The sequence below is a fragment of the Eleutherodactylus coqui genome, chromosome 3, assembly GCF_035609145.1.
Source record: "Eleutherodactylus coqui strain aEleCoq1 chromosome 3, aEleCoq1.hap1, whole genome shotgun sequence".
NCBI lineage: Eukaryota > Metazoa > Chordata > Amphibia > Anura > Eleutherodactylidae > Eleutherodactylus > Eleutherodactylus coqui.
The window spans coordinates 220,565,176-220,637,264 of record NC_089839.1 but is presented as its reverse complement, the minus strand read 5'-3'; the positions used below and the strand labels follow the sequence as shown (position 1 = coordinate 220,637,264).

The 72,089-nt window shown below is 46.6% G+C and overlaps 2 protein-coding genes and 1 pseudogene across 2 annotated transcripts; all 3 read left to right on the top strand.

The window, feature by feature from the left end:
* The first annotated feature begins 7,251 nt into the window (after window positions 1–7,251).
* LOC136620265 (olfactory receptor 5V1-like) lies at window positions 7,252–8,211 on the top strand. Its single transcript, XM_066594968.1, has one exon. The coding sequence runs from the start codon at window positions 7,252–7,254 to the stop codon at window positions 8,209–8,211; it is 960 nt and encodes a 319-aa protein (XP_066451065.1).
* A 34,681-nt stretch (window positions 8,212–42,892) lies between these two features.
* LOC136620264 (olfactory receptor 5V1-like) lies at window positions 42,893–51,880 on the top strand (annotated as a pseudogene).
* A 15,538-nt stretch (window positions 51,881–67,418) lies between these two features.
* LOC136620263 (olfactory receptor 5V1-like) lies at window positions 67,419–68,345 on the top strand. Its single transcript, XM_066594967.1, has one exon. The coding sequence runs from the start codon at window positions 67,419–67,421 to the stop codon at window positions 68,343–68,345; it is 927 nt and encodes a 308-aa protein (XP_066451064.1).
* The last annotated feature ends 3,744 nt before the right edge of the window (window positions 68,346–72,089 follow it).

Genomic DNA, 72,089 nt, shown 5'->3' with positions numbered 1-72,089 from the left:
CTAGCAGACCAACCTAGGTCAGCGGAGATGCAGCAGGCTGCCATGGCAACAGGAACGTGGCGCTGGGCAGCAGCTGCTACGTTCCTAGCACTCCTGCGGTCTATCGGAGGCACGCGGCCAGGAGTGGTGACCAGCGTCAGAGTCCCCCTGCGCCGCACACCCGCCACAGGAGCAATAGTGTCAGCAGTGCAGGCACGGCAACCCCGATAGCCGCCCATCCTGACAATGTGCCCCTGTAAAAACTGCTGCCTGTCAATCAATAAACAGATAACTTTTGATCACATCCCTAGCTGTGTGGTTTGACGTTAATCTCCCATGCTCGGCTTATACTCTAACTAAGAATTTGGACACCAAAAGCCTATCATATAGCAAATAGTTTTGTTTGCACTATGAATAGTATACAAACTGTGGCAAAAAACTTACATGTTAATTTTATTATTACAATACCTATTTTTTTTTAAGGTTGTTTTTTTTTGCTGCACTACTTTTAAAAAAATAAAAGAACTTTGAAAAACTATCTTCTCTGTGCCATAACTTTTTTATTTTTCTTATAATAAAAAAGACTTATTTTTACTTTTTTTTAGTCCTCGACTTGAATTTATGATTGTTTGATTGCCTATACCATATACTGTAATACTTCACTATTATAAATATATGTATGCTTGCATTGTATTAAGCCATACCACAGGCTGCCATAGCAAGCGGATGGCACCCCATGATCTCATCCAACTGGGGGCCATTCAGGACCCCAGTCGCTGACCAAAGGATTTAAATGCTGCTGCATCAATTAAGGGCCTTTCACACGAGATGGAACTATGCCGCAGAACACAGCCAAATCAACCGCGCAGAGTTCCACACAAAAATCCGCAGATCTGAGTGCGGATTTTAATGTGGAATTGCAAAAAGATTTTAAGCCATTTTCAATTCAACATCAAAATCCAAAGGCTATGCGTCACCCTCTTACATTCCACTCCACGCCGCCCCCTACCTCTTCCTCTTTTAGCCAGGCAGTCTCAGGCTAGGTCAAAAGTCACAAAACTACAGGGAATTTAAAACACGGTGGAACACAATGAGTGTGATATCTCTTCACCCACCTTAGGAGACCGGGTCCTGTTACCAATTACTGTTTATGAAGCTCAGTGTTCCATGGATCTCTAGCTCTGGGATTGCAGTGATTATTGCCACTGTGAACAATTAAGATGAGGTTGAAATGTACTTGGACAGTAGACCTCTGTGGGAAAGGTCCAGTTGCAGCTACTCCACCATGAGCCTCCTTTGCCACAGTTTCAGGTTGAGCCAGAGATGGGTGATGAAGTTGGGCAGAAACAAACTTCCTAACAGATGCTGCGGGTACAGCATCCTGGGCCCCACATTTTGGGCCTCATCATCCCAGTCAGTTCTAACTGGTGTGAGGTAAATTATATTTTGTATGATTTAGTTTTGGATTGCAGTCTAATTTCTGCTATATCTGCAAGCGGTACGTTCTGCAGACTAAATTCCTTATAGTTTCTACAAGGGCCTACCTAGATCAAAGGAAAGCCTGGCATCCACATCACCTGCCCAGCTCACAAAGGGTTTCTCAGCCTACCTGTTCTAGTTAACCGGTTCTACTTTTGGTTCTCATCACTGTGAGAAGCAACTGAGCCCACATACATCATCAAGTTTAACTAATTTTATTGTGGATTCTGCAGTACTTGGTTTCTCTCTGGGTGCTGGGGTGACACACTCAGTGGAGCTCAATTAATAGTCCCTACCTTGTTTACTGCTAGGCCTTAGGCTTGGTACACTCTATAGACTTGCACTATCCTAGGACTGGCTCACTCTCCCTCAGCCAGTGGGTAGGCTATGCCCTACAATTTGTACCACACCCTCGTTACCACCCATACTCCAAAGCAGATGTCAGCCTTGGCACAGCAGGAAGTAAAGCTGTTATTTCTCTATTGTGTGTTAGTGATGTTGCAACACCCCACAGGAACACTTGGCTAACGTGAAGAGTTGGCAGGGTTAAGTGTCGGCTTGTCACAGCTGCACTTACCAGGCTCTGGTCCCAGAGGGATGGCATGCAGCCTAGGATAGGGAATGCCAATAAACAGGTTGATGGTGGCAGTAATAGCTATCACTTGTGGCACCACCGTTCCCACACACTGGTATGCTATGCGGTGGAGGAAATAACACAGAGACTTCTGTATAGTACCTCGGGTTCCCAGGAACGGTTAGGGCCCGTTATAACTTTACTTAATGAATAAACTTTTACAAACAGGTATTCAAGGCAATGCAGGTACAATTCTCTTTAAGTGACAGCAGAGTAGAGCTCAGAGGTCAGAGAGGATACACAGGATGAAACCGGTCCTACAGTCCACATTATCTGTATGGCACCGCTCCTGGACTGGGAGCACTCCACAGGAGGAAGGGGGTAGGGGTCACTCCGCAGACTCTCTGGCAGACAATTATTTAAATGAAGGCTTAAACAATAAACACCCCTCATGGCAGGCACATGGATGTGGCTCAGTAGCCTACCTCTGTGCAGGGATCCTGACTCTGTATGGCCGCACAGGAAAAGCCTGTAGTGTGCATTAGTACTTGTACGGCGGGTTCTCTATACAGAATTATTGGGAATTGCTCTCTATCTCTAGGATCTTTGGACTCACTCCATTCAAACTCCAATCGCTACAGGATATCTCTCCTCTGCCTCAATCTTCACCTACATGGAAGCTGAAGGTGCTCCCATATGGCTCTGTGTTAGCACTCTCTCAGCAGACAAGATGGAAGACCTCTTCCCGCTCTTAAGCACTCACATTTATACCTTCTTACACACCACATGACATGACAAACTGATACATCTACATGCAGGCAGTGATTTTATTACTGTTAACCTCAGGCTTTGCACAGTGCATCCACATCGGACAGACATGTATGACATTTATGAAGGGGACCAGGATGGTGCTCTGGGCCACTACAGTTTATCCAGTCATAAAAACAAGCCATCTGTATGAGTCAACTCTAATCTGAGAGCTGGATATAGCTCTATTATACTATATATGTTTATATATATATATATATATATATATATGGGATTGTACAGTAGGTGACATACTGCACAGCTACTCTAAAATACACATTGGGATACTTGCTGCAGGTATGAAATGTACTGTAACAGGAATTTGCTAGCCTCGGACTTGACACTAAAATGTAGATTATTTGTATTCTTTTATTGTTTAATATTGTGGGGAGTGGCACAGAGTGTTAAGGCAGCAGCAAACGAATTCCTACGGTCTCCACATGGTTCCAGTGGCCTGTTCAAGTTTGACTCAGCCTTCCATCCTTCCGAGGTCAGTAGTGGTGGTGGAGTAATAAATAAATTATCTGAAAGCACTGCAGAATAAAGTCCCTTTAAGTTGGCACTATACAACTAAAAGATTATTATTATTACTGGATTAGTACACTCCATTAACCCCTTGAGTGGCGGGTTTCCTACCACCCTGTCGTGCCCACCAGGGCAGGTTTTTTAAAATGGTCTAATCATTGAATTTCAACTAATTTTGCAGTTGCGTCTCAAGAGCCATAACTTTTTCATTTTTCCATTGACATGGCCATATGAGGGCTTGTTTTTTGCGGGACAAGTTGTGATTTTTTAAACAGGGGGAGGAAAAAAAGAAATGGGGAAAAAAGAAAAAAAGGTGCCATGTCATTAAGGGGTTAAATAATGCATTAACTTACTTCTCTGGGTCATTACGATGCATGGATACCACATGTGTGATTGTATTTTAGATTTTTTTTACAAAGTAAATGGAGACAAGTGTTTTTATAATTTTTTTTATAATTTTTTAACTTTTTTTTTTTAATTTTTTTTTTTTTTTGTCCCTTTAGGCGACTTCCACAGGGACCCATCAGGACCCCTGATCACATTCCGGGGGTCCGATGGTGACAGCCCTTTACATGCTGCAGTGACAGCCCTTTACATGCTGCAGTCACATAGACTGCAGCATGTAAAGGGTTAACACAGCAGAGATCGGAGGTTTTCTCTGATCTCTGCTGTAAGAGCTAGTACCTAGCTGTCCTCTGACAGCTAACAACCAGCTCTCCCTGCCACAGAGACCATCGGCTTGCTTCTGACAAGCCGATGGTCTCTATGGCAACCTGTAAACAAAGCAGGAGATTGCCGACATATCGGCAATATCTTCTGCTGGTTTTTCAGAGCCCTTGCTTTGTTCTCTGTGGGTCTGTGCAGGCAGAGCACAATGTTACAGCTTGTGGCATTGTGCTCTGCAGCTCCCATAGTGATACATAGCCCGGAAATCTTCCGGGCTATGTTGCTATGAGCAGTGGAGCTCGTCCCGGAAATTTTCCGGGTGTGCCACTCAAGGGGTTAAAAGCAGTGTGGTTACTGCCTAAATGTATGTATATTTCTTTAAATGTTCCTTTGTTTGTCATTCACATTTGTCTTAGCAACCTAAACTGATACCCTACTGTTTGGTGACCCCAGTATTCTTACTGGTCTATCAATCCCCCCCCCCCCCACCACCACCACAGGTATTGGCAAGCTGGATAGTAAGATGTTAGTGGACCTGTGGTTGGTGATAAGCCCTCTGCACGGGTTGGCTTGGGCAAACCAGATAAAAGAGAGAGGGGAGTAGCAGTAAGGATAGCAAAGTTCAAAGACACAGCAAAGGAGTAGAGAGAGAGAAGAGAGGAGAAAGAAGAAGTAACATCAGGACAAATCCAGTGTGGTGGGAAGGAGAAAAGTGAGAGTACAGAAGTTGCATAATATTTGATAAGGAAAGAAGAAAAGATTCAGTATAATAAAGAAAGTTATAGAAAGAAGAACTTTATTAAGATGAGAAGGATATAGAATGAAGGATTGTATTAAGAGAAGAAAATTATAATGATTTTAGGTTATATACATAAAGAAGGTTAGAAATTAAATATTACAGAAAGAAGAATAGAGAAAGAGAAACAGATAAAGGAAAGAAAGGAATGGTCTAAAGTAACAGTAGCTAACTAAAAGAAAAGCTTTATGCTTAAAGAAATAGTAGACTAAGAGAGAGAGAGAGAGAAGCAGGAGGACAAAGCATAGTGAACAGAGAGGAGTCCCATCCTTTTTCACTGTTATAGAGCCCAAGGTATACAGATATGGTTTCTGCACTTAATACCTGCATATGTATGGATATGTATCTCATAAGGAAGGTTTACCTCAAGATGTAAAGTAATACTATGTCTATGAAGTATGGAAGAAATAAAGAAATAAACTGGTTTATGGTTTCATCGTTCATCTGACTCCGGGAATCCCTTCCTAGCAGCATTACATCTCCACTGACGTACCACGCTATACTCCAGGGAAAAGGACAAATTCCTTTTTTATTTTATTTTTCCCATTTCCCTTTTTTTTTTATTATTATTTTGTGTCAAAAGTTGCACTGCTTTAAGTGCTGAACCATGGTTAAAGAGTAGAGATGAGCGAGTATACTCGCTAAAGGCAATTGCTCGAGTGAGCATTGCCTTTAGCGAGTATCTTCCCCGCTCGATACTGCAGGTTCGGGTGCCGATGCGGGGGAGCGGTGAGTAGCTGCTGTCAGCAGGAGGGAGCGGGGGGGAGAGAAGGAGAGAGAGATCTCCCCTCCGTTCCGCCCCGCTCTCCCCCGCAGCTCCGTGCCCGCTGCCGGCACCCGAACCTGCAGTCTCGAGTGGGGGAGATACTCGCTAAAGGCAATGCTCGCAATTGCCTTTAGCGAGTATACTCGCTCATCAATATTAAAGAGGTTTTCTAAGTTTGCAACTGCTCATGATGTGGTCCTGGTCTATTTCTACACACCACCATCAGCTCATGGGTCAGAGCCCCTGCTTCCAGGATGTCTATGAATGCAATGCTGTGCACACCTACTTACTAATGGTAACTCCCCGAGTTGATGACTACTCTAACCTGATAGCTCCTGAGCCAGGCCTATCCTAGGACCTGTACAGTACCATTAGGTAAATGTGGGAAAGAGATGTGCTGACTACTGTTTTGCTCTCCTCTCATCTCTGTAGACTGTACATAATCTGAAGCAGCAAAGTGCAGAGACAAGAGAAGAGCACAGCTGTAGTATAAAATAAAGACCCGGTTGGGAGACAAAAGAACTAGCTAGCTCTTTTTTCTGCACTGTACCAAATGCTCAGGCTCACTAAAAAGAGACAGATTTCCAGAACTTTTACAACCTGAGTTTGGCTGCTAGAGGTATGTGGTTGTCATTGTATGGGAACGGAGGGGTCACTGTGGTAGGTCAGTGTTTATGGGGGAGGGCACTGTGGTATTAGAGCATGTTAACACAGTGAAATTTGGTGTAGAACTTAAAAATAAAGTAAAAAGAAGTCTGCGCCAAGGGTCTTGTGTTTAATGCAGCAACCATGTATAGGCTGCTATCCTGGCCTATAGATAATATCAGTGACTGAAAATCATAAAAGAGAACGGTGCGCAAAAAACCTCTATTGGTAAAACTGTGCACAACAGAACAAATGGAAGCTGTGTTGTTGAGTGCTAGTAATCACAAAGCATCCCAATTTTATGCGTTAAACAAAGCAATATATATATATAAATCAACAAGCGATGCAAGCACTGACCATGAATACAAAAAAGCATGTTAGTCAAAAGGGGGATGCACTCCAGAAAAGTCCTGTGCAGTGGTGTTGTCCCAATTTGCAACTACTGAAGAGAGGAGAAGTCTGGTTTATGAGGTGATCCTCACAATCTTCGTTGAGGGTGGTTATCTCTGCGTGCTGCGGGCAGAACAAAAAGAATGCATGCTGGCACTAACTCACAAAAGCACATGCCGCTCCGGCTGGAAGAGGCAGTGTGAGAGGAAACTGAGGGCTAAAGTGTGACATCACACCAGGCTACGGTAGCTACCGTTGCCCAAAAAGTTCCTGTGCATTACAAAGCCTGAAACTTGCTTCTTTATCAGGAAAGACACTGTATTGTGAATCTTCACTTGTTAAAATTAAAAGCCAACTCCTATACTATAAACAACCATGAAAATGAGTGTCCTGAGACCCTATTACGTTATTATGGACGTGCAGAGCTCTGGGGCTTCTGTGCCTTCGCCTATTGGGAGAACTGATAAGTTATAAAATGAAGGATGCTGCTATCTGTTAGTAACAGCAATTTTATATCCGAGCCAGGATATTCACCCATTGTGTTCATATTCCACCAAATCTTCCTGATGTTTCATTGTTGCCAGTTTTATTCATTTGAAAAACTTTGGGAAGAATCACACTGGAATGAGGAAGAACCAAACCACAATCACCAGTGTTCTTCTCATGAGTCTATCGTATGATCAAAAGATCATCTATGTACTCTTCACTGTCTTCCTCCTGATCTACCTGATGACCTTCTTGACCAACTCTCTCATCATTCTTCTAATTGTAACTTTTGCTCATCTTCATACACCCATGTACTTCTTTCTTGGAAACTTGGCATTCTTGGACATGTCCTATTCATCGGTCACTGCCCCAAAGTTGCTTTATAACCTCAGCACCCAGGACTGGTCCATCTCCCTCCCTGACTGCATAGCACAAATTTTCTTTGTCATCTATTTTGGGAGTTCTGAGGTTTTCTTGTTGTCCTCCATGTCTTATGACCGGTATGTAGCCATCTGCCGTCCTCTCCATTACAATCGGATCATGTCCTGGGGAACATGCACTCAAATGGTATCTTTGGTTTGGTCTTCTGCTTTTCTGGCCCCCATCATTTGTACCTTATGTTTAAGAAGGTTGACGTTCTGTGGTCCTAGCTTCATCTGTAATTTCTTTTGTGACCTGCCCCACTTGTACCAGATCTCTTGTACTGATACTTTCATTAATGTTCTAGTCTTAATAATTGTAGGGTGTGTTCTCGGCACTGTAGCTTTTGTTATCACGTTTTACCCGTATGTCAGAATTTTTAGAACAGTGTTCAAAATCCGCACCAGCGATGGAAAACGAAAAGCTTTTTCCACCTGTACATCTCATCTGACTGTGGTTTTCATATTTTATGCGTCAGTAATATTTATCTACTATGTTCCCAACACAAGTAATCTTCTTACATTGAACAAAGTGGTCACTGTGATCTATGCACTAATTACCCCCTTAATCAACCCCTTAATCTACAGCCTGAGGAGCAAAGACCTGAAGGCCGCACTGCAGAAGGCTTTACGTATACACGTGATGACACTAAACAGCAGTAGAAGGGGACAGACATGACTCCAGCTGAGTGTTAACGATGAAAAGCAGGAGGCCTAAAGGATCTTACAATGAATAGTCAGACGGTCGGCTTTGTTACTCATCTGTGGTTGCCCCTTTTCACAGGCTGTCATAAATACCATACTGACATGCATCTAGTACATATTGCAAAGTTGCCTTTTGGAAGTCTCACCTAATTGTTATACTGTACCAAGTTTATCTACTGTAATCTTCCAGAGAAGTGTTTATTGTCTGGATGGCGTAACATTTTTGAAGAGTCTGTAACATTTAAGCATAAAGTCTAGGTGGATTTTCCAGAAACTGGAAAGAACTTTCATGCTCAAATTAATTTACCCAGTATGGCCCATGAGCCCTGAGGAGAGGGTACCACCATATTGAGTTATGGTTCACTACTGTAGTGACCTGCAGATGGACCTTTAGGCCCAATAAAACTTCAAGCCACATGGTAGCGGGTCTCTTCCAGTAAAGGTATGTTCATTTACCTTAGCTACAGGACCCAGGTGCAACCTTTCTTAGGAGGGACTGCCGTGCGGTTGATATTTCCCACCTCTATTTTAAACTACTCTGCCCACAGTTTTTAGATTATTCTAGATTGCCTGAACATAATTTTCTAGTTGTCACAAATTGAAGAACATTGCCAATATTTCAGTGCGTTATCAATAGAGATGAGCGAACGTACTCGACCGAGCTTGATATTCGTGCGAATATTAGGGTGTTCGGGATGCTCGTTACTCGTAACGAGTACCATGCGGTGTTCTGGTTACTTTCAGTTTCCTCTCTGAGACGTTAGCGCGCTTTTCTGGCCAATTGAAAGACAGGGAAGGCATTACAACTTCCCCCTGTGACGTTCAAGCCCTATACCACCCCCCTGCTGTGAGTGGCTGGGGAGATCAGGTGTCACCCGAACATAAAAGTTGGCCCCTCCCGCGGCTCGGCTCAGATGCCGTGTGAGTTAGTGAGGGAAAGTGCTGGTCTATTGGAGTTGCTGTAGGGAGAGTGTTTGTAGTGAGTGTAGGCTTCAAGAACCCCAACGGTCCTTCTTAGGGCCACATCTACGCGTGTGCAGGCTGCTGTTAGCAGTGGAAATTTTTTTTTTTTCTTCTCAAAATCGGCAGTGCAGAGCATTGCACCCGGTATTAGGGACAGAAGTGGTGCTTAGGCAGGGAGAGTGTTAGGAGTGAGTGTAGCCTTCAAGAACCTCAACGGTCCTTTCTAGGGCCAAATTTAACCGTGTGCAGTACTGTGCTGGCTGTTGTTAGCAGTGTTGCTTTTTTTTTTTTTTTCAAAAAATCGTCTGTGCAGAGCATTGCACCCTTCATTGATACTACAGGGACAGAATTGTGTAGGCAGGGCCACAACACAGTTATTGTTCATTGAATATCCGCAGTGGGGCCCTCCCTTTGCAAATTTGCGAAAAAATTATATTTGGCCTGCCTGTGTCAGTCCTAATGTCTCCGTGTACGTGTGTGCTGCGTGGAGAATGTACAAAAATCAAACGCAACCAGCTACGGTTTACTGCAGGCTTGCGTCATTGTCTTTCCTGACTGGCAAATACCTGCTCTGCCAGAGTTAATAACTCTGCTACACTAAAGTTGTGTGACACTTTTTCAGGGCCACACCACAGTTATTAAACGTATTGTTCATTGAATATCCGCAGTGGGGCCCTCCCTTTGCAAATTTGCGAAAAAATTATATTTGGCCTGCCTGTGTCAGTCCTAAGGTCTCCGTGTACGTGTGTGCTGCGTGGAGAACGTACAAAAATCAAACGCAACCAGCTACGGTTTACTGCAGGCTTGCGCCATTGTCTTTCCTGACTGGCAAATACCTGCTCTGCCAGAGTTAATAACTCTGCTACACTAAAGTTGTGTGACACTTTTTCAGGGCCACACCACAGTTATTAAACGTATTGTTCATTGAATATCCGCAGTGGGGCCCTCCCTTTGCAAATTTGCAAAAAAATTATATTTGGCCTGCCTGTGTCAGTCCTAAGGTCTCCGTGTACGTGTGTGCTGCGTGGAGAACGTACAAAAATCAAACGCAACCAGCTACGGTTTACTGCAGGCTTGCGCCATTGTCTTTCCTGACTGGCAAATACCTGCTCTGCCAGAGTTAATAACTCTGCTGCACTAAAGTTGTGTGACACTTTTTCAGGGCCACACCACAGTTATTAAACGTATTGTTCATTGAATATCCGCGGTGGGGCCCTCCCTTTGCAAATTTGCGAAAAAATTATATTTGGCCTGCCTGTGTCAGTCCTAAGGTCTCCGTGTACGTGTGTGCTGCGTGGAGAACGTACAAAAATCAAACGCAACCAGCTACGGTTTACTGCAGGCTTGCGCCATTGTCTTTCCTGACTGGCAAATACCTGCTCTGCCAGAGTTAATAACTCTGCTACACTAAAGTTGTGTGACACTTTTTCAGGGCCACACCACAGTTATTAAACGTATTGTTCATTGAATATCCGCAGTGGGGCCCTCCCTTTGCAAATTTGCGAAAAAATTATATTTGGCCTGCAGGCTTGCGCCAATTTATTTCCTGCCTGGGAAATCAAATCACTGGTAATACAGCATGCTGAGGGGTAGGGGTAGGCCTAGAGGACGTGGACGCGGCCGAGGACGCGGAGGGCCAAGTGAGGGTGTGGGCACAGGCCGAGCTCCTGATCCAGGTGTGTCGCAGCCGACTGCTGCGCGATTAGGAGAGAGGCACGTTTCTGGCGTCCCCACATTCATCGCCCAATCAATGGGTCCACGCGGGAGACCTTTATTAGAAAATGAGCAGTGTGAGCAGGTCCTGTCCTGGATGGCAGAAAGTGCTTCGAGCAACCTAACGTCCAGCCACAGTTCTGCGCCGTCCACTGCTGCAAATCCGAATCCTCTGTCTGCTGCTCCTCCTTCCTCCCAGCCTCCTCACTCCACTACAATGACACATGCTCAGGAGCGGGAACACTCCCAGGAACTTTTCTCGGGCCCCTGCTCAGATTGGGCAGCAGTGGTTCCTCTACCACCAGAGGAGTTTATCGTCACTGATGCCCAACCATTGGAAAGTTCCCGGGGTCCGGGGGATGAGGCTGGGGACTTCCGGCAACTGTCTCAAGACCTTTCAGTGGGTGAGGAGGACGATGACGATGAGACACAGTTGTCTTGCAGTGAGGTAGTAGTAAGGGCAGTAAGTCCGAGGGAGCAGCGCACAGAGGATTCGGAGGAAGAGCAGCAGGACGATGAGGTGACTGACCCCACCTGGTGTGCAACGCCTACACAGGACAGGTCTTCAGAGGGGGAGGCACGGGCAGCAGCAGGGCAGGTTGCAAGAGGCAGTGCGGTGGCCTAGGGGTAGAGGCAGGGCCAGACCGAATAATCCACCAACTGTTTCCCAAAGCCCCTCTTGCGCCATGCCACCCTGTAGAGGCCGAGGTGCTCTAAGGTCTGGCAGTTTTTCACAGAGACGCCTGACGACCGACGAACAGTGGTGTGCAACCTTTGTCGCGCCAAGATCAGCCAGGGAGCTACACCAACAGCCTCACCACCACCAGCATGCGCAGACATATGATGGCCAAGCACCCCGCAAGGTGGGATGAAGGCCGTTCACCGCCTCCGGTTTGCACCGCTGCCTCTCCCCCTGTGCCCCAACCTGCCACTGAGATACAACCCCCCTCTCAGGACACAGGCACGACCGTCTCATGGCCTGCACCCACACCCTCACCTCCGCTATCCTCGGCCCAATCCAGCAATGTCTCGCACCGCACCGTCCAGCCGTCGCTAGCGCAAGTCTTTGAGCGGAAGCGCAAGTACGCCGCCACGCACCCGCACGCTCAATCGTTAACCGTCCACATAGCCAAATTTATCAGCCTTGAGATGCTGCCGTATAGGGTTGTGGAAACGGAGTCCTTCAAAGCTATGATGGCGGCGGCGGCCCCGCGCTACTCAGTTCCCAGTTGCCACTACTTTTCCCGATGTGCCGTCCCAGCCCTGCACGACCACGTCTCCCGCAACATTGTACGCGCCCTCACCAATGCGGTTAGTGGCAAGGTCCACTTAACTACGGACACGTGGACAAGCACAGGCGGGCAGGGCCACTACTTCTCCCTGACGGCACATTGGGTGAATTTAGTGGAGGCTGGGACAGAGTCAGAGCCTGGGACCGCTCACGTCCTACCCACCCCCAGAATTGCGGGCCCCAGCTCGGTGGTGGTATGTTCGGCGGTGTATGCTTCTTCCACTAAAGCACCCTCCTCCTCCTCAACCTCTGTCTCGCAATCTAGATGTGTCAGCAGCAGCAGGACGTCGCCACAGTCGGTGTCGCGCAGTGTGGCAGCACAGCGGTGGGCAAGCGTCAGCAGGCCGTGCTGAAACTACTCAGCTTAGGAGATAGGAGGCACACAGCCCACGAACTGCTGCAGGGTCTTACAGAGCAGACCGACCGTTGGCTTGCGCCGCTGAGCCTCCAACCGGGCATGGTCGTGTGTGACAACGGCCGTAACCTGGTGGCGGCTCTGCAGCTCGGCAGCCTCACGCACGTGCCATGCCTGGCCCACGTCTTTAATTTGGTGGTTCAGCGCTTTCTGAAAAGCTACCCACGCTTGTCAGACCTGCTCGTAAAGGTGCGCCGACTCTGCGCACATTTCCGCAAGTCCCACACGGACGCTGCCACCCTGCAACATCGCTTTAATCTGCCAGTGCACCGACTGCTGTGCGACGTGCCCACACGGTGGAACTCTACGCTCCACATGTTGGCTAGGCTCTATGAGCAGCGTAGAGCTATAGTGGAATACCAACTCCAACATGGGCAGCGCAGTGGGAGTCAGCCTCCTCAATTCTTTTCAGAAGAGTGGGCCTGGTTGGCAGACATCTGCCAGGTCCTTCGAAACTTTGAGCAGTCTACCCAGGTGGTGAGCGGCGATGCTGCAATCATTAGCGTCACCATTCCTCTGCTATGCATCTTGAGAACTTCCCTGCAAACCATAAAGGCAGCCGCTTTGCGCTCGGAAACCGAGCCGGGGGAAGGCAGTATGTCGCTGGATAGTCAGAGCACCCTCCTGTCTATATCTCAGCGCGTTCAGGAGGAGGAGGAGGAGCATGAGGAGGATGAGGAGGAGGGGGAAGAGACAGCTTGGCCCACTGCTGACCGTACCCATGCTGCTTGCCTGTCATCATTTCAGCGTGTATGGCCTGAGGAGGAGGAGGAGGAGGAGGAGGATCCTGAAAGTGATCTTCCTAGTGCGGACAGCCATGTGTTGCGTACAGGTACCCTGGCACACATGGCTGACTTCATGTTAGGATGCCTTTCTCGTGACCCTCGCATTCAACGCATTCTGGCCACTACGGATTACTGGGTGTACACACTGCTCGACCCACGCTATAAGGAGAACCTTCCCAGTCTCATTCCCGAAGAGGAAAGGGGTTCGAGAGTGTTGCTATACCACAGGACCCTGGCGGACAAGCTGATGGTAAAATTCCCATCCGACAGCGGTAGTGGCAGAAGGCGCAGTTCCGAGGGCCAGGTAGCAGGGGAGGTGCGTAGATCGAGCAGCATGTACAGCCCAGGCAGTGCAACAGTCTTTAAGGGCCTGGCCAGCTTTATGGCTCCCCAGCAAGACTGTGTCACCGCTCCCCAGTCAAGGCTGAGTCGGCGGGAGCACTGTAAAAGGATGGTGAGGGAGTACGTAACCGATCGCACGACCATCCTCGGTGACGCCTCTGCCCCCTACAATTACTGGGTGTCGAAGCTGGACACGTGGCCTGAACTAGCGCTGTATGCCCTGGAGGTGCTTGCTTGTCCTGCGGCTAGCGTCTTGTCGGAGAGGGTGTTTAGTGCGGCTGGGGGAATCATCACAGATAAGCGTACCCGCCTGTCAACCGACAGTGCCGACAGGCTAACACTCATCAAGATGAACAAAGCCTGGATTTCCCCAGACTTCTGTTCTCCACCAGCGGACAGCAGCGATACGTAAGCAATACGTAGGCTGCACCCGCGGATGGAAGCTACGTTCTCTCTCACCATCCAAAACGGGGACATTTCTGCTTCATCAATCTGTGTCTAATATTCCTCCTCCTCCTCCTGCTCCTCCTCCTGAAACCTCACGTAATCACGCTGAACGGGCAATTTTTCTTAGGGCCACAAGGCTCACTCATCTAATTTTTCTAAACAATTTTTATATGTTTCAATGCTCTTAAAAGCGTTGAAACTTTAACTTGAACCAATTTTTCGTTAAACTGGGCTGCCTGCAGGCCTAGTTACCACTTAAGCCACATTAACCAAAGCGATTAATGGGTTTCACCTGCCATCTTGGTTGGGCATGGCCAATTTTTATTGAGGTACATTAGTACTGTTGGTACACCAATTTTTTGGGGCCCTCACCTACAGTGTAATCATAGGAATTTGTATGTTCTTCGCCTGCACTCATGGTACAGAAGTGTGTGTGGGGTTGGCCTACACTTTAGCTACATAAATGTAACTTGGGCCTTGGCTATACTGCAGCTACTGAAATGGAACTAAGACTGCGCTCCCACTATACTGCTGCTTCAGAATTGTTACTGGGGCCTGTCTTGAGTGCTACTATTGCTGACATGGAACGAAGACTGCGCTCCCGCTATACTGCTGCTTCGGAATTGTTACTGGGGCCTGTCTTGAGTGCTACTATTGCTGACATGGAACGAAGACTGCGCTCCCGCTATACTGCTGCTTCGGAATTGTTACTGGGGCTTGTCTTGAGTGCTACTATTGCTGACATGGAACGAAGACTGCGCTCCCGCTATACTGCTGCTTCGGAATTGTTACTGGGGCTTGTCTTGAGTGCTACTATTGCTGACATGGAACGAAGACTGCGCTCCCGCTATACTGCTGCTTCGGAATTGTTACTGGGGCCTGTCTTGAGTGCTACTATTCCTGACATGGAACGAAGACTGCGCTCCCGCTATACTGCTGCTTCGGAATTGTTACTGGGGCCTGTCTTGTGGGAGATATCCTATATGTTCACCATTTTGTATGTATTTTCTGTTATCAACTGTGAATATACTGTATTTTGTCTATAATGGTCTGAAACTCTGGGGGAAGTGAAGATCACCCCCCACCACCTCCACAAGAATTTAAGGAGCAGTGCCTATTGTTCCAATACTGGTTAAACTGGTTCTAACTGGCAGAAAGCTATCTAGGAATGTCTGTCTTAGACAAAGATAGAGAGGAGAAACAGGATGTTCTTCTCATGAGACCAAATTCAAGAATGAACTGAGCGTGCTCACCGAAGTTCCTCCCAGATGGATGACATCACAAGCTACCTCACAAATACTTCCCTCTGAGGACAACCAATCAGCACGCTAAATAATGTAACTGTATACTTCCTGTGTTGAAACTTATTTATTTAAAGGGAGAGACTCTTTTGGGAACACATGATGTAGGCTTGTGGTCTTTGAAGGCTCTCCAGGCCTGTACACATCTTATCTTAATTTGGAAACGCACAGTATATCGAAATAGCGAATTTTGCGCTAACAAATTTGGAGGCACCGCTGGGATAATGAAGATACAGAGATATGAAGATATTTCATCGTTATCCGGACACAAGGGGACTTCGAAGCAGAGATGGACAGATAATGAGCTCAAACAAGGTAATAAGTTATTCTTGTACCTGTCCCATCTCTCCCTCTCTGCTATGATCCGCCCCAGGCCGGGTGAGTTGAAATATGATAAGTCTGTATCAAAAGAACTATGAAGTAGATATACTGTGTGGTTTTAATGTTGTTGATGTCCTGAGTGTAAGAAGGTGTGAGCTATGGGGGTTTATATTGTCTCTGTAGAAGTGAATGGTGTGAGCAGACTGTGCAGGTTAATAAGGAACTAAGAATGTGAAGTATAACTTGTTAAAAGAAAGCAAACTTGTTAAAAGAAAGCAAACCTTCTGTTAGAGGAAGGTGCAGAGCTGCCGAGCTGTCCGGAGAAGCCGCCCAGCTGTCCCGCCGTCCAGCTGTCCTGGTAAGTGATGGGCCGGGGGGGGCTGCCGCTGCGCCGGGGGGGGGGGCTGTCGCTGCGCCGGGGGGGGGGGGCTGTCGCTGGGCCGGGGGGGGGCTGTCGCTGCGCCGGGGGAACTAGCGCTGGGCCGGGGGGGGGGCTGCCGCTGTGATGGGGGAACTAGCGCTAGGCCGGGGGGGCTGCCGCTGTGATGGGGGGGGCTGTCGCTGCGCCGGGGGGGGCTGCCGCTGTGATGGGGGAACTAGCGCTAGGCCGGGGGGGCTGCCGCTGTGATGGGGGGGGGCTGTCGCTGCGCCGGGGGGGCTGCCGCTGTGATGGGGGAACTAGCGCTAGGCCGGGGGGGCTGCCGCTGTGATGGGGGGGGCTGTCGCTGCGCCGGGGGAACTAGCGCTGGGCCGGGGGGGGGGGGCTGTCGCTGGGCCGGGGGGGCTGCCACTGTGATGGGGGAACTAGCGCTGGGCCGGGGGGGGCTGTCGCTGGGCCGGGGGGGCTGCCGCTGTGATGGGGGGGGGCTGCGCCGGTTACCTTCTGCCTGGCGGTGGGTGACAGGTCGGCCGTGTTCACTCCAGGGGTCCGGTCGGCGGCTGCGGGGCGTCTGGTTGCCATGGAGACACAGCTGGTAGCGTCTCGGGAGCGCGCACGTCGGGCTACAGCAAGCGATGCGAAAAGAGCTGGCGGACATCTTGGGAAAAAGTTTTATAAGTTGCTGAAACGCTGGAACGGTAAGTAGAAACCAGCTAGGAAAGTAATTTACAGGGGTAATTAGTAATGTATGTTTAATTAGGGGGACTGGGCAAAAAAAAAAATTCACTGCTTCCTCGAGACATCTCCTTTAATGTCATGCTTTCTCAAGGGGTCATAAAATACTGTATAGAGTGCAAACTAAACATCTTTCAGCTTCCAGACTAACTATGTATGAGACTGCCCTGCTAGCACCCTCACATATCGCAATCAAGAGGGGTATAGTTCCAAATGCCGTTTCATGTCTTTTACTGAATTCAGAAGGTTGAGAGGAGGGGCAACAGGCGCAGACCATGACATTAAATAGCAAGCACATGATTGTATGATTGTTGGAAGATTAATGCAGAAGAAAGAGAAACTAGGGGTCCTAACAATAATGTTGTAACTGCCATGATTAATGTAAATCTTGAGTTTTACCCATAGATGGTTCCAAATATCGACGAAATGGACAAGTAAAACAGGCTATGCAGTGGTAACCGACAGAAAGAGGTAATTGTACAAAAATCATTCTTTCCCTCCTGAGACACTCAGTTACTCAGGAAATAGAGGTGATGGCGCTCACTGAAATATGTAAGCTGGCTGCAGGTAAGACTGTTTGTGTCTGCACTGACTTAAGGTACACATTGGGAATCGTACACGATTTCACATCTTATGGGGCACAGTGGACGTTTCATGGGGTCCTTGAGTAAGCCAATCCAGAACGCAGAAGCAGTGTCTTTGTTCTACAAGTTTTTAGCTCTTTTCGCACAGGTGACTTATCATCAAGTCCAGGCTTATGCCACAGAGACAACCACTGAGGCTGGAAGGAACCAGAGAGCAGGCACCGCAGTAGCCTGACTTCCCTTGAATGAGGTAACGGCTGGTAACCTGCTTGCACCTGAAACAGGTGTAGATATTTCTCAGTTGCTTGAATTACAGGAACAGGCCTCAAAAGAAGAAAAAGGAGGAGTGGAAAAGCGAGCGGAATGCTACTGGGGTCTGGCAGAAAGGTAAATGCCTGTGCCTCCCCTGCACGCTGTGCTCCATGAAGTCACACCTGATCTATGAGCTAACCCATTCATCCAAGGAGGTAATGTGTGGTATGGTGTCTTCTGCTTGGCTTACCCCAGGGTTCAACACTGCTGCAATAGGGTTTGTACAGGGATGCACGATATGCGCCCGTTACAATCCAGGCCAATTGGTCAAGGTACCTTCTCGATGCGAGCCAGACTATCTGTATCAGTGACTGTAGGATGATAGCATACATCTACCAAAGGTAGGTGTTTGGAGTTGTTGGTTTGCATAGACCTCTTTTCATATTATTTGGAGGCGTGGCTTGAAAAATAAAAATAAATAAATAAATAAAATGAAAATAATTTTTAACACGCCAAAAATATGACCTAAGAATATGTTTTATGAAAGTAATTTTGAATATTTAGGTACACCAGAAGTAATAATAAATAATAAAGGTAAACATTTTATTAGTCATCTACTTGGTTAGAACCACGCCTAAATATAAGACTAAGTTGAGGCCCTATGAAGGTTTTGTTTGGTAATGCTACTGTATTAGGCCTATGCCTATTCCAGGCCAAAAAGGAGGGCCTTACCTCCCATGTGAGTGCCTAACATCAGGAGTTATATCATCTGTCACTCATAAATGTGTATTCTCCGTGTTTCCAGATCAAAATGCAAAGAATCCTTTCAAGTGCTGTTAACCACTACGGTCTCAGTGAAACTTCAAGAAAAGCTAATTTGGGTTCATGTCAGACATTGAATAAAGATAATCAAGGAAGGAGACAAATGTGGCCCATAATCCTTTGTTATATGTAGGACCCCTGCGGTCATTGGGCTGTCATTTCTCTTCTTCCTCATAATGGGATGTGGTAAATACATAACTACTGATGAAGAGGATTATGACAAATCTAGGAATGTTGCGTTATAAAATTTGCTTAACTTGGTTCGCAGTGTTTGATAACGTGAAAAATAAGTAACTGTGCTGATGATGATATTGATAAATCTAAGATTATTGTATTGTAAACTTGATTGATTTGCAATGTTTGATATTATATTGTTTGTTTACATAGTAAGAATTCTTGAGTTATATGTCTACTGTATGTAGAAGGTATTTGTGCCGTAATGTAGGAAGATTAGGAATATTAAAAATATTCATTTGCTACAGCAGAAAACTTATCAGGTCCCTCTGGGCAGAGTTTGCTTTATTGATAAATTTGACCTACAGATTTTTGTTTTATCTACTTTTATGGAGGGGTGAAGAAAAGTACCACAAGACCCCAGATTGTGATTTTGTTTTTGTTTTGTTTGATTTGCCATGGACTGAATTATTTTGGATCAAGTTTATTTGGGACTGAGAAAATTTATGAACTGATTTATTTCCACCAGGACATTGGGACTTTCTAAGTGTGATTTGAAATTTCATCTTCTCTAAGTGTATGCTGCACCTATCCACACGCTATGACTATTCAACTGAGCCTGAAGAACTGACAAGTGTGCCTAACTGCTGCTAAATTGCCACTGGGGTGATCCTCATACTCTGCATAATAACCGCCAGCAGATGACGTCAAAGGAGGGCTAAGCATCACAGCTCCTCCCTGAAGACCTTGGGCAACAAAATGCTGTACAGAGGCATCTGCTACATTGGAATAAAGGGGCTCTATAGTCAGCTGTGGATAATTCTGGATATGGAGAATGGAGAAGATTGTTTGATACCAATGTAATGGGCAGGACAGATTCCTACTTAGGGTCTGTTCTTTGGCTAACCAGGAAAAGCAGTGAGGGCATAATAATCCCCCTGCTTCCCTGCATCGGAGATCCTATAGGTTAAGGATCTAAAGAAGATCAAGAGAAGAAACAATTTTACAGGAAGAGACATTTGTATTCAGCATCTAACGGGTTTTGAATTTTTTGTTTTTCGTTATTTTCTCGAGCCCAGATTTGACAAGATTGGTTTTATGTTGATAGCAAATGGATATATATAGGGAACAGGTATTTGGTTGTTATGTAATATATTTCAGAAGTTGATTAATAGAACTTGAAGATCAAACCATGATATGTCAAAGTACATATTCCAGCCCTAAATTGTATGCTAATTTTATGTATCTTGATGAAATAGTTGTATGATGGCTACAAATAGCCAAAGGGTGGATTGTGGTGCAAATATAATTGGCTATTTGTAGCCCTCCATTTTGTCCTTCATCCTCCATTTTGTATTTTCTTTTATTCTCCATTCTGTATTTTACATACGAATAGCTATGAACATTCATGTGGCCTTCAAACCTGTTTGGTGTAGGAAGCTTTGATGTAACTGTGAAATGTGACAGAACAATGCTAACTGCATTAACTACAGTTCCATTTGTATAGGTTTGTTTGAGCTCTGTCCATATACATTGTATGGCCAGGAATCTGTTGTCTTGTTAATCCTGTGATACCATCATCATTGTCTAGGAAATTGAGTTGCTGATTCTGAACCTTTGATCAATGAAACTGGCTCCTTCAGATGGTGGGGGGTCCCAGACTGATAACATCTTGGTTTGCAAAGCTTGGAGAATATGGCCTATGACTCAGCAAGTTATACTAGTATAAAGGACAGGAGAGGGACTAAGGAGTAGAAGCTTTTGGAATGGAGGAGTAGTAGCTTTTGGAAACTAAGAAGTAGTAGCTTTTTGAATCTAGGAGGAGAAGCTCTTGGAATCTTTGATGGAAGGATGAGAAGCTCTGGGTAGTACGGACTCTTCAATACCAGATCAGGATGTCATCTGTTGAACCCCTAGAAGTGAGGGAACCTTTGGTGATGGTAATATGCGATCCGTAATCTTTTAGGTAATAATGTAACTTGCTATTTTTATACTTTGTTATGTAACATCTGCAACCATTATGTTTTGTACATAGCTATTATTACTTGTATATAGACATTATCCTTTGTGTATAGATCCAATAGTTTACAAACGTAGGACAATTAGTCACCACTATGCTCAATTATCATTTGGTTTTAATAAATTCTTATTGTTAAACCTTTTATAGTGTCTTACTCTCTTTAAAGCGTAATATGAACTAAGTCTTGCTCCTTGCAGCAATACATAAATGGCGCTGTGAACAGGATTACGCAGAGAGTAATATACTAGTTTGTTTTAAAAGGAAAATTGTGATAAACTCATATTTGAAGAATTTCTTGTGATAATCTGGCATAGTGTGAAAATGTCGCTGTTTAAGAAAATCCGCAATAGTACAAAAAATGTCAATAGATACAATAAGGTAGCAGTACGTGTACCAATGTTTCAGCCATATTGTGTAATCAGACCAATGTTAACATGTAACAAACAATATAACCTGAGATCACACTTGGAAAGCCAGTCACATTCAACATGTTGTATGTCATTTAAACTATGAACAATGTGGCTTATGCAGAAAACGTGAAATAAAGATAAATCTTCCAGGAGCCATCTACCTAGAATACCGTTGGGAAACTGTAAAGTGTTGTGTGGTATTTTCCTTATCCTGGATATCACCCAGCAGTAGGAAGGGATAAGGCAGGAGGCATTTCCCATGGCAGAGGTGACAGCTAGGGTCCCCTGTAGGCGGTAGGGAAAGGCCCGAGAACACAAATAGGAAGGAAAAACTATCCAGGAGAATGAAAATACGCACAACAAAGGAGGGAATTGTGGGAGATATCCTATATGTATTTTCTGTATTTTTGTCAACTGTGAATATACTGTATTTTGTCTATAATGGTTTAAACCTCTGGGGGAAGAAACATCACCCCCCCCCCCCACCTCCACAAGAATTTAAGGAGCAGTGCCTATTGTCCCAATACTGGTCAAACTGGTTCTAACTGGCAGAAAGCTATCTAGGATTGTCTTTATCTTGGTCAAGCAGAGAGGAGAAACAGGATGTTCTTCTCATGAGACCAAATTCAAGAATGAACTGAGCGTGCTCACCGAAGTCCCTCCCAGATGGATGACATCACAAGCTACCTCACAAATACCTCCCTCTGAGGACAACCAATAGGCGCTAACTACTGTAACTGTATTCCTAAATTACTTCACTTCCTGTGTTGAAACTTATTTAAGTTTTACGCGCGCTTAATAAAGGGAGAGACTCTTTTGGGAACACATGATGTAGGCTTGTGGTCTTTGAAGGCTCTCCAGGCCTGTACACATCTTATCTTAATTTGGAAACGCACAGTATATCGAAATAGCGAATTTTGCGCTAACAAGTGCTACTATTGCTGACATGGAACGAAGACTGCGCTCCCGCTATACTGCTGCTTCGGAATTGTTACTGGGGCCTGTCTTGAGTGCTACTATTGCTGACATGGAACGAAGACTGCGCTCCCGCTATAATGCTGCTAGTGATATGTTAGTGGGGCCTGTCCTAATGCTACGACTGAAATGTTACGAATTATGGGCTCTGCCTATGCCGCTGCTAATGGTATGTCTCTGGGGTATGGAAACAGAGGCTTCCCAAAGACATGATGGCGGCGAGGCAATTTCCCACCAACGCGGTTACTGTTAAGGTGCATATAACCACGGACACGTGGAGAGGACACGTAGTGCCTCAAAAACATCCCCCTCCTCCTCCAACATGGAAAACATTCTTGGCAAATGCCTTTCAATTGGTTCGTCTGGCGGCAGTCCAAGAATTTCACCTTTACCGACACTACAAGAGAGCCCCCCCACCATCCCCCCGCCACGGCCCACTTAATCCTGGCCACATTCCGAAAACCAACAAAATAAAACCGCGCTACTAGGTCCGCAGTCACCACCACATTACCACCAACGCGGTTACTGTTAAGGTACATATTACCAGTCTGACTGGGGCATGCAGACACCTTGACAGAATGAATAGTGTGTGGCACATAGGTTCCCCATTGCTATGCCCACGTGTGCAGCTCCTGATGGCGGTGGCACAGGATTGGATTTCTCATTGCTTCTGTACAGCATTGTGGGCTATCGCCCCGCCCCTTTTAAAGAGGGTCGCTGCCTAGCCGTGCCAACCCCTCTGCAGTGTGTGCCTGCGGTTCCTCCTCATGGCAGACGCACTTCTAAATAGACATGACGGTGGTGTGGCATGAGGGCAGCTGAAGGCTGCGCAGGGACACTTTGGTGTGCGCTGTGGGGGGGAGGGGGGGCGGTTGGTCAGCATGTAACCCAGGAGAAGTGGCAGCGGAGTGTCATCCAGGCAGTGATTGTGCTTTGTTGTAGCTAGTGTGGTGCTTAGCAAAGGTATGCCATGCTAATGAGGGCTTTTCAGAAGTAAAAGTTTTTGGGAGGGGGGGGCCCCACTCTTGCCGCTATTGTGGCTTAATAGTGGGACCTGTGAACTTGAGATGCAGCCCAACATGTAGCCCCTCGCCTGCCCTATCCGTTGCTGTGTCGTTCCCATCACTTTCTTGAATTGCCCAGATTTTCACACATGAAAACCTTAGCGAGCATCGGCGAAATACAAAAATGCTCGGGTCGCCCATTGACTTCAATGGGGTTCATTATTCGAAACGAACCCTCGAGCATCGCGAAAAGTTCGTTCCGAGTAACGAGCACCCGAGCATTTTGGTGCTCGCTCATCTCTAGTTATCAACTGTCATCTCATATCGATGATTAAAACAACATTCCCATCCCAAATTCATTACATATACACTATTAAGGATTGTGTCCCGGCATGTATGTGATATGTCTAGTCATCAGGGGCGGATTGCCCATTCAACATACTGGGGAAATTCTCGATGGACCGCTTATGTCTTTGGGCCAGTGGAGAGGTGAAATTTCTCTTTAGTAAGATGCATTGAAGTTTTAAAAAAAAGCTTATATCCATTTGTGTCGCTCTTTCTGCTCCCGGCCTCGGCAGTCGGCAACTGCACTATTCACTCGCTGACTTACAGGTAGAATTATTATGCGATAGCTGTGGCCAGTTCCCGACTAGAGGGATCATGCATGCTTGTCACATGATTACTACCCAGAAGTCAATTGGTGAACAGTGCGGGTGCAGACTTTGGAGGCTGGAAGCGGCACGAGCATTGGGCTGGAAGGAGACCTTCTCATTCCTTCCATAGAAGCCCAAATAGCTGCTGCCACTTTAACAGTATTTGTACCTGGGCTCTGTCCTGTATAAGTGACACAGCAGAAGGAGATCTTCACAGGTGCTTCAATCGCTGAAGAAAGGAAGCCCTGCCCCCTTAATGATGTGGCCAGTGACATGTCTAGCATGGGACTGTCCAGAAGAGCAGCCCACAGGTTAGTGAGAAGAATGGAGCCAAGTCCATCCTATCAGGTGAAGTTGCTGGAAAGTCAGTGACAAGAATGATGAAAAAGGCAGGCATCATCTTGTTTAGAGTGATAAGCCACTGTGAAACACCTTTATTAAAGTGGTGCAACTGGCCAAGAGAAGAGCGATGAAAGTAGCCATATGCCCATGCTACTGAACTTCACAGGGCCAGAGTAAGCAAGACTCTGTAGGCCATGACAAGAAAAGGAAACCTCTTCCCCACCATTTCCTGGACTCAGAGACAGAGCAGGCATTGTAAAGTACTGCACAGTGGCCATTGCACAGATTAAATAAAAATGAAAATAAAGTGAGTCGCAGAAAGCAACAGAAGGTGGACGCTCCCAGGCATTTCAAATTGTGAGCAAGCAGAGAAGAGTCAATAGATCTCACACCCCAGTCTTACCAAGAACCAACCAATTGTGGCTTACAGAATTCACATGTCTAGTGGGGAACATAACATAATTAGAGATGAGCGAACGCGTTTGTCCGAGCTTGATATTCGTGCGAATATTAGGGTGTTCGGGATGTTCGTTATTCGTAACGAACACCATGCGGTGTTCTGGTTACTTTCACTTCCTTCCCTGAGACGTTAGCGCGCTTTTCTGGCCAATTGAAAGACAGGGAAGGCATTACAACTTCCCCCTGCAACGTTTAAGCCCTATACCACCCCCCTGCTGTGAGTGGCTGGCGAGATCAGGTGTTCGCCTAATATAAAAGTCGGCCCCTCCCGCGGCTCGCCTCAGATGCGGTGTGAGTTAGATGAGGGACAGTGCTGTTTATACCGGAGCTGCTGTAGGGAAAGAATTGGTAGTTAGTGTAGGCTTCAAGACCCCCCAAAGGTCCTTATTAGGGCCACTGATAGCTGTGTGTTGGCTGCTGTTAGCAGTGGGATTTTTTTTTTTCTCAAAATCGCCTCTGCAGACCGTTGCACCTGGCATTAGGGACAGAAGTGCTGCATAGGCAGGGAGAGTGTTAGGAGTGAGTGTAGCCTTCAAGAACCTCAACGGTCCTTTCTAGGGCCATATTTATCCGTGTGCAGTACTGTCCAGGCTGCTGTTAGCTGTGCTGCATTTTTTTTGGGCTTCTCAAAATCGCCTCTGCAGAGCATTCCACCCTCCATTGATACTGCAGGGAAAGAATTGTATAGGCAGGGCCACAACACAGTTATTATTCATAGAATATACGCAGTGCTGCCTGTTGGTGGGAAAAAACTGAAAACAAATCTATTTGTCCAGCCTCTGTCCGTCCTTACGCCTGTGGACACGTGTGAGCTGCGTGAAAAACATTGCTAAATCATACGCACCCAGCTACGCTTTACTGCTGGCTTCGCCATTTGCTTTCCTTAATTGGGAAAAAAATACCTGCTCTGCCAGAGTTATAATAACTCTGCTACCCTCACGTTCTGTGACACATAAGCAGGGACACAGCACAGTTATTAAACTTCTCATGTTCATTGAATATACGCAGTGCTGCCTGTTGGTGGGAAAAAACTGAAAACAAATCTATTTGTCCAGCCTCTGTCCGTCCTTACGCCTGTGGAGACGTGTGAGCTGCGTGAAAAACATTGCTAAATCATACGCACCCAGCTACGCTTTACTGCTGGCTTCGCCATTTGCTTTCCTTAATTGGGAAAAAAAATACCTGCTCTGCCAGAGTTATAATAACTCTGCTACCCTCACGTTCTGTGACACATTAGCAGGGACACAGCACAGTTATTAAACTTCTCATGTTCATTGAATATACGCAGTGCTGCCTGTTGGTGGGAAAAAACTGAAAACAAATCTATTTGTCCAGCCTCTGTCCGTCCTTACGCCTGTGGAGACGTGTGAGCTGCGTGAAAAACATTGCTAAATCATACGCACCCAGCTACGCTTTACTGCTGGCTTCGCCATTTGCTTTCCTTAATTGGGAAAAAAATACCTGCTCTGCCAGAGTTATAATAACTCTGCTACCCTCACGTTCTGTGACACATAAGCAGGGACACAGCACAGTTATTAAACTTCTCATGTTCATTGAATATACGCAGTGCTGCCTGTTGGTGGGAAAAAACTGAAAACAAATCTATTTGTCCAGCCTCTGTCCGTCCTTACGCCTGTGGAGACGTGTGAGCTGCGTGAAGAACAGTGCTAAATCATACGCACCCAGCTACGCTTTACTGCTGGCTTCGCCATTTGCTTTCCTTAATTGGGAAAAAAATACCTGCTCTGCCAGAGTTATAATAACTCTGCTACCCTCACGTTCTGTGACACATAAGCAGGGACACAGCACAGTTATTAAACTTAGATAATTCATTCACTAGAGGCAGTGGGGCCTTTCGTTTTCCAAAAAGGGCAAAAATTATATTTGGCCTGCAGTCTTGCGCCAATTTATTTCCTGCCTGTGAAATCAAATCACTGGTAATACAGCATGCTGAGGGGTAGGGGTAGGCCTAGAGGACGTGGACGCGGCCGAGGACGCGGAGGGCCAAGTCAGGGTGTGGGCACAGGCCAAGCTCCTGATCCAGGTGTGTCGCAGCCGACTGCTGCGCGATTAGGAGAGAGGCACGTTTCTGGCGTCCCCACATTCATCGCCCAATTAATGGGTCCACGCGGGAGACGGTTATTAGAAAATGAGCAGTGTGAGCAGGTCCTGTCCTGGATGGCAGAAAGTGCTTCGAGCAACCTATCGTCTACCCGCAGTTCTGCGCCGTCCACTGCTGCCAATCCGAATCCTCTGTCTGCTGCTCCTCCTTCCTCCCAGCCTCCTCACTCCACTACAATAACACCTGCTCAGGAGCGGGAGCACTCCCAGGAACTGTTCTCGGGCCCCTGCTTAGATTGGGCAGCAGCGGTTCCTCTCCCACCAGAGGAGTTTATCGTCACTGATGCCCAACCATTCGAAAGTTCCCGGGGTCCGGGGGAAGAGGCTTGGGACTTCCGCCAACTGTCTCAACAACTTTCTGTGGGTCAGGAGGACGATGACGATCAGACACAGTTGTCTTGCAGTGAGGTAGTAGTAAGGGCAGTAAGTCCCAGGGAGCAGCGCACAGAGGATTCGGAGGAAGAGCAGCAGGACGATGAGGTGACTGACCCCACCTGGTGTGCAACGCTTACTCAGGAGGACAGGTCTTCAGAGGGGGAGTCAAGGGCATCAGCAGGGCAGGTTGCAAGAGGCAGTGCGGTGTCCAGGGCCAGGGGTAGAGGCAGGGCCAGACCGAATAATCCACCAAGTGTTTCCCAAAGCGCCCCCTCGCGCCATGCCACCCTGCGGAGGCCGAGGTGCTCTAAGGTCTGGCAGTTTTTCACAGAGACGCCTGACGACCGACGAACAGTGGTGTGCAACCTTTGTCGCGCAAAGCTCAGCCGGGGAGCCAACACCAACAGCCTCACCAGCACCACCATGCGCAGACATATGATGGCCAAGCACCCCGCAAGGTGGGACAAAGGCCGTTCACCGCCTCCGGTTTGCACCCCTGCCTCTCCCCCTGTGCCCCAACCTGCCACTGAGATGCAACCCCCCTCTCAGGACACAGGCACTACCGCCTCATGGCCTGCACCCACACCCTCATCTCCGCTGTCCTCGGCCCCATCCAGCAGTGTAGTTCAGCGCACCGTTCAGCCGTCGCTTGCGCAAGTGTTCGAGCGCAAGCGCAAGTACGCCGCCACGCACCCGCACGCTCAAACGTTAACCGTCCGCATCGCAAAATTCATCAGCCTTGAGATGCTGCCGTATAGGGTTGTGGAAACGGAGTCCTTCAAAAGTAGCATGGAGGCGGCGGCCCCGCGCTACTCAGTTCCCAGTCGCCACTACTTTTCCCGATGTGCCGTCCCAGCCCTGCACGACCACGTCTCCCGCAACATTGTGCGCGCCCTCACCAACGCGGTTACTGCCACGGTCCACTTAACTACGGACACGTGGACAAGCACAGGCGGGCAGGGCCACTACATCTCCCTGACGGCACATTGGGTGAATTTAGTGGAGGCTGGGACAGAGTCAGAGCCTGGGACCGCTCACGTCCTACCCACCCCCAGAATTGCGGGCCCCAGCTCGGTGCTGGTATCTGCGGAGGTGTATGCTTCCTCCACTAAAGCACCCTCCTCCTCCTCCTCTGTCTCACAATCAAGATGTGTTAGCAGCAGCATGTCGCCAGCAGTCGGTGTCGCGCGGTGTGGCAGCACAGCGGTGGGCAAGCGTCAGCAGGCCGTGCTGAAACTACTCAGCTTAGGCGATAAGAGGCACACGGCCCACGAACTGCTGCAGGGTCTGACACAGCAGACCGACCGCTGGCTTGCGCCGCTGAGCCTCCAACCGGGCATGGTCGTGTGTGACAACGGCCGTAACCTGGTGGCGGCTCTGCAGCTCGGCAGCCTCACGCACGTGCCATGCCTGGCCCACGTCTTTAATTTGGTGGTTCAGCGCTTTCTGAAAAGCTACCCACGCTTGTCAGACCTGCTCGTAAAGGCGCGCCGGCTCTGCGCACATTTCCGCAAGTCCCACACGGACGCTGCCACCCTGCGCACCCTGCAACATCACTTTAAGCTGCCAGTGCACCGACTGCTGTGCGACGTGCCCACACGGTGGAACTCTACGCTCCACATGTTGGCCAGGCTCTATGAACAGCGTAGAGCTATAGTCGAATACCAACTCCAACATGGGCGGCGCAGTGGGAGTCAGCCTCCTCAATTCCTTTCAGAAGAGTGGGCCTGGTTGGCAGACATCTGCCATGTCCTTGGTAATTTTGAGGAGTCTACCCAGGTGGTGAGCGGCGATGCTACAATCATTAGCGTCACCATTCCTCTGCTATGCATCTTGAGAAATTCCCTGCAAACCATAAAGGCAGCTGCTTTGCGCTCGGAAACGGGGGCGGGGGAAGACAGTATGCCGCTGGATAGTCAGGGCACCCTCCTGTCTATTTCTCAGCGCGTACAGGAGGAGGAGGAGGAGCATGAGGAGGATGAGGAGGAGGGGGAAGAGACAGCTTGGGCCGCTGCTGACGGTACACCGGCTGATTGCCTGTCATCCTTTCAGCGTGTATGGCCTGAGGAGGAGGAGGAGGAGGAGGAGGAGGAGGATCCTGAAAGTGATCTTCCTAGTGAAGACAGCCATGTGTTGCGTACAGGTACCCTGGCACACATGGCTGACTTCATGTTAGGATGCCTTTCTCGTGACCCTCGCGTTGCACGCATTCTGGCCACTACGGATTACTGGGTGTACACACTGCTCGATCCACGGTATAAGGAGAACCTGCCCACTCTGATTCCCGAAGAGGAAAGGGGTTCGAGAGTGTTGCTATACCACAGGACCCTTGCGGACAAGCTGATGGTAAAATTCCCAGCCGACAGCGCTAGTGGCAGAAGGCGCAGTTCCGAGGGCCATGTTGCAGGGGATGTGCGTAGATCGAGCAGCATGTACATCCCAGGCAGTGCAACAGTCTTTAAGGGCCTGGCCAGCTTTATGGCTCCCCACCAAGACTGTGTCACCGCTCCCCAGTCACGGCTGAGTCGGCGGGAGCACTGCAAAAGGATGGTGAGGGAGTACGTAGCGGATCGCACGACCATCCTTGGTGACGCCTCTGCCCCCTACAACTACTGGCTGTCGAAGCTGGACACGTGGCCTGAACTAGCCCTGTATGCCCTTGAGGTGCTTGCTTGTCCTGCGGCTAGCGTGTTGTCGGAGAGGGTGTTTAGTGCGGCTGGGGGAATCATCACAGATAAGCGTAGCCGCTTGTCAACCGACAGTGCCGACAGGCTAACACTCATCAAGATGAACAAAGGCTGGATTTCCCCAGACTTCTGTTCTCCACCAGCGGACAGCAGCGATACGTAAGCAATACGTAGGCTGCACCCGCGGATGGAAGCTACGTTCTCTCTCACCATCCAAAACGGGGACATTTCTGCTTCATCAATCTGTGTTTAATATTCCTCCTCCTCCTCCTCCTCCTGCTCCTCCTCCTGAAACCTCACGTAATCACGCTGAACGGGCAATTTTTCTTAGGGCCACAAGGCTCACTCAAATAATTTTTCAGAACAATTTTTATAAGTTTCAATGCGCTTAAAAGCATTGGAACTTTAACTTGAACCAATTTTTCGTTACACTGGGCTGCCTCCAGGCCTAGTTACCACTTAAGCCACATTAACCAAAGCGATTAATGGGTTTCACCTGCCCTCTTGGCTGGCCATGGCCAATTTTTGGGATGTACATTAGTACTGTTGATACAGCAATTTTTGTGGGCCCTCGCCTACAGTGTAATCAAATTAATTTTTAGCCCACCTGCATTACAGCTGACGTTACCTCAGCTGTGTTGGGCAATGCAATGGGATATTTCTATGTACCGCCGGTGGCTTCCTGGCACCCACCCAGGCAGTGGGTCCACAGGGAGTTAAACCTACATGTGTCCACTTGTAAAGAACCCCAGTCTGACTGGGGCATGCAGTGTGGGCCGAAACCCACCTGCATTAACCCTTTCCAGTCCACTGTGTGACCTGTGAAGACATTAGGGTTTAAGGCTGTACAGCTCCGTTGTTGGTAGACGTCCGTCGGGGTTCTCTTACTGTATATTGCCAGCCTCTCTGCTGTCGGAGCCTATCCTACGTGTCAGCTCATGCAGTACTGGCTTTAGCCAGCATATAGCGCCGTTGTATAACAGCAGAAAAAGAGTAAGCCCCCTAGGAAAACCATATACAAATTGGATTGGAAAGGGTTAAGCACAACATTACTACCTCAGCTGTGTTGGGCAATGCAATGGGATATTTCTATGTACCGCCGGTGGCTTCCTGGCACCCACCCATGCTGTAGGTGCACACGGAGTTTTTACTACATCTGTACACTTATAAAGAACCCCAGTCAGACTGGGGCATGCAGTGTAGGCCGAAGCCCACCTGCATTAAGCACGACATTACTACCTCAGCTGTGTTGGGCAATGCAATGGGATATTTCTGTGTACCGCCGGTGGGTTCCAGGGAGCCACCCATGCTGTGGGTCGACAGGGACTTCACAATAGGGAGTTGTACCTGCCTGTGTCTATGAATTAAAAAGCCCGGTCTGACTGGGGCATGCAGACACCTTGACAGAATGAATAGTGTGTGGCACATAGGTTCCCCATTGCTATGCCCACGTGTGCAGCTCCTGATGGCGGTGGCACAGGATTCTATTTCTCATTGCTTCTGTACAGCATTGTGGGCTATCGCTCCGCCACTTTTAAAGAGGGTCGCTGCCTAGCCGTGCCAACCTCTGCAGTGTGTGCCTGCGGTCCCTCGTCATGGCAGACGCAATTCTAAATAGACATGAGCGTGGTGTGGCATGAGGGCAGCTGAAGGCTGCGCAGGGACACTTTGGTGTGCGCTGTGGGGGGGAGGGGGGGCGGTTGGGCAGCATGTAACCCAGGAGAAGTGTCAGTGGAGTGTCATGCAGGCAGTGATTGTGCTTTGTTGGAGGTAGTGTGGTGCTTAGCAAAGGTATGCCATGCTAATGAGGGCTTTTCAGAAGTAAAAGTTGTTGGGAGGGGGGGGGCCCACTCTTGCCGGTATTGTGGCTTAATAGTGGGACCTGGGAACTTGAGATGCAGCCCAACATGTAGCCCCTCGCCTGCCCTATCCGTCACTGTGTCATTCCCATCACTTTCCTGAATTGCCCAGATTTTCACACATGAAAACCTTAGCGAGCATCGGCGAAATACAAAAATGTTCTGGTCGCCCATTGACTTTAATGGGGTTCGTTGTTCGAAACGAACCCTCGAGCATCACGGGAAGTTCGTTACGAATAACGAACACCCGAACATTTTGGTGTTCGCTCATCTCTAAACATAATACATGACGAGGGTCTTGTAGAGTAATCTGTAGTAAAACAAACCTCTCTCCAATAAACCCTTCTAAATGAACAAAGATGTAACACAAGGTTTGGGATTAAATTGGCCACAGCAGCCATTTTATTAACAAATAACCACAAGTAACATTTAAATAGCAATAGGCAGGGGAGGGGAATGGACCTTGGAGCTAAAAATGTCTGGTATGCCAAAACTTATTAACAAGAAGCAATATTTACTCCAACCAACACCCACTTTTGGCTTGGAGACACTAAAATGTAGATTGTTTGTATTGTTTTATTGTTTAAATATAGTGGTGAGTGGTGCAGAGTGTTAAGGCAGCAGCAAAGGAATTCCTAAGGTCTCCGCATGGTTCCAGTAGTCAGCTCAAGGTTGACTCAGCCTTCCATCCTTCCGAGGTCAGTAGTTGTGGTGGGGTAATAAATAAATTATCTGAAAGCACTGCAGAATAAAATCCCTTTAAGTTGGCACTATACAAATAAAAAGATTATTATTACTGGATTAGTACACTCCATTAAAAGAAATGTGGTTACTGCCTAAATGTATGTATGGGTTGGCTTGGGTAAACCAGATAAAAGAGAGAGGGGAGTAGCAGTAAGGATAATAAAGTTCCAAGACACAGCAAAGGAGTAGAGAGATAGAAGAGAGGAGAAAGAAGAAGTAACATCAGGACAAAGCCAGTGCGGTGGGAAGGAGAAAAGTGAGAGTACAGAAGTTGTATAATATTTGATAAGGAAAGAAGAAAAGATTCAGTATAATAAAGAAAGTTATAAAAAGAAGAACTTTATTAAGATGAGAAGGATATAGAATGAAGAATTGTATTAAGAGAAGAAAATTATAAAGACTAGAGGTTATTTACATAAAGAAGGTTAGAAATTAAAGATTACAGAAAGAAGGATAGAGAAAGAGAAACAGATAAAGGAAAGAAAGGAACGGCCTAATGTAACAGTAGCTAACTAAAAGAAAAGCTTTATGCTTAAAGAAATAGTAGACTAAGAGAGAGAGAGAGAGAGAGAGAGAGGGAGAGAGAAGCAGGAGGACAAAGCATAGTGAACAGAGAGGAGTCCCATCCTTTTTCACTGTTATAGAGCCCAAGGTATACAGATATGGTTTCTGCACTTAATACCTGCATATGTATGGATATGTATCTCATAAGGAAGGTTTACCACAAGATGTAAAGTAATACTATGTTTATGAAGTATGGAAGAAATAAAGAAATAAACTGGTTTATGGTTTCATCGTTCATCTCGACTCCTGGAATCCCTTCCCAGCAGCATTACATCTCCACTAACGTACCACGCTATACTCCAGGGAAAAGGACAAATTCCTTTTTTATTTTATTTTTCTTTTTTTTATTATTATTTTGTGTCAAAAGTTGCAGTGCTTTAAGTGCTGATCCATGGTTAAAGAGGTTTTCTAAGTTTGCAACTGCTCATGATGTGGTCATGCTGTATTTCTGCACACCACCAACAGCTCATGGGTCAGAACACCTGCTTCCAGGATGTCTATGAATGCAATGCTGTGCACACCTACTTACTAATGGTAACTCCCCAAGTTGATGACTACTCTAACCTGATAGCTCCTGAGCCAGGCCTATCCCAGGACCTGTACAGTACCATTAGGTAAATGTGGGAAAGAGAGGTGCTGACTACTGTTCTGCTTTTCTCTCATCTCTGTAGACTGTACATAGACTAAAGCAGCAAAGTGCAGAGACAAGAGAAGAGCACAGCTGTAGTATAAAATAAAGACCCGGTTGGGAGACAAAAGAACTAGCTAGCTCTTTTTTCTGCACTGTACCAAATGCTCAGGCTCACTAAAAAAAGACAGATTTCCAGAACTTTTACAACCTGAGTTTGGCTGCTAGAGGTATGTGGTTGTCATTGTATAGAAACGGAGGGGTCATTGTGGTAGGTCAGTGTTTATGGGGGATGGCACTGTGGTATTAGAGCATGTTAACACAGTGAAATTTGGTGTAGAATCTCATGCAGCATAGTGATTAACGCAGCTGCATGGGACTAGGGGCGGAGCTTATTATGTTAATAGCGAGCTAGAGGGGGGGAGGAGTTTTAGAACGGAAGCGAAGGAAGAGGACAGGAAGAGGAGCAGAAGAGAAGAAGCGAGGAAGAGAGAAGACGGAGCCGGGCAAGACAGAAGTAGAGACACAAGGGATTACAATATATAACAGAGCGAGCGGAGCGCAAGCAGAGGAAGAGAAGCAGAGGACTTACAGCGGAGGTCGGGGACGTCGGGAGAAGTTAAGAAGAAAGGAGTCAGCGTGAAGCTAAGAAGAAAAGAAAAATGGAGGACCTGCGGGCGCGAATCCAGGCGGCGGTCATGCAGGATGGCACCGGCTGGCTTGAAGAACTGCTGTCGAGCTGCAGGACGGCCGCGGGAGCAGCCGAGCCGGAGGGATCCGGAGCACAGCAGAGCGGAGCCAGTGAAGCACCGCCAGAAGCTGAGGAACAGTTGCGGGGAAGACCGCAACGAAGAAAGCAGCCGCCAGCAAGGCTCAGCCCGAGCCCCGCGAACAAGCGCCGCCGGCGAAGGAACAGCAGGGGAGAAGAAGGAGCGGCGGGAGCCGCTATTACCGGAAGCAAGATGGCGCCCGGTTTGAATCGGGTGGCGGAAAAGCGGCCCGCCACGAGGCAGCGCTCACCGCCGGCGGGCGGGAGCAGAAGGACTGACTCACAGCTATCAGCAGCAGCAGCTGCAACAGGCTCTCCACCGACAGAGCAGCGCGCGCTGGGGCGCAGGACATCGCAGAGAGGGAGAGGTGAGCCGACGAGAGAGACAGAGGAGAGAGGGAACACGCAGGGAGGGCGCGTACCCCGCCAGGACGGCAGAGCATCGCAGCCAGAACGCAGCGCGGCAGAGGGTAGGAGACAGAAGGGAGGGGGGGCAAGTAAAAGGGGGAACACTACACGAGCAGCAGCCCCCATTAGCACCCCCACCAGCAGCCCAGCCAGCAGCCCAGGCCCTGCCACTTTAACCCCAGGAAGGGCACAACGAGGGGGGAGTAGTTCGTTTTCGGGGTCACGTAGCCCGACCCTGGGCCCCCACGCGTCCAGCCACACGGGCCATAGGCACAGCGTGCCAGCCTACCATTATGGAAATAGATTGGAGGCTGCCCTGTATCGGGGGCAGCAGGAGGCGGTATACCTCACCCAAAGGCCAAGCGGACACACTTTACAACTGCAGCCATCTGCTACGGTCATGCAGCGCCGGTGTTTCGTGAACCCAAGATACCTTGACCCACGGCTGCAAGAAACGTTGGGTTATTCGTCCCAAGCATCAGATAATCACGCTAGTAGTAGCCGCCAAGGGCAGGGCGCGAGGCGCAGGCGTAGGGATAGAGACAGGGCGATAAGACAGCAAGCCAGGCGTTCCAGGCAGTTAGAGCAGGCGAGCAGAGCTTCAAGTAGCAGCAGCTGCAGGGCGCGAGGAGCCAGCAGGGCAGATAGGAGCAGCTCAGAGGAAGAGATACGGGACTCAGAAGAACAGCGGCAACCGCTCAACGTACAAGCTACGCAACGTTCAAAGGATCACAGGAGCTACAGAAGTCAAGGCCACTCGCAGGGACGGTCATGCGGACACCAGCCTGGTTTGGCCCAACAGCAGAAGGCGCAGGAGGCTATGCGAAAGGACAGTCGGCAGCCCACGCCAGACCACAGGATCCGGAGGAGGGATACAGCTAGGACATCACCCTTGGCATTGCCGGAGGTTGGTCGAGCTGGTGAGTTATCATTGCATAATGCTTGGTGTAATGTGATGGATCCCACGAAGGGCGCGGAGAAACAGGATCTGGTCACAGTGTTAAAGTCTTTGTTGAGCAAGGTTGATCCGCAAGAAGGGCTTTTAGTGTCCTGTGGTTCACCAGGGGGCAGAGGCCCGTCTGTGAGTAATGTGTCTGGAAGCTCAACGTTATGTACAGATGGTGACCCAACGGAAGGTTTGAGATATGCAGATTCGATGTTTTGCGGTGTGGCCCCCCTGGGGGTAGGGCTGGCTGATGATGTTACGGAAAGGATCAAAAAAGGTTTATATGTGGATATTTGGTCCTTATTGTCGGTGGACCACGTTATGGTAGACAAGGAACGTTTGTCTGAGCGTGGAACAGAAAAGAAGCCAAAGATTGCTAAGACGTTTGGCAATTGGCTTCAAGCGTATTTGGTCATGGCTCATGTGGTGTGTCAGCATCAGCCGAGTAAAGGACCGGAGTTGATGGTTTATTTAAATACAATACACAGTGCCTACAAGCAGCACGGTGGGTCAGCTTGGTGGCGCTATGATGAGGATTTCCGAAGGCGGGTATCGGGAATGAGCCAAATAAGTTGGGCCACGAAAGCAACTGATGTGTGGATCCAGTTGATCCTGGCACAACGGCCCGCCAGAGCGTCCTTTCCCACGGGAGCCGCGGGAGGCGGGCAACAGCACCCCGCGGCATCGCAGAGACCAAATGGCTCATGTTGGCTCTATAACGAGGGTCATTGCAGGTTTTACGCCACCTGCAAATTCCGACATGAATGCTCGGTTTGCGGTGGCCAGCACGCAGCAGTTCGCTGCTTTAAGAAACAAAGAGCGTCTGCCACAGTGGGTGGTGCCGGTGGAGCACCGAACCCCAGTGAAAAGTCGGGTCCTGCATCAGTGGTTAGACAGGTACCACATGAAGCAGGCGGCAAAAATTCTTAAACATGGTTTTTCGGAAGGTTTCGTGATCCCGTTCGTTTTTTCCCCCGCGTCGATGTTTTCCCCGAACCTAAAATCGGCATTAGATAACATTAATTTGGTTAAAGAAAAATTGACTAAGGAAGTGGAGCTGGGTCGCATGGCTGGCCCTTTCGAAGAACCGCCCTTCACTAATTTGCGGGTATCCCCCTTGGGTTTAGTACCTAAGAAGGAAACCGGAAAATTCCGTTTAATTCATCACCTTTCTTTCCCTGCCGGTGATTCAGTTAACGACGGTATATCAAAAGACCAGGCAACGGTTACTTATACGTCGTTCGATTGCGCGGTACATTTGGTTAGGGCGGCGGGCAAGAGAGCCCAGCTGGCTAAGACGGACATCGAATCCGCCTTCCGCTTGTTACCGGTGCACCCCGAGTGTTTCCACCTCCTGGGGTGCCGAGTGGAAAACCAATTTTTCATAGACATGTGTCTGCCGTGGGCCCGGCGAACTCGGGCAATTGCGTAATTTTGCTCAAAACTTTCCAGTCCCTCATGCGACGGGTGGGGGTCCCATTATCAGAAGAAAAAACGGTGGGCCCCTTAACCCGGATCACATTCCTCGGGATCGAGATCGACTCCGAGGATATGGTTTTTAGGCTACCAGTGGAAAAAATAGCAAAGTTACACCAAGTGGTCAATGAGGTGGCCAGCTGCAGGAAGGTCATCCTGCGCCAGATTCAGGGGCTGGCAGGCCTGCTCAACTTTGCGTGTAAAGTTATCCCTATGGGGCGGGTCTTCTCGAGAAGACTGACTTTAGCCATGACGGGAGTTCGGGAACCCCATCATTTCGTGCGAGTTACTCAAGGGATAAGAGCAGATTTACATATCTGGAAAGTGTTTTTGCAATCCTTCAACGGGCAAGTGATATGCCCAAAGGAGGAGGTGACGGGGAGCGACATATGCCTGTTTGCAGACGCGGCGGGATCGGGAGGATTTGGTGTTATCTTTAATAACCATTGGTGCCGGGAGCCATGGCCGCAGAATTGGCTGGACAAAAAATGGACAAAAAATGTGACACTGTTGGAATTCTTTCCTTTGGTGGTAGCGTTGGAATTGTGGATCACTGAGCTTCAGGACCGCAAGGTTTGTTTCTGGTCTGATAATGCGGCGGTGGTCCATGCCATCAATAAGCAGACCTCGGCTTCCCCACCCGTGTTGGCGTTGTTGAGACATGTGGTTTTGAAATGTCTACAAAACAATATTTACTTGCGAGCCAGGCATGTTCCGGGTTGTGACAACGGGGCGGCTGACGCACTCTCTTGTTTACAGATGGAGGCGTTCAGGGACCGGCACCCCCAGGCGGAGGCCGAGGGCGCACGATGCCCCCCTCACTTATGGAATCTGGCAGAGCAGAATTGCTGAAGCTGGTGGAGGCATCGGTCACGCGCGCGACGTGGAACAGTTACAATTCCATTTGGTTACATTGGCTATCATTGTCAGGCGGTTGCGTGGCCGACGGCGAAAAGGCGCGGTCGGCCACGCTGGACATGCTGTCAGCGTTACGGGACAAGCGTCGGTCGGTCGGAGCAGCTAAAAAACACTTAGCGGGAGTAGCTTTTTTGTTAAAACTACATTGCAAAGCGGATGTCACGAAGGCGTTTATTTTCCGCCAGATAATACGCGGTTGGAAAAAGGAGAAGACGCGCATTGATAGACGATGGCCGATTACTTTTTCCCTGTTAATAAGGCTATTAGAGCTATTAAAAAGCGTTTGCGCCAACAGCTCGGAAGCATTGCTATTCAGTGCAGCTTTTTCGGTAGCGTTTTTCGCGGCATTGCGCATCGGAGAGTTGGTCCCGGCAAGTAAAAATAAGCCTGGCGGCCTGCGACACAACGACGTGATTTGCTCGGGAGAGTCGTTATGGGTATGTATCAGGAAGTCAAAAACTGATATTTATGGTAGAGGCGAATGGATATCGATTAACAGCCTTGGCTCCAAGTGGTGCCCGGTAGCCACGGTACATGAGTATATGAGCTCGCGTAATATCGGGGACCAATTTTTTGTTCATTCGGTGGGTACCCCCCTTACCCGGTTCCAATTTTCGGCGGTCTTTCGCTCAGCCCTACGCTCGGCAGGTCTGAATGCGTCCGAGTTCGGTACGCATTCCTTTAGAATAGGGGCGGCAACCATGGCAGACGCACATGGTATGCATGAAGAGGACGTAAAACGGCTGGGTAGATGGAAGTCGCAGGCCTATAAATCATACATTAGACCGGACTTAGTATTATAAGAATTCGTAGGTGTGAGTACGCTGTTTTTTTGGTGAATTCGTTTTGGTTGTCCAGTATGGGTTCTGTTTTCTTTGTTTCTATTTTTCAGCTGCGGAACCATGGAAAGTATGGATTGTCGGGCATTCATTCGTGTATTGGGCGGAAAAGAGGGCAGCAACTCGGCCATTAGGAAGAAGCTTAGGACTGTCGGACACGGTGGTAAACTGGCATGGAATTCGAGGCCTACAGTGGCCCAGGTTGCTGCAAATCGTTACGGAAATCAGCAGGTGGACCCCCCGGCGAGTTATTTTGGTCGTGCACGCCGGGGGGAACGACCTAGGAAAAGTGAAGTTGGGCGATTTACTCGTCATAATAAAACAGGACATGCTCCGTTTTAGGGAGTGTTTTCGAGAATCCGTGATGGTGTGGTCGGATATTATCGCCAGGAGACGTTGGAGGGGGGCAAAAAGCCCCGAAGCGATTGAGAATGTCCGAAAGGTGGTCAACCAAAGGATTTCGAAGTTCGTGCATTCCCTGGGAGGGATTGCGATACGCCACTGGGAGTTGGAGGACAGAGAGAGAGGTGCACTGAGGTATGACGGGGTACACCTGAATGAAGTCGGTTTGGACACTTTCTTGTCAGGACTGCAGGATGGAGTCGAGGCTGCGCTAGCTCGGGTCCGTGGGGTGGGGTGGAATGCGCCGTAGGGAATACGGCACATGCCGCGTGGCCTGAACTTTCCATGCTGACTAGGAGGAAGGTTTACAAGCCCAAGGAAAGCGGGCTTACAAACGTCCAGTGGAACGGTTAAAGTTAAATTCAGTTAAGTTAAACGGGTTGTAGCATGGGAAGGGTTAGCGAGTTCGAAATAATAGGTAGTTGAGGTTAAATCTTTTAATAAAGCTGTGGCCTACCCCACATTTGACACAAAAAGAAGTCGTTGGGTAAGTTTGTTTTTGTTAGATGTTAAAGGAGCGTCAGTCAGGCTGATGCCCCCAGTCTCTCATGCAGCATAGTGATTAACGCAGCTGCATGGGACTGGGGGCGGAGCTTATTATGTTAATAGCGAGCTAGAGGGGGGGAGGAGTTTTAGAACGGAAGCGAAGGAAGAAGACAGGAAGAGGAGCAGAAGAGAAGAAGCGAGGAAGAGAGAAGACGGAGCCGGGCAAGACACCCACCCACCCGCCCGAGGGATTGGGTGAGGAGAGACTATATAGGACTTTATATGTTGGAAGTTGTCACAGCTGGTTTGGCCTGAACTTTCCATGCTGGCTAGAAGGAAGGTTTACAAGCCCAAGGAAAGCGGGCTTACAAACGTCCAGTGGAACGGTTAAAGTTAAATTCAGTTAAGTTAAACGGGTCGTAGCATGGGAAGGGTTAGCGAGTTAGAAATAATAGGTAGTTGAGGTTAAATCTTTTAATAAAGCTGTGACCTACCCCACATTTGACACAAAAAGAAGTCGTTGGGTAAGTTTGTTTTTGTTAGATGTTAAGGGAGCGTCAGTCAGGCTGATGCCCCCAGTCCTTAAAAATAAAGTAAAAAGAAGTCTGCGCCAAGGGTCTTGTGTTTAATGCAGCAACCATGTATAGGCTGCTATCCTGGCCTATAGATAATATCAGTGACTGAAAATCATAAAAGAGAACGGTGCGCAAAAAAACTCTATTGGTAAAACTGTGCACAACAGAACAAATGGAAGCTGTGTTGTTGAGTGCTAGTAATCACAAAGCATCCCAATTTTATGCGTTAAACAAAGCAATATATATATATAAATCAACAAGCGATGCAAGCACTGACCATGAATACAAAAAAGCATGTTAGTCAAAAGGGGGATGCACTCCAGAAAAGTCCTGTGCAGTGGTGTTGTCCCAATTTGCAACTACTGAAGAGAGGAGAAGTCTCCAGCTCTGGCTGGAAGAGGCAGTGTGAGAGGAAACTGAGGGCTAAAGTGTGACATCACACCTGGCTACGGTAGCTACCGTTGCCCAAAAAGTTCCTGTGCGTTACAAAGCCTGAAACTTGCTTCTTTATCAGGAAAGACACTGTATTGTGAATCTTCACTTGTTAAAATTAAAAGCCAACTCCTATACTATAAACAACCATGAAAATGAGTGTCCTGAGACCCTATTACGTTATTATGGACGTGCAGAGCTCTGGGGCTTCTGTGCCTTCGCCTATTGGGAGAACTGATCTATATATATATAAAATTGAATGTATGCGTGTCTGTCTGTGTGTGTGTTTGTCCTTTATTCGCTACTACACCATTCATCCGATCGCCATGAAACTTTGGGAAGTTGTTGAGTACACTCCTGGGAAGATTATAGGCATAGTACAACTATGCTACGATAAATGGCGCGCGTGTGAGCGTCGTCGACAGTTACGCCCCCCCCCCCCCCACGTAGATCGTTCGATTTCCATCACTGCCACTAATTCTCTCACTTCGCGATGTCATAGAAACTTGAAATTTGGCACAAGCATTGATTATGTCATAAATAGGAAAAGTTAATGGGTCCCAACTCGATTATTCAATTGTAAGCGCCAAAGAATTAGCGTCCAAATTTTACGTACGGAATCTAATTTTCTCGCTTCCCAATGTCATAGAAACTTGAAATTTGGCATGAGCTTTGATTATGTCATAAATAGGAAAAGCTAATGGGTCCCAACTCGATTATTCAATTCTATGCGCCAAAGAATTAGCGTCGAAATTTTACGTACGGAATGTAATTTTCTCACATAGAAACTTGAAATTTGGCACGGGCATTGAATATGTCATAAATAGAAAACGCTAATGGGTCCCAACTCGATTATTCAATTCTATGCGCCAAAGAATTAGCGTCCAAATTTTACGTACGGAATGTAATTTTCTCACATAGAAACTTGAAATTTGGCACAGGCATTGAATATGTCATAAATAGGAAAAGTTAATGGGTCCCAACTCGATTATTCAATTCTATGCGCAAAACAATTAGCGTCCAAATTTTACGTACGGAATCTAATTCTCTCACTTCCTGATATATATAAATGAATGTATGTCTGTCTGTTTGTCCTTTATGCATTACTACACCATTCATCCAATTGCCATGAGACTTTGGGAAGTTGCTGAGTACACTCCTGGGAAGATTATAGGCATAGTACAACTATCCTACGATAGGTGGCGCGCGTGCGAGCGTCGTCGACAGTTATGCCCCCCAGACAAAGATCGTTTGATTTCCATCTCAAGCACGAAAGCAAAAGGCATTACGAGCAACGGGATGAGTGTTCAACTACAAAATGATGCATCCGCCCAACGTATCGCAAGACAATTGCTGGATATTGAGAATGCTGAGGTAAAATGAAAGCTGTGCTGTGATTGGTTGCTATTTCTTATACTGCTGAGGTAACATGAAAGCTGTGCTGTGATTGGTGGCTACTTCTTATACTACTGAGGTTGCATGAAAGCTGTGCTGCGATTCGTTGTTATATATTATACCACTGAGGTAACATGAAAACTGCGCTGTGATTGGTTGCTATATATAATACCGCAGAGGTAACATGAAAGCTGCGCTGTGATTAGTTGCTATTTTTTATATTGCTGAGGCAGAATAAAAGTTGCGCTGTGATTGGTTGTTATTTCTCTTACTGCTGAGGTAACATGAAAACTGCGCTGTGATTGGTTGTTATATTTTATACTGCTAAGGTAACATGAAAGCTGCGCTGTGATTGGTTGTTATATATTATACCACTGAGGTAACATGAAAGCTGCGCTGTGATTGGTTGTTATCAAGATATATAAAAACGAATGAATGTATGTCTGTCTGTCTACGCAGCAACGCGCGACGGGTCAGCTAGTAAGTTATAAAATGAAGGACGCTGCTATCTGTTAGTAACAGCAATTTTATATCCAAGCCAGGATATTCACCCATTGTGTTCATATTCCACCAAATCCTCCTGATGTTGCATTGTTGTCAGTTTTGTTCATTTGGAAAACTTTGGGAAGAATCATACTGGAATGATGAAGAACCAAACAACGATCACCAGTGTTCTTCTCATGAGTAGAGATGAGCGAACGTGTTCTTCCGAGCTTGATATTCGTGCGAATATTAGGGTGTTTGTGATGTTCGTTATTCGTAACGAACACCATGCGGTGTTCGGGTTACTTTCACTTCCTTCCCTGAGACGTTTGCGCGCTTTTCTGGCCAATTGAAAGACAGGGAAGGCATTACAACTTCCCCCTGTGACGTTCAAGCCCTATACCACCCCCCTGCAGTGAGTGGCTGGGGAGATCAGGTGTCCGCCGAATATAAAAGTCGGCCCCTCCCGCGGCTCGCCTCAGATGCCGTGTGAGTTAGATGAGGGACAGTGCTGTTTGTACCGGAGCTGCTGTAGGGAAAGAATTGGTAGTTAGTGTAGGCTTCAAGACCCCCAAAGGTCCTTATTAGGGCCACTGATAGCTGTGTGTTGGCTGCTGTTAGCAGTGGCAATTTTTTTTTCCTCAAAATCGCCTCTGCAGAGCGTTGCACCCGGCATTAGGGACAGAAGTGCTGCATAGGCAGGGAGAGTGTTAGGAGTGAGTGTAGCCTTCAAGAACCTCAACGGTCCTTTCTAGGGCCATATTTAACCGTGTGCAGTACTGTGCTGGCTGCTGTTAGCTGTGCTGCATTTTTTTTTACTTCTCAAAATCGCCTCTGCAGAGCATTGCACCCTCCATTGATACTGCAGGGAAAGAATTGTGTAGGCAGGGCCACAACACAGTTATTATTCATTGAATATACGCAGTGCTGCCTTTTGGTGGAAAAAAACGGAAAATATTTCTATTTGTCCTGCCTCTGTCCGTCCTAAGGGCGGTGGACACGTGTCGGCTGCGTGTGCAACCTTTAAAAATCAGACGCACCCAGCTACGTTTTACTCCTGGCTTCGCCATTTGCTTTCCTTAATTGGGAAAAAAATACCTGCTCTGCCACAGTTAATAACTCTGCTACCCTCACGTTCTGTGACACATTAGCAGGGACACAGCACAGTTATTAAACTTCTCATGTTCATTGAATATACGCAGTGCTGCCTTTTGGTGCAAAAAAACGGAAAATATTTCTATTTGTCCTGCCTCTGTCCGTCCTAAGGGCGGTGGACACGTGTCGGCTGCGTGTGCAACCTTTAAAAATCAGACGCACCCAGCTACGGTTTACTGCTGGCTTCGCCATTTGCTTTCCTTAATTGGGAAAAAAAATACCTGCTCTGCCACAATTAATAACTCTGCTACCCTCACGTTCTGTGACACATTAGCAGGGACACAGCACAGTTATTAAACTTCTCATGTTCATTGAATATACGCAGTGCTGCCTTTTGGTGCAAAAAAACGGAAAATATTTCTATTTGTCCTGCCTCTGTCCGTCCTAAGGGCGGTGGACATGTGTCGGCTGCGTGTGCAACCTTTAAAAATCAGACGCACCCAGCTACGGTTTACTCCTGGCTTCGCCATTTGCTTTCCTTAATTGGGAAAAAAATACCTGCTCTGCCACAGTTAATAACTCTGCTACCCTCACGTTCTGTGACACATTAGCAGGGACACAGCACAGTTATTAAACTTCTCATGTTCATTGAATATACGCAGTGCTGCCTTTTGGTGCAAAAAAACGGAAAATAATTCTATTTGTCCTGCCTCTGTCCGTCCTAAGGGCGGTGGACACGTGTGAGCTGCGTGTACAACGTTAAAAAATCAGACGCACCCAGCTACGGTTTACTGCTGGCTTCGCCATTTGCTTTCCTTAATTGGGAAAAAAAATACCTGCTCTGCCAGAGTTAATAACTCTGCTACCCTCACGTTCTGTGACACATTAGCAGGGACACAGCACAGTTATTAAACTTCTCATGTTCATTGAATATACGCAGTGCTGCCTTTTGGTGGAAAAAAACGGAAAATAATTCTATTTGTCCTGCCTCTGTCCGTCCAAAGGGCGGTGGACACGTGTCGGCTGCGTGTGCAACCTTTAAAAATCAGACGCACCCAGCTACGGTTTACTGCTGGCTTCGCCATTTGCTTTCCTTAAATGGGAAAAAAATACCTGCTCTGCCACAGTTAATAACTCTGCTACCCTCACGTTCTGTGACACATTAGCAGGGACACAGCACAGTTATTAAACTTCTCATGTTCATAGAATATACGCAGTGCTGCCTTTTGGTGCAAAAAAACGGAAAATATTTCTATTTGTCCTGCCTCTGTCCGTCCTAAGGGCGGTGGACACGTGTCGGCTGCGTGTGCAACCTTTAAAAATCAGACGCACCCAGCTACGGTTTACTGCTGGCTTCGCCATTTGCTTTCCTTAATTGGGAAAAAAAATACCTGCTCTGCCACAGTTAATAACTCTGCTACCCTCACGTTCTGTGACACATTAGCAGGAAAACAGCACAGTTATTAAACTTAGATTATACATTCACTAGAGGCAGTGGGGCCTTTCGTTTTCAAAAAAGGGAAAAAATTATATTTGGCCTGCAGTCTTGCGCTAATTTATTAGCTGCCTGTGAAATCAAATCACTGGTAATACAGCATGCTGAGGGGTAGGGGTAGGCCTAGAGGACGTAGACGCGGCCGAGGACGCGGAGGGCCAAGTCAGGGTGTGGGCACAGGCCGAGCTCCTGATCCAGGTGTGTCGCAGCCGACTGCTGCGCGATTAGGAGAGAGGCACGTTTCTGGCGTCCCCACATTCATCGCCCAATTAATGGGTCCACGCGGGAGACGGTTATTAGAAAATGAGCAATGTGAGCAGGTCCTGTCCTGGATGGCAGAAAGTGCTTCGAGCAACCTATCGTCAACCCGCAGTTCTGCGCCGTCCACTGCTGCAAATCCGAATCCTCTGTCTGCTGCTCCTCCTTCCTCCCAGCCTCCTCACTCCACTACAATGACACCTGCTCAGGAGCGGGAACACTCCCAGGAACTGTTCTCGGGCCCCTGCTTAGATTGGGCAGCAGCGGTTCCTCTCCCACCAGAGGAGTTTATCGTCACTGATGCCCAACCATTCGAAAGTTCCCGGGGTCCGGGGGAAGAGGCTGGGGACTTCCGCCAACTGTCTCAACAACTTTCTGTGGGTGAGGAGGACGATGACGATCAGACACAGTTGTCTTGCAGTGAGGTAGTAGTAAGGGCAGTAAGTCCGAGGGAGCAGCGCACAGAGGATTCGGAGGAAGAGCAGCAGGACGATGAGGTGACTGACCCCACCTGGTGTGCAACACTTACTCAGGAGGACAGGTCTTCAGAGGGGGAGTCAAGGGCATCAGCAGGGCAGGTTGCAAGAGGCAGTGCGGTGGCCAGGGGTAGAGGCAGGGCCAGACCGAATAATCCACCAACTGTTTCCCAAAGCGCCCCCTCGCGCCATGCCACCCTGCAGAGGCCGAGGTGCTCTAAGGTCTGGCAGTTTTTCGCAGAGACGCCTGACGACCGACGAACAGTGGTGTGCAACCTTTGTCGCGCAAAGCTCAGCCGGGGAGCCAACACCAACAGCCTAACCACCACCACCATGCGCAGACATATGATGGCCAAGCACCCCACAAGGTGGAACGAAGGCCGTTCAGCGCCTCCGGTTTGCACCCCTGCCTCTCCCCCTGTGCCCCAACCTGCCACTGAGATCCAACCCCCCTCTCAGGACACAGGCACTACCGTCTCCTGGCCTGCACCCACACCCTCAACTCCGCTGTCCTCGGCCCCATCCAGCAGTGTAGTTCAGCGCATCGTCCAGCCGTCGCTTGCGCAACTGTTGGAGCGCAAGCGCAAGTACGCCGCCACGCACTCGCACGCTCAAACGTTAACCGTCCGCATAGCAAAATTCATCAGCCTTGAGATGCTGCCGTATAGGGTTGTGGAAACGGAGTCCTTCAAAAGTATCATGGAGGCGGCGGCCCCGCGCTACTCAGTTCCCAGTCGCCACTACTTTTCCCGATGTGCCGTCCCAGCCCTGCACGACCACGTCTCCCGCAACATTGTACGCGCCCTCACCAACGCGGTTACTGCCACGGTCCACTTAACTACGGACACGTGGACAAGCACAGGCGGGCAGGGCCACTACATCTCCCTGACGGTACATTGGGTGAATTTAGTGGAGGTTGGGACAGAGTCAGAGCCCGGGACCGCTCACGTCCTACCCACCCCCAGAATTGCGGGCCCCAGCTCGGTGGTGGTATCTGCGGAGGTGTATGCTTCCTCCACTAAAGCACCCTCCTCCTCCTCCTCTGTCTCGCAATCAAGATGTGTTAGCAGCAGCATGTCGCCAGCAGTCGGTGTCGCGCGGTGTGGCAGCACAGCGGTGGGCAAGCGTCAGCAGGCCGTGCTGAAACTACTCAGCTTAGGCGATAAGAGGCACACGGCCCACGAACTGCTGCAGGGTCTGACACAGCTGACCGACCGCTGGCTTGCGCCGCTGAGCCTCCAACCGGGCATGGTCGTGTGTGACAACGGCCGTAACCTGGTGGCGGCTGTGCAGCTCGGCAGCCTCACGCACGTGCCATGCCTGGCCCACGTCTTTAATTTGGTGGTTCAGCGCTTTCTGAAAAGCTACCCACGCTTGTCAGACCTGCTCGTAAAGGCGCGCCGTCTCTGCGCCCATTTCCGCAAGTCCCACACGGACGCTGCTACCCTGCGCACCCTGCAACATCACTTTAAGCTGCCAGTGCACCGACTGCTGTGCGACGTGCCCACACGGTGGAACTCTACGCTCCACATGTTGGCCAGGCTCTATGAACAGCGTAGAGCTATAGTCGAATACCAACTCCAACATGGGCGGCGCAGTGGAAGTCAGCCTCCTCAATTCCTTTCAGAAGAGTGGGCCTGGTTGGCAGACATCTGCCATGTCCTTGGTAATTTTGAGGAGTCTACCCAGGTGGTGAGCGGCGATGCTACAATCATTAGCGTCAGCATTCCTCTGCTATGCATCTTGAGAAATTCCCTGCAAACCATAAAGGCAGCTGCTTTGCGCTCGGAAACGGGGGCGGGGGAAGACAGTATGCCGCTGGATAGTCAGGGCACCCTCCTGTCTATTTCTCAGCGCGTACAGGAGGAGGAGGAGTAGCATGAGGAGGATGAGGAGGAGGGGGAAGAGACAGCTTGGCCCGCTGCTGACGGTACACCGGCTAATTGCCTGTCACCCTTTCAGCGTGTATGGCCTGAGGAGGAGGAGGAGGAGGAGGAGGAGGATCCTGAAAGTGATCTTCCTAGTGAAGACAGCCATGTGTTGCGTACAGGTACCCTGGCACACATGGCTGACTTCATGTTAGGATGCCTTTCTCGTGACCCTCGCGTTGCACGCATTCTGGCCACGACGGATTACTGGGTGTACACACTGCTCGATCCACGGTATAAGGAGAACCTGCCCACTCTGATTCCCGAAGAGGAAAGGGGTTCGAGAGTGTTGCTATACCACAGGACCCTTGCGGACAAGCTGATGGTAAAATTCCCAGCCGACAGCGCTAGTGGCAGAAGGCGCAGTACCGAGGGCAAGGTAGCAGGGGATGTGCGTAGATCGAGCAGCATGTACATCCCAGGCAGTGCAACAGTCTTTAAGGGCCTGGCCAGCTTTATGGCTCCCCACCAAGACTGTGTCACCGCTCCCCAGTCAAGGCTGAGTCAGCGGGAGCACTGTAAAAGGATGGTGAGGGAGTACGTAGCGGATCGCACGACCATCCTCGGTGACGCCTCTGCCCCCTACAACTACTGGGTGTCGAAGCTGGACACGTGGCCTGAACTAGCGCTGTATGCCCTGGAGGTGCTTGCTTGTCCTGCGGCTAGCGTCTTGTCGGAGAGGGTGTTTAGTGCGGCTGGGGGAATCATCACAGATAAGCGTAGCCGCTTGTCAACCGACAGTGCCGACAGGCTAACACTCATCAAGATGAACAAAGGCTGGATTTCCCCAGACTTCTGTTCTCCACCAGCGGACAGCAGCGATACCTAAGCAATACGTAGGCTGCACCCGCGGATGGAAGCTACGTTCTCTCTCACCATCCAAAACGGGGACATTTCTGCTTCATCAATCTGTGTCTAATATTCCTCCTCCTCCTCCTGCTCCTCCTCCTGAAACCTCACGTAATCACGCTGAACGGGCAATTTTTCTTAGGGCCACAAGGCTCACTCAAATAATTTTTCTGAACAATTTTTATAAGTTTCAATGCGCTTAAAAGCGTTGGAACTTTAACTTGAACCAATTTTTCGTTACACTGGGCTGCCTCCAGGCCTAGTTACCACTCAAGCCACATTAACCAAAGCGATTCACCTGCCATCTTGGTTGGGCATGGCCAATTTTTACTGAGGTACATTAGTACTGTTGGTACACCAAATTTTTGGGGCCCTCACCTACAGTGTAATCATAGCAATTTGTATGTTCTTCGCCTGCACTCATGGTACAGAAAGGTGTGTGGGGTTGGCCTACACTTTAGCTACATAAATGTAACTTGGGCCTTGGCTATACTAAGGCTACTGAAATGGAACTAAGACTGCGCTCCCGCTATACTGCTGCTTCGGAATTGTTACTGGGGCCTGTCTTGAGTGCTACTATTGCTGACATGGAACGAAGACTGCGCTCCCGCTATACTGCTGCTTCGGAATCGTTACTGGGGCCTGTCTTGAGTGCTACTATTGCTGACATGGAACGAAGACTGCGCTTCTCCTATAATGCTGCTAGTGATATGTTAGTGGGGCCTGTCCTAATGCTACGGCTGAAATGTTACGAATTCTGGGCTCTGCCTATACCGCTGCTAATGGTATGTCTCTGGGGTGTGGAAACAGGCTTCCCAAAGACATAATGGCGGCGAGGCCATTTCCCACCAACGCGGTTACTGTAAAGGTGCATATAACCACGGACACGTGGAGAGGACACGTAGTGCCTCAAAAACATCCCCCTCCTCCTCCAACAGGGAAAACATTCTTGGCAAATGTCTTTGCATTGGTTCGTCTGGTGGCAGTCCAAGAATTTCACCTTTACCGACACAACAAGAGAGCCCCCACACCATCCCCCCGCCACGGCCCACTTAATCCTGGCCGCATTCCGAAAACCAACAAAATACAACCGTGCTACTAGGTCCGCAGTCACCACCACATTACCACCAACGCGGTTACTGTAAAGGTGCATATAACCACGGACACGTGGAGAGGACACGTAGTGCCTCAAAAACATCCCCTTCCTCCTCCAACAGGGAAAACATTCTTGGCAAATGTCTTTGCATTGGTTCGTCTGGTGGCAGTCCAAGAATTTCACCTTTACCGACACAACAAGAGAGCCCCCACACCATCCCCCCGCCACGGCCCACTTAATCCTGGCCGCATTCCGAAAACCCACAAAATACAACCGTGCTACTAGGTCCGCAGTCACCACCACATTACCACCAACGCGGTTACTGTTAAGGTACATATTACCAGTCTGACTGGGGCATGCAGACACCTTGACAGAATGAATAGTGTGTGGCACATAGGTTCCCCATTGCTATGCCCACGTCTGCAGCTCCTGATGGCGGTGGCACAGGATTATATTTCTCATTGCTTCTGTACAGCATTGTGGGCTATAGCCCCGCTACTTTTAAAGAGGGTCGCTGCCTAGCCATGCCAACCCTCTGCAGTGTGTGCCTGCGGTTCCTCCTCATGGCAGACGCACTTCTAAATAGACATGAGTGTGGCATGAGGGCAGCTGAAGGCTGCGCAGGGACACTTTGGTGTGCGCTGTGGGGGGGAGAGGGGGGCGGTTGGTCAGCATGTAACCCAGGAGAAGTGGCAGCGGAGTGTCATCCAGGCAGTGATTGTGCTTTGTTGTAGCTAGTATGGTGCTTAGCAAAGGTATGCCATGCTAATGAGGGCTTTTCAGAAGTAAAAGTTGTTGGGAGGGGGGGGGGCCCACTCTTGCCGGTATTGTGGCTTAATAGTGGGACCTGGGAACTTGAGATGCAGCCCAATATGTAGCCCCTCGCCTGCCCTATCCGTTTCTGTGTCATTCCCATCACTTTCTTGAATTGCCCAGATTTTCACACATGAAAACCTTAGCGAGCATCGGCGAAATACAAAAATGCTCTGGTCGCCCATTGACTTCAATGGGGTTCGTTGTTCGAAACGAACCCTCGAACATCGCGGGAAGTTCGTTCCGAATAACGAACACCCGAACATTTTGGTGTTCGCTCATCTCTACTCATGAGTCTATCGTATGATCAAAAGATCATCTATGTCCTCTTCACTGTCTTCCTCCTGATCTACCTGATGACCTTCTTGACCAACTCTCTCATCATTCTTCTAATTGTAACTTTTGCTCATCTTCATACACCCATGTACTTCTTTCTTGGAAACTTGGCATTCTTGGACATGTCCTACTCATCGGTCACTACCCCAAGGTTGCTGTATGACCTCAGCACCCAAGACTGGTCCATCTCCCTCCCTGACTGCATAGCACAAATTTTCTTTGTCATCTATTTTGGGAGTTCTGAGGTTTTCTTGTTGTCCTCCATGTCTTATGACCGGTACGTAGCCATCTGCCGTTCTCTCCATTACAATCGGATCATGTCTTGGGGAACATGCACTCAAATGGTATCTTTGGTTTGGTTTTCTGCTTTTCTGGCTCCCATCATTTGTACCTTATGTTTAAGAAGGTTGATGTTCTGTGGTCCCAGCTTCATCTGTAATTTCTTTTGTGACCTGCCCCACTTGTACCAGATCTCTTGTACTGATACTTTCATTAATGTTCTAGTCTTAATAATTGTAGGGTGTGTTCTCGGCACTGTAGCTTTTGTTATCACGTTTTACCCGTATGTCAGAATTTTTAGAACAGTATTCAAAATCCGCACTAGTGACGGAAAATGAAAAGCTTTCTCCACCTGTACATCTCATCTGACTGTGGTTTTCATATTTTATGCGTCAGTAATATTTATCTACTATGTTCCCAACACAAGTAATCTTCTTACATTGAACAAAGTGGTCACTGTGATCTATGCACTAATTACCCCCTTAATTAACCCCTTAATCTACAGCCTGAGAGCAAAGACCTGAAGGCCGCACTGCAGAAAGCTTTACGTATACACGTGATGACACTAAACAGCAGTAGAAGGGGACAGACATGACTCCAGCTGAGATTTAACGATGAAAAGCAGGAGGCCTAAAAGATCTTACAATGAATAGTCAGACGGTCGGCTCTGTTACTCATCTGTGGTTGCCCCTTTTCACAGGCTGTCATAAATACCATACTGACATGCATCTAGTACATATTGCAAAGTTGCCTTTTGGAAGTCTCACTTAATTGTTATACTGTACCAAGTTTATCTACTGTAATCTTCCAGAGAAGTGTTTATTGTCTGGATGGCGTAACATTTTTGAAGAGTCTGTAACATTTAAGCATAAAGTCTAGGTGGATTTTCCAGAAACTGGAAAGAACTTTCATGCTCAAATTAATTTACCCAGTACGGCCCATGAGCCCTGAGGAGAGGGTACCAGCATATTGAGTTATGGTTCACTACTGTAGTGACCTGCAGATGGACCTTTAGGCCCAATAAAACTTCAAGCCACATGGTAGCGAGTCTCTTCCAGTAAAGGTATGTTCATTTAGCTACAGGAACCAGGTGCAACCTTTCTTAGGAGGGACTGCCATGCGGTTGATATTTCCCACCTCAATTTTAAACTACTCTGCTCACAGTTTTTAAATTGTTCTAGATTGCCTGAACATAATTTTCTAGTTGTCACAAATTGAAGAACATTGCCAATATTTCAGTGCATTATCGACTGTCATCTCATATCGATGATTAAAACAACATTCCCATCCCAAATTTATTACATATACACTATTAAGGATTGTGTCCCGGCATGTATGTGATATGTCTAGTCATCAGGGGTGGATTGCCCATTCAACATACTGGGGAAATTCTCGATGGACCGCTTACATCTTTGGGCCAGTGGAGAGGTGAAATTTCTCTTTGGAAGATGCATTAAAATAAAAAATAAAAAAGCTTATATCCATCTGTGTCGCTCTTTCTGCTCCCGGCCTCGGCAGTCTGTGACTGCACTATTCACTCGCTGACTTACAGGTAGAATTATTATGCGATAGCTGTGGCCAGTTCCCGACTACAGGGATCATGCAAGCTTGTCACATGATTACTACCCAGAAGTCAATTGGTGAACAGTGCAGGTGCAGACTTTAGAGGCTGCGAGCGTCACAAGCGTTGGGCTGGAAGGAGACCTTCTCATTCCTTCCAAAGGAACCCAAATAGCTACTTCCACTTTAACAGCATTTGGACCTGGGCTCTGTCCTGTATAAGTGACACAGCAGAAGGAGATCTTCACAGGCGCTTCAATCACTGAAGAAAGGAAGCCCTGCCCCCTTAATGATGTGGCCATTGACATGTCTAGCATGTGACTGCCCAGAAGAGCAGCCCACAGGTTAGCGAGAAGAATGGAGCCAAGTCCCTCCTATCAGGTGCAGTGGCTGGAATGTCAGTGACAAGAATGATGAAAAAGGCAGGCATCATCTTGTTTAGAGTGATAAGGCACTGTGAAACAGCTTTATTAAAGTGGTGAAGCTGGCCAAGAGAAGAGCGATGAAAGTAGCCATATGCCCATGCTACTGAACTTGACAGGGCTGGAGAAAGCAAGACTCTGTAGGGCATGAAAAGAAAAGGAGACCCCCTCCCCACCATTTCCTGGACCCAAAGACAGAGCAGGCATTGTAAAGTACTGCACAGTGGCCGTTGCGCAGATTAAATAAAAATGAACATAAAGTGAGTCGCAGAGAGCAACAGAAGGTGGGCGCTCCCAGGCATTTCAGATTGTGAGCAAGCAGAGAAGAGTCAATAGATCTCACACCCCAGTCTTGCCAAGAACCAACCAATTGTGGCTTACAGAATTCACATGTCTAGTGAGGAACATAACATAATACATGACGAGGGTCTTGTAGAGTAATCTGTAGTAAAACAAACCTCTCTCCAATAAACCCTTCTAAATGAACAAAGATGTAACACAAGGTTTGGATTAAATAGGCCACAGCAGCCATTTTATTAACAAATAACCACAAGTAACATTTAAATAGCAATAGGCAAGGGAGGGGAATGGACCTTGGAGCTAAAAAAGTCTGGTATTCCAGAACCAATATTTACTCCAACCAACACCCACTTTTGGCTTGGAGGCACCAAGATGGCTGGCTTAACCCCGTAGTGACCAAACCTGTTTGCGCCTTAGTGATGGAGCCAAACTTTAGAAATCTGACATGTGTCACTTTAACATAGAATAACTCTGTAAAGTTTTTGCATAACCAAGTAATTCTGACACAGTTTTTTTGCCACATATTGCACTTCATTTAGGTGGTAAAGCTAGACCAATATAATTTGTGTATATTTATTAAAAAAAACGCCAAAAGTGGGAAAATTTTCAACTGTAATATGTCAAATATGTGCAAACATACTGTACAAATTTTTGATGAGATATATATTTCCATCTCTTTACTTTATTCTGGAAGCACATTGGAAAAACATTAGTTATTTTAACCATTTAGGAGACGTACAAATTTAACATTAATTATTAACATTTTAAGGAACACTTTGTTTTCCTGCACCAAGCCAAGATTACAAAGGCTCATAGGTGTCAGAATAATAGACACCCCCACAAATGACCCCATTTAAAAAAATACAATCTTAATGTATTCACTGAGGGGGGTCATGAGCATTTTGACCCCAAAGTTTTTTCAAGATTTAAAGCAATTCAGAGGAGAAAAGATACAATTTCATACTTTGCAAATATGTCATTTTAAAGACAGGTTTTTTTTCTGTAGTGCACAGGAAAATGAAGATTTGCGTATCAAAATGGATATCCCTGTTTGTCCTGTGTATTACACAGGACTGTTCGCGTTTGTCTTTCCAAGTCAGGAGTGTTCTCCCCAGAACCGCCCATCAGATAACTGGGACTGATGACACCGGTATCATCGAAAAGGAGTGTTTGCCTAACGCAAGAGTGTTGGAAGGAGAAGGAAAGGAAAAGGTGCCAGTAATGTTTTAGTTGAGACTGTTGCATTAATATACTTGGAAAATCAAAGTTCGAAATATCCAGTAAAAACTGTGTGCCTCCACCGTCACTTTGATCGTGTGTTCTTTATTTGATTTCATCGACTCATTACTGGAAAGGGGGGACTAGTGGTATGTGAACAGTTCAGCTATCATTTCTCTGCTAGCTTTTACCCTCGCATGCTTCCAGGACAGACCACGCTTTGGGATGTGACGAGAGGAGAGGGTAGAGCCATTGTGACCAACCATTTTGTTCCCTGCTGTCTCCCTCACCCAAAGATTTGGCCCTGACCGCTGCAGCAAGATCCCAGATACTGGACAGGAGGGGCCATCGGTCATATCAGACAGCAGATGCAAGCTGCTATAGTGTAATGGGCAGCACTACAAATTTTAAAACTGCATCATCTTAGTTTATCTTGCAGATTTTCAGTACAGATTTCATCGCTTCAAATGGGAAGGTAAAATCAGCTGTGAATCCGCAGCATTTCCACACCAAATTGGAGCATATTTTGCTGATGCGAATTTGTTTCGAAATTTTTTAGTCGAAAAGTCCACAACATAACCTAAGGCTAGTTACACAAGAAAATCGCAGCACAATCGCATCTTTGTTCTGGTGATTTTTGAGCATCAGCGGTGCTTTTTTTTTAAAGAAAAATATTGCATCGCTGCCGCCCCCGCTATAAATTTGCAAAGCTCAACAGGACTTTCTAATGTTAAAATTGCATTGCAATGCAAGTTTGTGCATTGCGATTTGATAAAAATGAGGCTCCACAGGGAAACATGGCAAAAATCGCACATCGCAGAAAGATAGAGCATGCTGCAATTTTTTCGCAACATTGTATCAGTGAAAACATCGCTGATGGAATGTAAACCATTGTAAATGATTGGTTTCATAAATCATTTTTACTCACTCTGGCATCGCGTGAGTTGATCACATGTGAAACCATCCTAAAGGTGTGTACACTTCTGCAACATATTTCTTTAACAATACCTAGCTCCTACACAGAGCAATCTGTCTCCATGGTCACATTCTACAGGGGGGTCCTAAGGTATGGGGATACTTTGGAACCAAATTGATACTTTAAAATGGGAAGGGATGCATGTGACATATGGATCTTGTAGAGTATTTTATGGTAAATCTAAATGTTTAAATATTATGTACCTTTATTCCTGCCAAAGTTATTAACAATGTTTTTTTGACATGTAACACAATAGTAATCCACTACAGAATATACTCTGTGTGTTTCCTGTTGTTTTGAATCATCAAGGCTGTCTTCTTCTCCCATTCACGATGTACTGAGAACAACATCCAGGCAGAAATGCTTGTACAGTGATTCCAGGATCCTCTGTTGCACGTGCGCCACACTCTAGATTTTCATTGCGTAAACCCTGGACTTGACATTACCCCACAGGTAGAAATCCAAGGGGGTGAGATGTGGTGAGCATACTGCTGATGCAGTATCTGGGGCCAGGCCTTTGGCCAGGAAAGGCAGTGTAAATTATTTACATAATGGCACAAGGTCACTAGGGCGCTACTATCTCCTCCTGGTACCTACAAAATATGGCGAGGCCCGGCTGCACGCAGGGGTTTAAATTGACAACCTTGCTAGGGATGCTCCTGGTAATTTATCTGTTCACGTGATGCCAGTGCCTCTTCTGAGTGATCAATCACCCGAGTTGAATAAATGAGTCCACAATCCAAGATGTAATTTCAAACCGGAAGCACATCGTTTTTTACTCACAATTTTCCAACTTTGATTTTCATATAACATATGACAGATAGTCTTAACTACAACATTTTGGTAGTCAGGAGTTATTCCTCCCCATAGTACAGTCCTCATCAGCCTCAGTTATCTGACGGTAGCAGTCTTAAAAGAACATTCCAGACATAGAAGGAAAAATGAACACTTGCTCTCCACACATCACTCGCTACATCCCTAAACTTGCTTCTCTCTAACATGTAGTTAAGCAGGGTAGTGTGTGATACCATCCTCCAACTCTGTTAAACAGGATACGGCCTCTGTGCTTTAGTCCCCAGAGGGAATACCACCCATAACAATTGGGAAAAGGTCCTGAGGCTCAGCCCAGACAGCAGCAGAACCCCTTGCTCACACGTCCTCCTCCACTGACTACTTGTCTCTCTTCTCCCTCGACATTATAAGCTCCGCCACAACCTCCCTAACGACTAATCACATCATACACCACAGTTTAGGGAGGTAAACATCAGACAGTGACTTAAAATTGACCCAAACATGGCCAATACACATAACTGCACAGACCTAGACACAAAGACAATACACAAGGGGTAGACGAACATCAACCAGAGGTACCCTAACTCTGGGCCACTACACTGATCCAAAAACTCACAGACATCACGTCCATGATATGGGTTGTGTGCATTGAGTTTGGGGTGCTGCCCAATCAGTGACTATGCAACCCGTTATGGATGGCCATTGATACAATGTGTAGGTCAGGAACCCAAAAATAAGCTATTTTTTAATCAAATAAAGATATATGCCTTAAAAAAAACACAAATAAGTGCACACATTTATAAAAGGTCGCACCAATATATCAGTGCTTTTTCCTGACCTACACATCTTCATTGCACAGTGACAGGAACACCTGAACGTCGATGAAGAATGAGCCCACTACCTTCATATCCCATACAGTGAACCACACCATGACTTTCTGTGACTCAACCATCTTGAAGGGATCTGCTCCTTGCAACTTTGTGCTGGACCAGTAACCAAAGTTTAGTTTGTTCACCTCTCCATTCACATAGAAGCTTCATCATCACTGAACAGTATCATCTCTGTGAAATGTGGGTTCTGTTGGAAGTACTGTGACACCCATTCCACAAATTCAACACGGTGATCAGGATTGTCCTGATGATGCAGCAACGTGATCTGTGCATAGCCAGTATCTGCCAAATGGTGATTTGACTCAGCCCGCTCTCCTGTGACAGACGCCAAGTGCTATGATGTGGGTCTTGTTGCTTCATTTGTGGCAGTTTTATTATGTCCACTTTTTGGTAGGTCCAACACAGAACCTGTTTGGTGAAATTTGGCAAGCAATATGCCTTTGCTGATGGGTGGTTTGTTAGGGTGCTAACCATTGAAATCCACTGCAAAGACTCGGGTCTTGTGTTTCCCAGAGATCAGCACCATGTCTGTCCTCTCCTAGCGTTTTAATCTCACAGCTATATCTGTGTCTGTAACAAAGAGAAAATCAATAATAACTTTGACAGGAATAAAGATGTGCCACACTTAAGTACAGATTTGAAATCTTCATCAAATTGTCTATTAGATACATATGTAACATGCACACCTTCCTATTCGAAAATATTGACTTGGTTCCAAGATGGTGACTTTCAAAATGGCTGCAATGTTGGATACCACCCCTCTTAGATTTGCTCCTCCCCCTTAGCAACATGCCATACACAGAATAGTGTTCCCAGCCATCGTTTTCCGGTGTCTACATACCTTTGGATCAGTTTTTACAAATCAATGCTGTGTGCTGCCTACTCCTGTAGACATCCATACCTCATCTTCTCCATAACCTACAGATAATTGACCCATTAACGCACGACTGCAGGATCAGACTACAGAGTTTGCTAGTAGTCTGTAACCATGGAGACACGTACACGTGGGATCACTGAATGTTAATTTTTCCATAAGAATACATACTTTTATATTATATTGTAAAGGGTTGGACTTGTATGTGTATTTAACCCCTTAGGTACCAGGGTGATTCGGTCCTGAAGGAACAGATACTTTTAGGGATTTTACTCATATGGTGGTTTTACTACCCTTTTTTTTCTTTAGCTACCCAACTAAGTTTTACAGCATTTTTTCCATGACATAGGGCTATATTTTTTCACTGATTTTTTTTTCCTTTTAGTTTTATTAGGGGTAAAAAAAAATTTAAAATACTATTTTTTAAAATTTGTAGTTGTTTATTATTGAAATTAGTATATTTATGCTAAAATAAGATACAGGAATGGCTTCCTCATTTTGTTTCAGACATTTTGATATATAATTTATAAAGTCCCTGATTACAGGGTGCATATGGTAACGTTTATGGTTGGAATCAGCGATGGGTTATTTTCTTTTCTTTATATATATTTTTATTCTATTCTGTCATTTTTTAAAGTTATTTTTGTAACAGTTTTTCTTACCATCTATGTCCTCCATGACGTCACATGATCTCTTTTTTTTCTTAAAGTTCACACTTTTCCACTGTAACTGGTGCGTCCATGGAAGCCCAAGTTACAAGGAAAAACATTCCCTAGTAGTGACAGAAGTCACTAAAAAAGCTAATCTTGGTTTGCTAGGACCCTGCAGCTCCATTGTGGTAGTTGGTACCCAGAGGTCAAATAGTGGAAGGGACACTTCCGCTTTCTCTCTACAAGAGAGCAGTCAGAAGCGGTTAAAGACTGGCTTGGTTGCAGGAGCTTTAATCCATTGTTGTGTTTTCACCATCAGCCGGAATTAAAGCCCACGACCAAATGCCGTAAATTTACAATGCTTGGTCCTTTAGGGGTTAAAAGTAGGTTTTAAGAGGCTGATGGCTCTGACAGGAAGGAAACAGAAATGAAGGGCTACCACTTTTTTTCTCGGACAGTGAGCCAGACCAGAAAGGTCGCACTTAGACATAGATAAGCCCTTTACATATAAGCCCTTCCCTGAAAAAGAAAGATTTTACTGTTAAAAAAAAAAAATACTTACCTTTCGCCACATGTTGTACTTCATTTTGGTTGTAAAAAGAGACCGATATAATTTGTGTATATTTATTAAAAGTACCAATATTGGAAACATTTTGAAAATTGTCATTTTTTCACATTTTCAACTGTAATATCTCAAATATGTCCAAACATACTGTACAAATTTTTGATAAGATATATATTTCCATCTGTTTACTTTATTCTGAATGCACACTTGAAAAACTTTTGTGTTTTTTTTAACCATTTATAGGACGTACAAATTTAACATTACTTTTCAGCATTTTGAGGAACACTTTGTTTTCCTGCACCAAGCCAAGTTTGAAAAGGCTCATGAGTGTCAGAATAATAGACCCCCCCCCAAATGACCAGATTTAATAAACTACACCCCTTAATGTATTCACTGAGGGGTGTCATGAGTATTTTTCAGTTTTTTTCAGGAATTAATTCAATTTAGAGGAGAAAAAATAAAATTTCATATTTTTGCAAATATGTCATTTTAAAGACATATTTTTTTCCTATAGTGCCCATGAGGATTTACACCCCAAAATGGATACCCCCATTTCTCCCGTGTTCAGAAACATACCCATTGTGGCCCTAATCTTATGTCTGGAGGCACAACGGGACCCAAAATGAATGGAGTAGTCGGTGTCTTTCAGAACATAAATTTTGCTTGAAGGCGTTTTAGGCCCCATAGCACTTTTGTAGAGCTCTTGAGCGGCCAAAACCAAAGAGAACCCCCACAAGTAACCCCATTTTAAAAACTAGACCCCTTAACGAATTTATCTAGAGGTGTACTGCCCATTTTGACAACACAGTTTTTGAATGAATTCAAGCAAAGCAAAAAGGAAAAAAATGTGATTTTCGTTTTTTTGGCAATTCTGTCGTTTTAAAAACTGCTTTTTTTGTACAGCACACACATGAATGAATCTTTGCACCCCAAAATAGATACCCCTGTTTGTCCCATGTTCAGAGACATACCCATTGTGGCTCTAATCTTATGTGTGGATGCACAACGGGGCCCAAAATGAAAGGAGTAGTCGGTGGCTTTCAGAACCGAAATTTAGCATGAAGGTGATTTAGGCCCCATTGCCCACTTGTAGAACCCTTGAGCGGCCAAAACGACAGAGAACTCCCACAAATGACCCCATTTTGAAAACTAGACCCCTTAACAAATTCATCTAGGGGTGTACTGTGTATTTTTACCCTACAATTTTTGAATAAATCTAAGCAAAGCAGTAGGAAAAAAATTACAATTTTCATTTTTTTGGCAGTTGTATCAATTTAAAAACTGTTTTCTTTGTACAGCACACATAGGAATGAAGACTTTCACCCCAAAATGGATACCCCTGTTTGTCCCGTGTTCAGAACCATACCCCTTGTGGCCCTAATCTACTTAAAGGCCTCATTGCCCACTTGTAGAGCCATTGAGCGTCCAAAACGATAAAGAACCCCCACAAATGACCCCATTTTAAAAACTAGACCCCTTAATGAATTCATCTAGGGGTGTATTGCGTATTTTGACCACACAGTATTTGAATAAATCTAAGCAAAGTAGAAGGCAAAAATTACGATTTTCATTTTTTTGGCAGTTTTGTAAATTTAAAAACAGGTTTTTTTGTACAGCGTACATAGGACTGAAGACGTTCACCCCAAAATGGATACATTTGTCCCGTGTTCAAAAACATACGCATTGTGGCCCTCATCTACTTACAGGGCCCATGGCAAGGCCTATAATGGAAGGAACACCCGTTGTATTGCAGGGCACAACTGAATACATTTAAGGCCCCATTGCTCATTTGTACGGAATAAAAATTGACTCCCTAAAAATATTCCCCCCCCCCCCATTTTGGCGTTCCCCAAATCTTGGATAAAAGTAATAATGTGAACTGTGTGGTATTTCCGAAGACAGGGGTAATTACGGAGGCTAGTTGGGATGGGTACATGGGGCAATGAAACCGTGTATCCCCCCTCCTCTCATGCTTTTTGGGGTTTTTTCGTGAGCTCAGCGACAGGTATGGGGTGTAAAAAGTGGCGCTCTGTGAGTCTCCGTAATCTTGCTGTGGTGCAACGGTCTCGCACAGAACACGCTCAACAAGCTGCTCCTGGAACTGCAGGAAGGCAAGCGTTCCCGGGGCTTCTTGTAAATTGCGTATTACAGGTAGCGCTCTAAATAACGCCTGGCTCACACAGCCGTAGGTGGAATCCGCTTGCGAAGGCCCGCAGCAGATCCCATCTGTGAGCCCGGCTGTGACCCTGCGAACTGCCTACTCACACAGGCGGTCGTAAGCAGTACTTTTTTTTTGTTTGCATTTCCCGCACCGTCGCTTAGCGATGACGCGGGTACCCGCAGCCCGTATACAAGGTAGTTGCGTATGGGCTGCGGGTATATCCGCGACCATGGAGCACAATGGGCTCTATGCTGTGGATAGCCGCGGTAAAATAGAACCTGCTGCGTTCTCTTTTCTGTGAGTGGATTACGCAATTCCGACCCACTAATTGTGTAATCCAATGCGATTGATCTGCGTATTACTGCAGATCAGAAGCATGCGGAATCCGTAATTCTTATCCGGTCATGTGAGACCGGCCTAAGGTAGATCGCTACCTTTTTTTCATGTGACCGGGGACAACTCAACGAGCGCTGAGAGCAAGGAGATTTTAAATTTCCTGGGCTCCCCGACTCCTGCACATATGTCCGGTGTTTTACCGGCGGTCGCATGTGCAGAATCTGGGAAAGTTCACGGAGGAAGATCGCGTCGGGGTGCAAATACGGAGGCCTCTGGTAAAAAGTTTCATCTCATCTCACCAATCACATCGGTGAGGGGAGATGAACCTTCACCTTTCTTACTTTTACGTGATCACCATTATCCATTGGATAACGGCAAACACGTGACGAGGAACCACTCACTGCGGCCCCCCGTGAAATCTCCAGGCTCTCGGCTAAGTTTTGTAGCCAAAAGCAGGGAGATTTTTAATTATCATGGCAATCCACGGCTTTTGCGCATGCGCCTGCCATTGTGGCGACGGGCGCGTGCGCAGAAGCTGGGGTAAGGTCCGCGGATAAATCCGCAGGCCTTAGGTACGTCATTTCATCCTCCCTCATGGATATGATCCGTGGGGGGAGATGAAACGTAAGCTTTTATAACTTTTTAAAAACTTTTTTAAACTTTTTTTTTACGTTTTACACTTTTATTTTACTTTACATGATCACTGCTATCCATTGCATAACAGTGATCATGTCTCTGGTGAAATCTCTCTGCTCCTGGCTACACATGGCAGCCAGGAGCAGAGGGATTTTGAATTTCCCGGGGCTCGAGCCCGTCTGTGCACATGTCTGATGATTGACAACCGGCGCGCATGCGCAGACGGGGACTTCGGGTCCTGGGACATCAGGACATCGGGGAGGACCAAGATGAGTATTTTTACTTCCCCTCATGGATCCGATCATGACACTTTTTTAAAAACTTTTTAAACTTTTTCGCGATCGCCTCTATCCAATGGATAGCGGCGATCGCGTGTCCCCGGTAACACCTCCTGGTCCCCGGCTACCTTCAGGAGCCGGGAGCCAGGAGATTTCAAATTTTCCGGGGGCTCCCGGGCTTCTGCGCATGCGCCCGACGTCATCGTCTGGTGCGCATGCACAGAAGGCCGGCGGCGAGTCCAGGAGGACCAGATCTCTGGGGGACACCGCAGATAAGCCGGGTGAGTATTTTCAGCTGCCCTGATGGATCCGATCCATCAGGACAGCTGAATATCTAACTTTTTTGACACTTTTATTTACTTTATTGCGATCAGCGCTATCCATTGGATAGCGCCGATCGCAATGCCGGGGGTGACTGCCTGCATCCTGGGATGACAGCTCCATGCTGTCGGCTACCTGTGGGCACCGACAGCATGGAGCTGTCACGTCCTCAGGCAAGTGGGCATTAATCCTAAGAGGATGCATAAAACTACGTCCTCTAGGATTAAAGCCCACTTGCTGAGGATGTAGTTTCCCGATGGGGCCATCGTTAAGGGGTTAAATATAAGCCCTTCCCTGAAAATCAAGTAAAAGTGGCTTAAAAAAACCAAAAAAAATATATACTCGCCTTGCTTCAGCTGCTGGGGCTCAGCGGTGTCTTCTCCTGCTGTACCCTGCACTGTGGTGCTGATCTATCAGCAGGAGGGGATTTAAAGTTCCCGCCTGCTGAAAGAGATGAATGTGATTGGCTGAGATGCTCAGCCAATCATAGGCAGCTCTCACCCGTCATTTATTCGGGGAGAGCTGCCTGTGATTGGCTGAGCACCTCAGCCAATCACATTCAGATCTTTCAGCAGGCAGGGATTTTAAATCCCCACCTGTTGATAGATCAGCACCACAGTGCAGGGGACAGCAGGAGAAGATGCAGCTGTGCCCTGGCAGCTGAAGCAAGGTGAGTATTTTTTTTTTTTGTTTTTTAAACCACTTTTACTTGATTTTCAGGGAAGGGCTTATATTTAAAGCCCTTCCCTGAAATCAATTGCCGGCAGCAGAATCCTCTACTGCAGCTGACATGTGTGACAGCTGCGGTAGAGAATTGAAGAATTCCTCTGCTGCATCTGTCACAGATGTGGCAGATACAGCAGCAGAGAATTCTTTTAACTAGCAGGGATAAAGGAAACATCTGCCACATGTGGCAGATGTGTTCTTCATCCTCGTAGGGGTCACGGCAGCGGCAGACAGGTAAGTATATATATATATATATATATATATATATATATTTTTTTTTTTTTTTTTTACACTAAAATCTTTCTTTTTCATGGAAGGGCTTATATGTAAAGTCCTTCCCTGAAAAAGAATGCAGGAGTGCTGGCAGAACATTGTTTTCAATGGAACCACAGGCAGCAGCCACGGCTCCATTGAAGAAAATGCCTGCTTTTTTTTTACACTAAACTTTTTCTTTTTCAGGGAAGGGCTTATATGTAAAGCTCTTCCCTGAAAAAGAATGCAGGGGTGCCGGCAGAGCATTGTTTTCAATGGAGCCGCCAGCAGCAGCGGCTCCATTGACAACATACAGGCAGCTGCGTTCACGCGTGTTTTTGCTCATACCTAGGTGCGCACGTATGTACACACCTAAGTACACACAAAAACACGCTCGTGTGAACCCACCCTTAGACTGCAGGACTTGCAGTGCTTGCCCTATGAGCAGACTCTCCTCGAGTGAATAAGAAAAGGAGAAACTGGAAAGAGTCAGCTCTTCTTTAATGCCCGCTTCTGTACAGCAATGTCGGCTTGTCTCCTTCAAAGTTAACACTGGTAACTGGATACTTACGTTCTCCACTACCACCACTAACGCAGACCTTTCAGGGCTGTACCAATTATTAAAAGACTAAGTCATCCCAGTGACCAGTTCCTAGTTTAGAGCTCTTTATTACAGTTTTTATTACATTCACTCTACTGTTGAGTGCAGTTATTAGCCTACTTTAAGGTTCGACACTCTTCTGAACCAGTATGGCTTGAACTGTATCATGAATCCTTAGTATTCCCTCTGCCTACACAGAAGGATAAAGTAGCTATGACATCCCTCAGGGAGCTTGGACTGGCACTCTTTTCCAGAGCCTGATTGTCTTGTTGCCCATCAGGCTGTCACCTATCTAGAGCCCAGGGAAAGCCCCAAGCCTGCCATCCGAGCCCTTTTACCTAATTAAATAAATGTTTCACAGCACAACGTCGAATGAGAGGCAGAGTGATTCTTTGCATCAGGTACCCAACTGGAGGCCATGTGACCAGGCCTTCTTCTACCTTCACAGGCAAGAGAGAACTATTTACCGGCTCTATGGTGTTCCAGCCCTTGACACATCCTGAAAGGAGACCAACTTACAGCCAGAGTCTGGTAAGCTGACTGCCATTGCCCCAACCACTCCTCTAGGCCTATTTCAGCCAAAAGCAAGACTCCATAAGTCACAAATCAAAGCTGCATTTATAGGATGAAGTTATAACCCCAAGTTATTAAAGGGATTCTGTCATCCGTGTGGTTAATTTTAAGCAGCCACCATAGCGCTCCTAGCAGCATGGCATAGAACCTGAACATATCTTTGTAAGCATGAGAAGATTTATCTTTATTGTAAAAACTCACTTTTACGGTACATGCACACTGGCTTTTTTTTCGTCCAATTTTCAGACCAGAAAATTGATCCTAAAGTTGGATGGAAATAGCACCCAGTCATTTGAATGGGTGTATGCACGCAGTCTTTTTCTTAGGCCTTAGTCAGACGGGCGTTTCTTCGCGCGATTTGCGCATGCGCATGCGTCCGGCGATTTTTTAAAACCATTGCTTTGCAATGGTATCGGACACATGAGCGCTTTTTATGCACTCGTCCAATAAATTATAGAACAGAAATCGCAGATCGCACCTATCTGCGATCTGCGATTCCTGTTCTCTTCTCTATATGCGCTCAATGGGGCCGGTGGCAGCAGCGCGACCCCATTGAGAACATACAGAAGACAAATCATTCTTCTCTGCCACAGCTGTAACAGCTGTGGCAGAGAAGAACGATGTTTGCCCATTGAATTCAATGGAGCCGGCAATACAGCCGGCTCCATTGAAAGCAATGGGCTGCCGGCGATCGCGGGATGAATTGTCGGGAAGGGCTTAAATATATAAGCCCTTCCCTGCAATTCATCCAGAAATGTGCAAAAAAAAAAAAAATATATATATATATATATACTCACCTTGTCCCGGCAGACGGAGTTCAGCGCGGCCGGCCTGCAGTGGGTGTGAAGGGGGTGTGAGTCAAACCTGCCCCTGATTGGCTCAGCGCTGAGCCAATTAGAGGCAGGTCTCACTCACACCCATTCTAATGAAACGCGGCTAGGAGCAGATTTTTCGGGCGCTTTTTGGGCCCCGGTCACATGATTTGCGGATGCGCATCGCCATGCGATCCGCAAATTGCGTGAAAAAACGCCCGTGTGACTAAGGCCTTACTCTGATAGTCCAAGAAAAAAAAATAACTCGCAGCATGTCATTTTTTACAGATAAGAAAAGCACATGTCAGCGTGTGATGTTCAGCATAAAATGTCCAATTGCTGTCCGATGTCAGTTATCTCAGGTGCAACTTTTTTAATGCCCATGTGCATGTACCCTTATATCGTCATGCGTCCTATGCAATGTGGCTTGCCCCGAGTCACGAAGGCAGACCACCTGAGACTTGAGTTACAGTATCCAGCCTCTTCTTACACCCGCCGCAGTCATGTGCTCTGAAGTTGAGACACTTGTCCTATTCAGGCTGGGGTGGAGGGCTGCACAGGATTTCATCACTGCTTGTGCTAACATCAGTGGCAAGCACAGTAAGGGGGTCGAGCAGTGGATGGGGTGTGAAAAGAGGCTGGACACTATGACTCAGGGCTCCCATGACCTGGGTCAATTTGCATACAAGGCATGATAGTATAAACATGATCTTTGCAATAATGATAAATCTTCTTGTGTTCACAAAGATATGTTCAGGTTTGTGTTATGCGGCCAGGAGCATTATGGTGACTGCTTTGAATCAACCATGTTGATGACAGAATCCCTTTAAAAAATACAAGTTTAAAATTGTTTGGAAAATAATTGCAAATCTCATCTGAAAAATATAAAATACGGTATAATTATTCCTCTGAGAATTTGTAGAAATTGTCTTGTAAATTACAGCTCCTCTCTTCTCCTGGAAAGGTGAAGCTCTGGATTTATCTATATAACTCAAGCACGAATAATTCCACTTGATCAACATGATTCCTTCAGGTGACATCTGGGCCAATCTCTTGTATGTCTGACTAATGTCCCTTCTTATTTGGTTTTCTAGTATAGGAAGGATTTTGGCTAAAGCGATGAAGAATTTTACCACTGTGTTAATCCTCATCAGTCTCTCAGATAACCCACAAAATTTATGTTTTCTCTTTATTGTCTTCCTCATCATCTACATCTTGACAGTCCTCATTAACTTCTTGATCATTGTCTTTGTCCTTACTGACTCCCAGCTTCACACTCCAATGTACTTCTTTCTTGGAAATTTGGCCTTTATAGATGTCTCCTACTCATCAGTGACGGCTCCTAGAATGCTCCTCGACTTGGTCACCAAGAACCACTCAATATCTCTCCCAGCCTGCACAACCCAAGTCTTCTTCTTCATCTATTTGGCCAGTGCAGAACTCTTCTTGCTGTCTACTATGTCCTATGACAGATACATTGCCATCTGCCACCCCCTGCACTACAAACAGATCATGTCTTGGACGGTTTGTACCCAGATGGCCTCTGGGGTTTGGGTTCTTGGGTTTTTCTATTCAATGATCCACACATTATTCTCACTTAGATTGACCTTCTGTATTCCAAACACCATCCACAACTTCTTCTGTGACCTCCCTCATTTGTTCCAGATCTCTTGTAATGACACTTTTATAAACATTGTAGTCTCATTAATTGTAGGAGGAAGCTTTGGAATTGGGGCCTTTGGCATCACATTTCTTCCCTACATTCATATCTTCAGTACTATTCTCCACATCCAGACCAATCATGGAAAACTGAAGGCCTTCTCCACCTGCACCTCTCATCTCACTGTGGTGTTCATTTTTTATGGGTCCATTATTTTCATTTATTTTGTGCCCACCACAAGTGATCTCTTCACTGTTAATAGTGTGGTGTCCGTGACATATGCTCTCATTAACCCTTTACTTAATCCCTTGATCTACAGCATCAGGAACAGAGACCTGAAGGAAGCTGTCAAGAGAGCCGTCCATCACATCTATGCAAAATATTAACCTTCTGTGATGGATTTAACCTTTTAATTCCAGAATTACTTTAAAAATAGAGATGTCTCTTTCAGTGGTATAGTCAGGGCACATAAATTTGGCATGCTTTTACATGCATGGTACCAGTGCACCAGCAAATCCACCAAACAGGGGAGCCTGCATGGTGGTAGTGAGCTAAAACTTAGGTTGAAAGCATTCCAGATGCGCAGTGGGAACCTTCTCAGGGCTCCCTAAGTCTGAAAATGCAGGGTTAGAAACTTGCCCTACATGAACAAGTACCAAGATCTGTCCCAAGATGGGGGTGTGATGATGGGAAAAGATAAGGGGCCCTTATTCTGCTATGCAGTTCCCATTATCCTATGTATACTAGAGATCCCGAGATAATGAGGAAAAGCAGGAAAAAGAAACAAATGATGGCAATGAATCCATCACGTTTTTATTCTGCACCTAAGAATGAACAGAAACCAAAACTTTATGATAGTGCTTTTTCTCCTACTGCCATTAATATATGATGATTTTGGTGGTAGTAGTCACTTATGTATTGCAAAATCCTAGAGTGGCCATACACATAGAATCACAACACTTTGTTAGGCAAATAGCTACCTCAGTCATACATGCTCAGCTCTGACGAACATACATGGATTCAGAATAAAAAGAGGGGACAAAACTGATGACAAATCATTTCCGACACCTCTTAGAGTGGCTTATATTCCAGAGAACAAAAGGATTAGGTAGTTACCCTCAAACTTCCGAATCATCAAATCTTCCATTAGGAGAAAGTTGGGGTGCCCACATACAGATTAGATGATAATCCAAACCCACCGAAGTAGTGTGGATACAACATAATACAAGACTAGTACAATAGTACAAGAATATAACTACTATAATATCGCCCCCTATGTACCAGAATATAATTACTATAATACTGCCCCCTATGTACAGGAATATAACTACTATAATACTGCCCCCTATGTACAAGAATATAACTACTATAATACTGTCCCCTATGTACAATAATATAACTACTATAATACTGCTCCCTATGTACAGGAATATAATTACTATAATACTGCCCCCTATGTACAAGAATATAACTATTATAATACTGCCCGTATGTACAAGAATATAACTACTATAATACTGCCCCCTATGTACAAGAATATAACTATTATAATACTGCCCCTATGTACAAGAATATAACTACTATAATACTGCCTCCTATATACAAGAATATAACTACTATAATACTGCCCCTATGTACAAGAATATAATTACTATAATACTGCCTCCTATGTACCAGAATATAACTACTATAATACCGTTACAGCAATATTATATGTATTCTATTGTATATACCTCCTCATATGTTTCTCACATCAGCCTATGCAAACACGCGTACGTATATATATATATATATATATATATATATATATATATATCTATATATATAAAATTGAATGTATGTCTGTCTGCGTGCGTGCGTGCGTGCGTGTTTGTCCTTTATGCGCTACTACACCATTCATCCGATCGCCATGAAACTTTGGGAAGTTGTTGAGTACACTCCTGGGAAGATTATAGGCATAGTACAAATATCCTACGATAAATGGCGCGCGCGCGAGCGTCGAAAGTTACGCCCCCCCCCCCACGTAGATCGAATAAGTAAGCCACCTGCTATTGTGATGTCATCACTGATGTCATCAACATCGGACGCCCTTGAACATGCCCCAACATGTTCTATAAAGCTGCATTGTGAGACCTCCTGCTCATATATTAATATATTAAAAAGACGACCTCCTCCTCATATACTAATATATTACACAGACGACCGCACCGCCTCCTCATATACTAATATATTAAACAGACGACCTCCTCCTCATATACTAATATATTACACAGACGACCGCCTCCTCATATACTAATATATTACACAAGACGACCTCCTCCTCATATACTAATTCTATGCGCAAAAGAATTAGCGTCCAAATTTTACGTACGGAACCGAATTCTCTCGCTTCGCGATGTAATAGAAACTTGAAATTTGGCACGAGCATTGAATATGTCATAAATAGGAAAAGCTAATCAGTCCCAACTCGATTATTTAATTCTAGGTGCAAAAGAATTGGCGTCCAAATTTTACGTACGGAATGTAATTTTCTCACATAGAAACTTGAAATTTGGCACGAGCATTGAATATGTCATAAATAGGAAACGCTAATGGGTCCCAACTCGCTTATTCGAGATTCTATGCGCAAAAGAATTAGCCTCCAAATTTTACGTACGGAATGTAATTTTCTCACATAGAAACTTGAAATTTGGCATGGGCATTGAATATGTCATAAATAGGAAACGCTAATGGGTCCCAACTCGATTATTCAATTCTATGCGCAAAAGAATTAGCGTCCAACATGTTCTATAAAGCTGCATTGTGATGTCATTAAGGCTCTATTATGACACGTACAGCTTGGAACCACTAGAGCACGCCAGCCAATTACCATTGGAGTTGGAAGTGGGTAAACAAGTACTAGGATATCTTCCTAAGAAGCCACAGCAGCCGGATAAATTGTATGTTCCACCCAACGGCTATTTTATTCAGCCCGCAAGGGGGAAGCAGCGGCCTACAAAATCTAATTCTCTCATTTCCTGATGTCATAGATAGATAGATAGACTGTATGCAATAACCCTGATAGATAGATAGATAGATAGATAGATAGATAGATAGATAGATAGATAGATAGATAGATAGATAGATAGATAGATAGATAGATAGATAGACTGTATGCAATGACACGTACAGCTTGAAACCATAAATACTAGAGCACGCCAGCCATTTACAGTCAGTCTCCATTGGAGTTGGAAGTGGGCAAACATGTACTAGGCTATCTTCCCAAGAAGCCACAGCAGCCGGATAAATTGGATGTTCCACACAACGGCTATTTTATTCAGCCTGCAAGGGGGAAGCAGCGGCCTACAAAACCTCAGTGGTCGCTGCTGCCGTCATCTAGATATATAAAAACGAAGTATGTATGTATGTCTGTCTTCGCAGCAACGCGCGACGGGTACGCTAGTATATATATATAAAATTGAATGTATGTCTGTCTGCGTGCGTGCGTGCGTGTTTGTCCTTTATGCGCTACTACACCATTCATCCGATCGCCATGAAACTTTGGGAAGTTGTTGAGTACACTCCTGGGAAGATTATAGGCATAGTACAAATATCCTACGATAAATGGCGCGCGAGCGTCGTCGAAAGTTACGCCCCCCCCCCACGTAGATCGAATAAGTAAGCCACCTGCTATTGTGATGTCATCACTGATGTCATCAACATCGGACGCCCTTGAACATGCCCCAACATGTTCTATAAAGCTGCATTGTGAGACCTCCTGCTCATATACTAATATATTAAACAGACGACCTCCTCCTCATATACTAATATATTACACAAGACGACCTCCTCCTCATATACTAATTCTATGCGCAAAAGAATTAGCGTCCAAATTTTACGTACGGAATCTAATTCTCTCGCTTCGCGATGTAATAGAAACTTGAAATTTGGCACGAGCATTGAATATGTCATAAATAGGAAAAGCTAATCGGTCCCAACTCGATTATTCAATTCTAGGCGCAAAAGAATTGGCGTCCAAATTTTACGTACGGAATGTAATTTTCTCACATAGAAACTTGAAATTTGGCACGAGCATTGAATATGTCATAAATAGGAAACGCTAATGGGTCCCAACTCGATTATTCGAGATT

What these genes read in the sequence shown, in the direction of transcription:
- LOC136620265 (XM_066594968.1), top strand. Translation starts at nt 7,252, where the DNA reads ATGAGGAAGAACCAAACCACAATCACCAGTGTTCTTCTCATGAGTCTA.
- LOC136620263 (XM_066594967.1), top strand. Translation starts at nt 67,419, where the DNA reads ATGAAGAATTTTACCACTGTGTTAATCCTCATCAGTCTCTCAGATAAC.